We start from the raw sequence: 71,481 nt of genomic DNA, 5'->3' as shown, positions 1-71,481 counted from the left end.
TTATTTGAATCTCTGACTCCAGCTCTTCTTCATCTGACAGACTGGTCATTCATTGGGTTAAACTGTATACCATTGCTGCTAGTAAAAACTGGTTTGTCCTTCACACACTTCCCCTCCACTGTTACATTCTCTCTTCCCTCACACACAATTCTCCCTTCTTGATGTAAATAGTGGAGCAGAAACACTCTGTTCCACTTTAACATCCTGCCTAGGTGAGATCTGTCCTGTCCCCACCAGATCAATGCACCCTACTCCCTCTAACCCCTGGCTGTCGGATGGTCTGAGAGAATGGTTAGTGTTAGGGCATGTTCTGAGATAACATCGAACAGCACCCAGGGCAACAGAGAGAGCATGGCACAAAACAAAAAGCCTCCACTGACCTTAGCAGGTACCAAACCCGGCTGTCATCTTTACCCTCCTAACTCTATTCGGCCAAAACCACATACTACCATAACACAATTAAGACCACTGTAGACATCCGCAAACTATTCAGGACATTTAATACCCTGCTTTGTCCTCCTCAACCAACTCTTTATCAGCTGTTGATTTAGTTCCTTTTATACACAAAAAAACACTCAAATTAGCAGTCTATTTCCCACTAAATCCAACCTAAATCTCCATCAAACAACACCCTCTGAAGAAAAATTCACTCCCTTCCCTTCACACTGGCACATTCCCAACCACTTTTAAGCAGGTGTAACGGAGGCCAGCTAGTGAAGTGCTGTGCAGGTAAACCCTACTCCTCTGACCTCTAAAGGTACTCTGGCGACAGACGCTGGGGGCCATGGTCTTTAGCCTCCTTGTTAAAGCAACTGCCATGCGGACAGTCGCCAGTTTGATCCCAGCTCAGAGCGGGTTGGGTGGTGTAGGACCAGCGGGGTTACACGGGCCTGGGTAACTTCACTGTTCAAAAACACATCACTCAACACCTCATTGGATAAAAAATACAGACCAGTCTCTCTCTTGTTCTATTTATTACCAAAACACTACAAAGGGCTGTTTTCAACTAAGTTTCCAAATTTTTAACTCGCATCAAACTGCCTGAAGGATATCGGCTTGGAAAAAACATCACCAACTGCTTACTAATCTGCTTACATCACCTTCCCTGCAACTCCACACATTCAACACAATTTCTCAATCCAGCTGAGATCATCCACCATTACCCCATGTAGTTCGCTAAATATTCTTAGGGTGATTCTAGATGATCAGTTATCCTTCAAAGAGGACATTGCTAACACAGCTCCTTCATGCAGATCTGCACTTTTCAACATCAGAAAAATCAGGCCCTTCCTAACAGATCATGCTGCACAACTTTTAGTGCAAACTCTTGTCATTTCAAGGCTGGACTCCTAAAGTGCTCTTCTAGTTGGACTCCCATCCTGCACCCTTAATCCTCTACAGATTCTCCAGAATGCTGCAGCTCATCTGGTCTTCAAAATGCTCTCGGACACTGCATCGCCACGCAATCGGATCGCAAAGAACTTTCCATGCAACACCGAAACTGCAAAAAAAACTTCTGCAAATCGACTCGCAACAGAGTCTGTCACCCCGGTAACCCAGGATAACTTCCACTCACAAGCGAGTCAATCCCAAGGATGTCACTGAAGCGGAGTCACCAACAAATCATGGCCAGTCGGCGAAGGAAACTTAAACAAATGTTGTCTCTTGCTAATCTGGTGCACATTGATCTTAAGCAGTTAAAGATAAGCCAAACCTCTGCTTTTGTGGTTTTTCAGGTGTGATTCTAAGATCTAGTAATAAGAGCTAAAATTAATTTTGGACGGTTGTCAACTAATTTTGCACAAGCATCAGAATTGAGAAATTTTGAGGTACTCAAAATAACAAACTATCATACTCGAAATGAACTGCATTCCTAAAGTTACTTCTCTACTTCAGTATATCCCTGTAAATATTTCTTTACAATATTTAAATCAGTTTGATAATTTAGTCAATTAATTTATCTGGAACAATAAGTACCCTAGGTGGCATAGGAGTACATCGCAACAGCCAGTTGATGAAATAGGGTTAGGGCTCCCTAAACATTTATTTCATTATTACGCCTTCAGTCTGAGACATCTCGCGCACTGGTCCATCCCTCCTGAGAGAGCTTCATCTTGGTTTATAGTTGAACAAGCCATCCTACTTCCCCTTCCACCACTACAATGTCTATCCATCCATCTATTTATTCACTTTATTTTGTAAATGTGTTATTTTTGAGGCTGATCTCAGAAATATAATTATTTTTACTGACATAATTTTAGGTGCAGGATAGGACTGTCTCTGCCATTTGCAGATAACGTTGTCCAGGGAAAGAAACAGCACCTCTAAGTCAGAAACCATGGTGCTTGACTGGAAAAAGGTGGCCATCTCCAGTTTAAAGGAGAGTCCTTACCCCAAATGGAGTTCAAGTATGTGCCTTTTTTTTTTTCTCAAGAGGAATGGAATGTGAGATTAAAAGATGGATCAGTGCAGCGGCAGCAATAATGCAGATGATGTGATTGTCTGTTGTGGTGAAGGAGCTGAGACGAAAGGCAATGTTCTCAATTTACCGCTCAATCTAGGTTCCTACTCACAACTATGGTCATAACTGAAAGGACAAGATGTCGGATACAACTGGACACATTTTACAAAGTGTTATGACCCGCTTGTTTGAGTCGCACCATAAAAGAGAGATGAGCCAACAAAATAGCCTGAATGCAAATTATTTATTATAAAATGTAACTCATAGAACAATCAATCAAAGCAACCAACAAATGTCTAGGGATAATAATGAAGATAAAGAACTTAGGATATAATCACAGCAACACTTTAACTACATGATACAAGTAATCCGCACCTGTACAATCACTTGCAAAGAGATTTTAAGCCGCAGAGGTGCTGTTTGCCAGATGTTTATGAAACTGTTCTTCTCTCAGCCGCCATCAATGTGTTTACGGTAAACGTGAGGAGCGCAACACATTTGCAACCCGACCTACTGCAGTGTAGGAGTGTTGGAAAACAGTATACCGTCACTCAGCCTTTTCAATTATTATTTAGACATGAAACATCCTGTGCACATGAGAAAATGTTTTGCTGCATTCATGTCATGTGTGCAACTTTTTGTCCATGCGTTTGTTAAGCTGCGCCGAAGGAGCGAAACTCTGTAGACACTGATCAGATCTGTACAGTTTCTCTCCAGTGTGAATCCTCTTTTGTGTTTTCAGATGTGTTAACTGAATAAACCTCTTGTCACAGTGTGAACACTTGTACGGTCTCTTCAGTGTGAATTGTCTGGTGCAGTTTCAATTTTGGAGCTGTAATAAAAGTCTTCTCACACTCAAAGCACACAAACACTCTTTCACACTAGTGCTGATCTTCATGTGTTCATTAAGGTTTGCTGATCGGTTGAAACTCTTCCCATACTGAGTGCATGTAAATGGTTTCTCTCCAGTGTGGGTCTTCATGTGTTTATTAAGGTCTGAGGAGTTGCTGAAACTCATCCCACACCGAAGCTGCGGTCACACTAGAGTTTGAGCATGCGAAATTCTGTTGTACGGCACTGCGAAAAAGGGCGGGATTAAACAAGATGATTAGATATTTAAAAAAGTGAGCGATTGGTCCATATTTAAAATTTCTGCCCAGAGGTCATGTTTTGATCTTTAATTGGTCTCACGCAGTCAAGTGATGCGATTTTGCAGGTCAGAGTTCACCAAGTTTGAACTTTGCAAGGCAGTGAACTGCGAAACTTGACACACGAACTTGCATTTCCGGTCTGACGCATTTGTGTGTATGAATGGAACTCTATTGGGAGTAAAGTCCATTGTGCCCTCAGCTTAAGTGCAAGTAAATGGTTTCTCTCCAGTGTGGATCCTCATGTGTTTATTAAGAGATGATGATTGGCTGAAACTCTTCCCACATTTTGTGCATGTGAATGGTTTCTCTCCAGTATGGATCCTCATGTGTTGATTAAGGGATGATGATTTGCTGAAACTCTTCCCACACTGAGTGCATGTGAATGGTTTCTCTCCGGTGTGGATCCTCATGTGTTGATTAAGGTCTGATGATTGGCTGAAACTCTTCCCACACTGAGTGCATGTGAATGGTTTCTCTCCTGTGTGGATCCTCATGTGGTGATTAAGGTGTGATGAGCAGCTGAAACTCTTTCCACACTGAGGGCAAGTAAATGGTTTCTCTCCAGTGTGGACCCTCATGTGGCGATTAAGGTGTGATGAGCAGATGAAACCTTTCCCACATTGAGTGCATGTGAATGGTTTCTCTCCAGTGTGGATCCTCGTGTGTAGATTAAGGGATGATGACCGGACGAAACTCTTCCCACACTGAGTGCATGTGAATGGTTTCTTTCCAGTGTGGATCATCATGTGTTCATTAAGGTGTGATGATTGGCTGAAACTCTTCCCACACTGATTGCATGTGAATGGTTTCTCTCCAGTGTGGATCTGCATGTGAATCTTAAGACTGCCTTTTCTTTCAAAACTCTTTCCACACTGAGTGCAGATGCAGGTGAAACGATTCTCATCTCTCCTTTTTAAAATACCATCAGTCTGTAATTGAGTTTTTTCCTCAATTTTGACATGATGTTCCTCCTCTTTACTCCCCTCATACTCTTCAATTAAGTCTGAAATAAATAAATAAAACAGTTTTCATTACGTCTTAAAAACTCTCATTAAAAGCTGAAAAGTGAAAAGACACTGGAAACATTGGCTACACACACTGTAATTTTGATGCACATTAAATGTAAAATGAATCAGATCATATTGTGCTTGGTCCATTAACGTGTACACATTTAAGCAGATTCAATTCATCTTTATTTATCTCGTGCTTTTACAATGTAAATTGTGTCAAAGCCTTTTAACATAGAAGTTATAGTAAATTGAAACTATGTCAGTCCAGTTTTCAGAGTTTCTTACATAATTGTTCACAAAAGTTATTTTTGTCATATTGGTAAGACGGATTTGAAAACTGTAAATGGCCTATTTTTATTCGTATATATTTATAATTACAACAAAATGTTTTTCTAAAATTTGTAAAGCAGACAGGGAATACCTGTTCATTCTGTGCCTGACTGGTAAACACAAAGTTCTTGGGGTAACAACTGAACACAGCTGAATATTTGCCTCACAGACATGAGACATACCTGTACAGTATCTGCATAAAGACTGGAATGTTCATCTTTCCCCCTGTGTGCTGTTGGGTCATTTTCATCCATTCTGGGGTGATTTTGAGGCTTAATTTGGCCAAAACTTTGTCGGTGTTTCAACAAACGAACTGATATTTGTGGACATCTTATTTTGACATATTCTGGGAACATGCTTTGAAATAAAAAAAAAAAACTCAATACACTCTGGGCAAATTTACTCCCTTTTCGTTATATTCATGGCTGTTCCATTTTCCCCATAAGAACAATTAGATGTCCTCCTTGACTTCCCCCATCTGAGTGATTTCCAAAAGAGGCATCACGATATACAACTATCTTGAGCTCACAGTCTTTCCCGAGGTATTGGAAATTCAGCAGTACCTTTTTGGACTTAAGTTTACACACAATTCTGTTTGCTTCATGAATAGTTTGTACAGAGGCATTTTTAATGCTTGAAGCTAGGCTGCTGGCATCAAACATGACATCGGGCCTGCTTTGTCTTGCAGCCCAAAGAATTTGGCCAACCTTTGACCATAGCTGATCCTTTTCCTCTTCATAAAGTAAGGAGTCCTGTTCCACTGATCGTGCAGGATTCAGTTGTATAGGCTGTATGTTTTTGATGTAGTTTTCCTGATAAACCTGCACCTTATTGTCAATAGTTTAAAAGTTTATTCCCACATAACAGAAGCTGTTGTTCTCCTTACGCCCAACTTGAAACATGGATCTGAGGTATTACTGATGAGGAGAAACTTTGTGTGCCTCCCCACATGACAAGCGAGTACACCAGCCACAGTGCAGTCTTGATCCAACTAGTAGAACACAGCTGGATCTACACTTGGCATTGTTCCTCCTGACTTTATGACAATCTCCTTCACTCTTTCATACCAGTAAAGTGAAGCATCAGCCAGACCATACACACACTTTTTTAGCTTCCATAGCTTTTTTTCACAGTTTGCCTCAGGAGGTGGTTTGATATAAAGGTCCCGGGACAGTTCCATTCCTTGTAGAAATGCAGCTTTCATGTCCGTAGAAATCAGATTCCACTGTCTTTGACAAATCACTGCCACAAGGAGCCGAAGAGAGTCTGAAGAACATTTTGGAGAATCCTTTTTTAGTTCTGACATCTCTAGTTCTTCAAAACCTCGTGCTACAAGACAAGCTTTGGGTAAAACCCCATTAGGTGTCTCTTTGTAAGTGCAAACCCACCAAGTGGAAATGCATTTCTGTCTCTCATCTTTTACTTCCTCAAAGATGTGGTTATCTATCCAGCTTTTTATCTCATCCTGTTTTGCAAAGTCAAATGTTACATCTTTTGTGACACACACATATCCTCACATACATTAGTGGAGTTAGCATTAGCAAGTGTTTTGAATTTGTAGATTCTCAACATTTGACATGTCAGCAGATTCTGCGGTACCTGCCACACTAGTGGGCTCAAAAAGCAACAGGTTATACCAGTTTTTATATTTGCCTGTAGCTTTACCTGCACACCCCAGGACTTCAGCTGTGTGTAAAACACCCTTTTCTCTATCTCTGTAGCTTTTAGTTTGTCCTTTTTGTAGCATGACCACAGTTTCCATACTAGCATCCCTCTGTGTTTCTGCATTATCACTTGCGTGTTCTTCTGCTTCATGCTGCCTCCTTTTGTCCTGCATTTGTCTCACCCCTTGTTGTACATTGACTTCAGTCTCTTCTGTTGGCTGTCGGTTACTTTCAGTAAAGTCTTGTTCTTGTTCATTGTCTATGTCATTGTCTTCATCAGTTTTTGTTGTATGTTGATCTTTACCTTCTTTGTACACTTTTCTCAGTCTGAGATGATGTACTCTAATGCTCTGATGTAGTCCCTCCATGTCTTACAAACACTACTGCACCATCCTGAGCGATGAAAGTTCCTGGCCCTTTCCATTCTGGACAGTCCACTCTTTTGTAGTACACTTTGTCACCCATTTCATATTTCTCATCTGCGTTACGTATTTAATTCCGCAATGCTCTCCGAATCCTCTCTGATGACTCTGCTTCAATAAAAGACCTTCTTGATGCATGCAAAGCGGAGATGTGTTTTGCCACCCATTGACTCTTTGTAGTGCCCTCTAAAGCTTGGAGGTTTATCAATTAGCACAGATAATAAGTTGGGATTCTGTCCAAACACGAGTTGATGAGGACTGTAACCATGGACATTTTGCATTGCATTCTTTGCCTTAAAAGCCCAGTCCATTGCAGTGTGCCAATCACAACCAATGCTTGCTTTCACTTCCATTATGATTTCAGTGAGTGTTTGGTTGTGTCGCTCCAGGAGGCCACTGCTCCACGGGCTATTTGCAGCTGTAGTTTTTACTTCTATATTGAAGTTCTCTGCCATATCTTTCACCTCATCGTTATTGAAATATCCCCCATTATCACTAAATATTTTTGGGGTGGGCCGTGTACGCTTATCCAGTCATGGAGAAAATGTTTGACTATTTCAGAGAATCTCTTTGAGGTTAGAATGCTGCCTGCACTGAATCTAGTGAACTGGTCAATGATGTGGAGATACCACACCTGGTTCAAGTTCATGTAGATCTACAGCCACAGTTTTGTTGTATTGTGTTGCCAGTGGCAGGCCAACAGCAGGCTTTGGTTTAGCTTTACCATATCTATTACATATCTCACACTCAATCACAATTTTTTTTAAGATGATGTTACATTCAGCATCTTTATTACCTGAGCTGTCAAGTAGTCGCTGCATTTTTTAACAGAAGCATGGCCGAATTGTTTGTGAAGCTTCATCATGATGTGATGTTTTTCTGTTGAGCTCATTGTATCGGAAATGATCAAGATTTCACTCTCATCATCCTTTACATTTTGCGTAATGTCTTCGGCAGTTGTCAAAATCTGCTCATTAGAATGTCTTTTGACCTTCTTTCATTGTCCATTATATTTACACAATGATGACCAGAGCTTGTAAAGTCAAGTTCTACTGGCTGGTTGAACATTTCCGCTCTGTCATTTTCAATGTCTAAAACTGTTCCTGCTCTTTTAGAGAGGCTTTGCTTAAGAGCAATGGTATGTTGGCTGGAACGACTTCAGTTTCTATCTTACATTTGATCTGTCCAATTTTTGCAGGAATTTTTAACTTTCTGTTGGAGAAGACCACTTTTCCATCTCCTAACCTAAATGGTCTATGGCTGTAGGTTTCTGTCTTTCTCGGGTCATTATGTCTCTGCTTGAGCTCAGTTATGTAGTGATTTAGCCATTCTTGTCCACACACAGTCCGAGTGCATGCAGTGTCTATTATTGCAGATCCAAAACATTCAGTCATCAGGATTTCTGCTTCAGTGTGTAACTCTTCTGTAAACAGAGTGATGTTACATTCCTCTACATCATTTCTTGCACAATCTTCAGTCAGTTTGATTTGCTCACCTTTGTGCGGGCAGTCCTTAGCCCGATGAAACATACTTTGTCACACTGCACATTTTGATCTGCGACCATATCTATCTTGGGGGTTTGTGCCAGGTAATGGTGTCCTTTGTTGGTCATTCTGAGGCCATGACTTGCCTTTCTGTCATCTCTGTTCTGTTATATATGCAGTTTCCTGGTTAATTCCCACCGTTAATTCAGACGTATTGCCGGTGAAAATTCTCTTAAGTGCCGACTTCATTGATGCAAAAGTCGGATCTGCACATGCTGTTAAAGCCAACTGTCGATCGTTCACATCCAAGCAAGCAGTATCCAATAATTTAAAAGCTAAGACTGCATCAGGAATATTTGTGCATTCGTGAGTAAAGTTGTTCAAAGTCAATTATATAGTCCGTCATTGAAACATTACTGCCTTTCACAATGCGGTCAAAGCTCGTCTCATAAGTCTGAGAAACAAATCAAGTTTCGCTAGTAAAGTTGACATGCCAGTGTCCTTATTCAAATCATCAACCGGTATTTCCATCGTCGTCTCTCTCGCTCTCCCTGACAGCACCAAAGCAACGGCAAGCGCTTGTTTACTTTTTCAAGCTCGTACGGCTTCCCTTCATCAAAAATTGGCAGGACTCTGTAAATGCTAACCATCCTCTGCTACCAATTTGTTACTAAACAAAAACATGTGCAGCATACAAATTTACGATTGTCATCACCAAGAATATAACTTAACAATTTTAATCACATAGGGGGGCACTAGACCTGGTGACTGATTTTGGTCCCTCTTGTTCCTTTTATTTGGGCTATTTATTCACATTTATTATTACTTTGCATTGCTGCCTAAGTTACTGACTTAAGGCAGTAATATACTTTTTTTATAGTATTAATAATAATAATAATAATAATAATATGCACAGTTTTGCAATTACTGATCTTTTTCAATGAAGGTAATGCAACAATGCTGTTTATTAACGCAGACAGATCATGGCTTCAGCGCCAAACGTGTGCTTTAAATCATATTTTATCCTCCTTTATTTTCAGTTTTATTTTAAATATTAGGCCTATAAATGTTTAAAGTTTTAAAAAATTATGTTAGGCTATCATGAGTAAGTTTTTTTCCCATGATATTGTCCGGTTGGCATTTGTAAAGACGCCATCATAAACCATTAGGTTACTAGGCCTACCCGTCATTTTATTTATTTATTTAAACAAAAAACTTGTTTTCAGGTTATTTTAATTTTGTAAAACAAAACAAAATCAATATGCTAACTGTATTTTAGCTCTTAAAAACAGGCCTACAGTATATTTTCTGGTGTTTAATTTTGCATGCGCAAATAGCAGTATTGCTGAAATTACATATTTTTTTAAAGATTATCATTCAGCCTACCTGCAGCACATGTGAGCGGTGGATCCATGACAAATCCACTTACTCACGCACTATACTGTACCTATTTCATTTATAACTGTAAACCTGACTTCGCAGGCCAATCATCCTTAAACACAAAAGACATTTTTAAAGTGTTCTAACTTGACTGTTGCTGCATAATGGGATATTTCTTCACAAAAGTGCACTTTAGCGATGTCAAAATGAAAGCAAACAGTTTTCTGAGTAGTCAATTTAAGCTTAATTTTAATAACAATAATAATGAATATAATAAAATAAAATATTAATTATAGTGTAGATTACTGTGGGACTGTGAAGTAAACTAAACATTTTTATAAGGCTACATATTCCCTAACTGGAAAACAATTGTAAAATTGAAAAAAAAATTGAAGAAAAAAAGTTGCGTTTTTGCTAAAATTAATTTAACAGCAAATTTCTTCTGCATTTCTTCCCTTTAAAGCTCAAGAGAGTTTTGTTTAAAGAGCCCATATTATGGCTTTTTGAAAATGCCCTTCCATGTAGTGTGTCACACAGCTCTAAGTGAAGTGAAATATCCAGCTAAGGCTTAAATCTGTAAGTGTACAGTGTTTAAAACTATTGATTCATCTATAAAAGAGTCGACTCATAGTGCTTCAAACGAGTCGGCTTGATAACGAGTTATTAGGTGTTTCGCGATGACGCAGCTACGAAACACAAGTAGTTGCATGCGCAAGCCCGGGAGATTTGAAACCTGCGGCCCCGCCCACTAACAGAAAAAAGTCACACACACACACAGAGACACACACAGACACCGGTCGAATGAAGTCACGCTGTGCAGATGGAGATTATTGACAGTTCACCCAAAGATGAAACCTTAGCAATATAGCCCAGCCTTGAGCAGATCGAGAGCCTCTGGAAACTACCTGCTTACAAAGAAGACTTCATCAGTTTGTTAAAGGAAGGATCGGTAAAGACTGTCAGAACAAGGATCAGTGGATCATGAATCAGTTTCTTCCCCCATTTCACCAGTGTAAGTACGTGCGATTAAAATTGTTGCCTCGTTTACTCTAGCTTGCAAATTATGCATTTAGTTGTGTTTTGTTACTTGTAACCGCGTGTACTGTATCAGGTTAACTCTTTATATTCTCATATCGCGTGTAAAGCCACGTTGAAAACGCGACGCGTGCCGCTTTGTTAGGACATATGCTAGGACATATCCTCGCCAGTTCTTGGACTTTTTGCTTGATAAAATAGTTAGTCGTCAGTATTTTCTAGTCAATCGTCTGTATTTACATTCACCCACTGGCAGCCAAAATCCACTATGAAGCGTGTGTGCACTGTGACTACTTTTATATTGTTGATAATCTGCTGGGCATTTCACTCTGTCTCGCCCTGAAGCCTGTCCGTGTCGTCGACCAATCGCAGCAGGCTGTCATCGGTCCAATCAGCGCAGATTAGCTTCGCGCTGAGGACGGGTTTGGGTACAAATGAATCGCTGAACGATTCATATGGGAGTCGCTGGGATAATTAGGTAAAAATAAATGCAGATTATAAGACCATCAAAGTGTTGTTTGACCTTGCATGCATATTAGACTGTTGTTGGAGACCCTTACAACCTAAATATGACCCTATTTCATCTATAATATGGGCTCTTTAAAGAATTAGTTAACTAAAACATCTAATGAATTAGGCTGCTCACCTTCATGTCATCCACTAGTCCAGTTTTCTCCCGTGTGAGTTGAGTGCGCCACCATGTGCGCGTTTTAAAAGCTATGTACAAGCGCACCTGACCTGACGTGGAGACCAGATCTCTGGACTATATGCCTAGCTTTAATCTCCCCATTTTCATAATTTAATTGCTCTTTCATATTATAAAATACCTAAATGTGTGTTCTGAAGGTTGGAATGAAGGAAGTGTTAGTAATTAATGCCAGAAAGAATTTTCAGTTTTGAGTGAACAATCTTTTATGAAAACTGAAAACAAATTCTTTCTGAGGGGGCAATGCCAACTGAGTTGGTCTTTGAGAATGAAAATCAACCTGTTTGTTCCTGCAGATCTTCCTGTTTGACTTCTTGACTGATTGTTTCTTCAATCTTCAGGTCTTCACTCTCCACTTTAATAAACGCCATCTTTATAAATAGAGGTAAAGTTGGTTTTATATTCGCATAGTCTTTCTCATTAATAATATAATCTCAGAAAAGTATTCATTGAAAATTCTAAATAGTAAAATCATATTAGCAGCCAACAACCATCAAAGTACAGCATTGTTCACAGTCGATTAAATAGTGCTAATGTTATTTTGAAGTCATACTTACATGTGATTTCAGTCCGAATATTCAAAGTAACATAATAAACAAAGTTTAGAGCTGTCCCTGAACGAATGTGCGAATATTAAACCAACTTTACCTCAATTCTTTATAACAGTGTGGAGATCAGTCACTTCAGTAGGAGTTTTTCTCTGTGTTTGGACACTTTATCCTATTTAAAATAAATAAAACAATGAGCAGAAACAAAATAACTTCTCTTCAACACTTGTTTCAACAGATTCTTTATATGAAAGTAATTAACAAAAAGAAATCAGGTAAAAGAGTAAGTCCGAGCTAGAAACAATGGCCACAAATGAGCTGATTAAAGCTAGAACTCCATTTCTTATATATAGTGATGAATACTTAGAATGGACTGACATTATGCTGTTTATTAAATTAAACCTTCATTAAAACACTTATTACACACTTTTCTGTTGTTCAAACAATAGCCCTCATTATAGAGGTAAAGTTGGTTTTATATTCGCACATTCAGTCTTTCTCGTTAATAATATAATCTCAGAAAAGTATTAATTGAAAATACTAAATAGTAAAATCATATTAGCAGCCAACAACCATCAAAGCACAGCATTGTTCAGAGTCGATTAAATAGTGCTAATGTTATTTTGAAGTCATACTTACATGTGATTTCAGTCCAAATATTCAAAGTAAAATAATAAACAAAGTTTAGAGCTGTCCCTGAACGAATGTGCGAATATAAAACCAACTTTACCTCAATGTCCTCATTACTGTGAGTAAAATAGTACTACGTTGTATAAAGACTTATAATAATATTGTCTACAGCAGGTACATAATTTAGTATCAGATAAAAAACCTGAAACTTTAATCAATTGGTTTATCTGTGTAAAAGCTTTAAAGCAAACCTTTCTCCAGTTGAATCACAGCGCGGGAGCGGCGCAGGTTTATGACGTCACATGCTACGCCAAAATAAAGGTCTTTTTTGTTTATTTTTTTACCACTTACTGTTGCAGTTATGACATTATACATTTCTCCCTCATTTTCCACTTCACACAACAAATCTGCTATTTCTCTCAAATGCATAGACATTTAGTATTTGAAGTTGATCAAAACTTTTAATCCACATAACACAATTTTGAAAAACGTGTTTAATCCACTAAGACTAAGTGTTTAAAGCCAAAAACCCCAACATTCTAAAAGGTATAACAAATAATCTGATGGGTGTTTTGAGCTGACATTTTACAGACACATTCTCGAGACACAAAGATCTTAAATCTTGAAAAGGTGGTAAAATAAGTGCCCTTTAAGTAAAAAGCAGCCATTACTACTATATGTTTTAGTTTCACTAGTTAGGTAAATATTTGGTTTTCCCACAGTCCAATGACGTGCAGTATAGGTAAACTAAATTAGCCGTATATGTGTCAATGTGAGAGTGTATGGGTGTTTCCCAGTACTGGGTTGCAGCTGGAAGGGCATCCGCTCTGTATTCTTCAGTATATCATTTGCATTCAGCAGAAGAAACTCAAACAAGTTTGGAACAAGTAAAGGATGGGTAAATGACAGAATTGTAATTTTTATGTGAACTACCCCTTTAATGCTTCAAGTAAAGGTAAAGTAAAATATTATTACATATTGCTAAAGAATGGCAGGAGACGAATGCAGATAATAAGAGACGACAATATGAAAAAAGAACCCTAGTGTGTGTGTGTGTGAGAGAGAGAGAGAGCAAACGATTAAGTGGAAAGTGGAAAACGAGGGAGAAATGTATCAACAAGTCATGACTGCAACAGTAAAAGGCCAAAAAAGCAAAACAATAAAGACTTTTATTTTGGCGTGTCGCGTGACGTCATAAGGCTGCGCCGATTTCGCGCTGTGATTCAACTGGAGAAATGTTTGTGTTTTAAAACGTTTACAGATATAAACCGATTTAATTTAAGTTTTAGTTTTTTTACTCGATGCTAATTATGTACCAGTTGTTGAAAATATTATTTTAACCCCTTATATAACGTAGTTCTATTTTACTCACAGTAATGAGGGCTATTGTTTGGGTAAAGTAACAGAATGTGTAATAAGTGTTTTAATGAAGGTTTAATTTATTAAATAGCATAATGGCATTCCATTCTAAGTATACATCACTATATATAAGAAATGAAGTACTGGTTTGAATCAGCTCATTTGTGGCTATTGTTTCTTGCTCTGACTTACTGTTACCTGACTGTTACCTGATTTTCTTTTGTTAATTACTCTCATATAAATAAACTGTTGTAGCAAGTGTTCAGTTATTTTGTTTCTGCTCATTGTTTTATTTATTTTTAACAGAACATTTTTATTGTTTTGTTCATTTTAAACAGGATAAAGTGTCCAAACGTAGAGAAAAGCTCCTGCTGAAGCGACTGATCTCCACACTGTTATAAAGATGGCGTTTATTAAAGAGGAGAGTGAAGATGTGAAGATTGAAGAAACATTCAGAGTCAAACATGAAGATCTGCAGGACCAAACAGGTTGGTTTTCATTCTCAAAGACCAACTCAGTCATTTTAACCTGATTCAGATATATTTTAATAATAAGAATACTAAATTAAACCCATCTTGCAGCCCTGAGTGTGCTGCCTAGTTCTCCTAAATGCACATAAGCACTCATTGAAAGACAGGAATCAGTTTCTTTCGTTACTTGTTCTCATGTCTTTTGTCATTCTTTTTATGTATTATTAGTCTCCCCATTTTCTCTACCTTCTTAAGGTTATTGGTTTTCTTGTTCTTCTACTGTTTGTAAAGCGTCTTTGAGCACTGGCGCTATATAAAAACAATAAATTAAACAAGTTTAACTGAGCTGATGATATTTGACCTACAGTATTCTTATAGAAGATATCTGCTATTACAGTGATGTTGGCTTACCACTTTCCAAATGCATGTCACGTTGATCACAATTCCCTTTTTTCAACTTCTTTATGGGTTTAAATTTGTTTCTAGTAGTTGTTAGTTCACACAGATAGTATCTGAGTTAGAATTACATCATTATAATAACTAATTACCAGGGTTATTGTGTTTAAACAGGGTTTTCGCGGGGTCTTAAAATGTCTTAAATTCCAAAATTAAAATTTTAGGCCTTAAAAAGTCTTAAATTTACTGAAATATTGTGTTGTAGGTCTTAAATCTTTTTTTAAACAAATCTTTATTTTCCTTTGTTCATGTTTTGTTACCCAATCTGGCCAAAACCCATACAATCACCAACAATCCATCTCAATAAAACTTTTTTATTCAAAAAGGTCATTTTAACTCTATTTATCATAATGGTTTAATTATTTTCCTTACAATAACATTTGTTTAAACATGCTCCATGTATTTACTGCTGAGGACATCGACCTGGACAGATTGTTGTGCATAGATTTAGTTTGTTATAGTTTTTAAAACTTTTTAACATTTGTTAATTTTTTTTTATTAAGAAAGTTTATGTTTGGAAGAAAAAGTGTATGGATTAAGGTAAAGTTGGCTGGTTTTTACACAATATTTAAAATCTTTTGCTAAGAAATATCTAAAATAATTTTTATTTTTATTCATTTATTATTATATTGTTAAATGTATTAATCTAATATTTTTTTGATAGGGCAAGTAAAAAAAATTCTATCTGGGCCATTTGAAAAATTCTTTAGCCTTTAGCCCTTTATGAGTCTAAAATTTCATTTATAATAGTCTTTAAAAAGTCTTACATTTATCTTAGTAAAACTTGCAGAGACCCTGGTTTAAAGTATGTAAAAAACGTGGATGACCCTGATTTTAAATATGCTGAATGAAATGGACACTAAAATAATTAATTATTATAAAACATTGTACAGTATTCTAAACTATATGATGTTGCTGTGGGACAATGAGAGACAAAACGAACAAATTATAGTGGAACAATAATGTTTAGCATTGCACTGACTACAACTGGCCAACAAACTAGTCTAAAAATGATTTTTTTCTGCTTAAGAAATAGATTACAGCATGTTGATGATATGCAAATATTTGTGTGTAAAGTTCATCAGAAATTCTCTGAATATTGACCATATTCTTCACGTACCAGCAGGCGGCGCCATATGACTTATTTTGCTTGATTCTTTTTTTAAAGAATTATTTTTTAGATCCTAAAAACAGTGTTATGCTGCTTAGGCATGGGATGATAACCGTTTTCAAGGTATAAAACCGCCAAAATGTTCTGCTATATCGCTCTTACTGTATATGTAAGGTTTTTTTTATATTTACATTTTTTCAGGACAACAGTATCTCCAGCAAAAAAATATCCTAAGAGGCCATTTTAAATTGACAAGAGATATGTGTTTTTGAAACAAATGAAGACAGCAGAAGTCAATGATTCATTTGAATGATTTAGCCTGACATGTTTACTGCTCCAAAATGTTTTTTAAAGTTTCTCAAAAGAAAATATATTGTCTTTAAAGGGACCCAGACGTTTAAAAAGAATATATTTTAGATCAGTAATCACAGTACAGTGAAACCGTGATATTTTTATCCAAGGTTATCATACGTCAAAATCTTATACTGGCCCATGCCTAATGCTGCTTGATGTTACAAAGTCATATTTTCTTATTATTTCTCTTTATATGTATAGTTATGAACACACTTGTTTGTAGAGTAAGTAGTGTGACCGTTTTCTGTCGTTTATTGATCCTGATCATTTGTCCAATAGGCAACTGAAGTTCTAAAAAAAATGAGCATATGAGATCAGGTCACTGCTATGACATGAATGACAGTTTTTGTATGTTGCTGTTTGTCATTGTACTCTGGTTATCCTTAGAGCTGATGCTGAGTATTCTTAGGGTTATTCAAACTTCAAATTGTTAACCCTGGGTCATTCTAACCTTGGATAAACAGAATCCTGGGTTATCTGTAATCACGTTCCACACTGCTCATGCTTTACCTGGGATTAAAAAATAATCCTAGGTGTTCATTAACAGATGTTTTACATTGGTAAACCACGGGTTAATATTATTATTTGTAAATTTTTATTATTTGGAAGATACACATGAGGGAACACAACATGAGTAATCTAGGACGAGTGCATTTGATCATTTGCACTTAAAGCCATAGGCACAAAAAGAGCTTGGTTTTCCTCTGATGCCCAAAATTAAATATTCTGCAAGGTATAGGATCTGATTTTGAGCCGAAACCTAACACAGATTCTGGGAACACCAAAGACTTATTTTACATCTTATAAGAAAGATTCATAATAGGAACCCTTTAAAGGCATTTCTGACACAGAAATGAAAATAGCCTCACCATTTACTCTCCCTCATGTGGTTTTAAACCTTTATGAGTTTCTTGATTCTGTTGAACACAAAAGAAGATAATATTGTGAAAAAATGCTGGCTTCTTTTGTGTTCCAGAAGAAAGGAAATGTTTAAAACCACATGACGGACAGTAAATGGTAAGGTCATTTTAAATTTTGGGTGAAACATCCATTTCATGCTTGTCGCTTTGTGCCTTCATACTAAAGTTCACTTTTTTTTGTTGTTTTTTTAAGACCTGATGGTGCTGAAAGAAGAGACTCATCAATGGAATGAAATGGAAGAGAAACACCAAGACATAACGACTGATGAAAAACCCACACTGACTAAAAAGACTTCATGCGGAAGACCTCGGAAATCCAAATCCAGGTGTAATTTCAGCTGTAAACAGTGTGGAAGGAGTTTCAGTCAAAAGCCAAGCCTTGATGTTCACATGAGAGTTCACACTGGGGAGAAACCTTACAGCTGCGAACAGTGTGGAAAGAGTTTTGGTCAAATACAAGGCTTTAAAACCCACATGAGAATTCACACTGGAGAGAAGCCATACACATGCCAACAATGTGGAAAAAGCTTCTACCATGCAGGAAACTTGGCAGTGCACATGAGAATTCACACTGGGGAGAAGCCTTACTCTTGCCCTCAGTGTGGAAAGAGTTATAAGCAAAATTGCACCCTTGAAGTCCACATGAGGATTCACACTGGAGAGAAACCTTACACATGCACAGAGTGTGGTAAAAGTTTCCCATATAAAAACACACTCAAACACCACATGATAAGTCACACCGGACAGAAGCCGTTTGCATGTGCTCAGTGCGGAAAGAGCTTCACAACCAAAGCTAGCCTCAAGAACCACATGGATGGTCACACTGGAACTATAGTGTTTACATGTGATCAGTGTGGAAAGAGTCTCACACGCAAAGACTCCATTAAGAGCCACATGATGACTCACTTAGGAGAGGATCGTTTTAGATGCAGTGAGTGTGGAAAGGGCTTTAACCGTAAAAGAAGCCTCAGCGCTCACATGAAGCTTCACAATGGAGAGCAGAGTCCTCAAAAATGAAGCCTTGTCCACACAAACACAGGTATATTCAAAATGGCAGCTTTTTCATGTAGTTTGGCTGTTCATTCATGTGAAGTTTATTTATGAACTATTTTCGTTTTCCCAGGGTTCCCATGTTTCCTCCCACAGTCCAAAAACACACGAGCTAAGTAAACTGAACATTCTAAATCTTAGTAAGCCATATATCTCTCTTTAGCCATTCCTGTATTTGTCATTAGAACAGAAACAAGTCAGGAGAGTTCACTGAGATCTACCTAAGCTCAATTCTCCTCTCACCCTGCTTACGGGAGAGAGCCCAGGGCTCGACGATCTTATGAGCTTAGGGCTTTCTCCCGGGACAGCTTGCCAAACAAGTGTGAACTCTTAAATACATATCAAGTTACTGATAATGAAACCCTTTGAACACCTGAAGATGTAAACTCAATAGCTGAAGAGGGGTGAAGATTTTGACAACCAGTACCAGGTTGTAAGATTTGTTACTGGGCTACTAGAACGCAATATAACTCTATATGTTGATAGATTGTGTGGCTTGTTTCACATGCAAAAAAGTATCTGCATCTGAAAAGATGTGTACCAAATGGCCTACAGGAACTCAAGAGTTGTGACCCAACCAAAGCAGTTGGGTAATCTCTGAGGGGTTACATCCTTTGTTATAAAGTAGTGTCTCACAGACTGTACTTTGGGTTAAGTTACTTGAAGACAGACGAGTTAACATCACTGCTGAGGAACTGCACTATTTACTGCTTTCAATAAAGTCTTCTCCCCATAAGAACTTTGCTCAGCTTTATGTATTAGAGTCATCTATTAAGTGGCGAGCCACCCAAAAATGGTTAAGCTGAATACAGCAAAATCTAACAATGTGTTTCAACTTATTATGAACTGATAACCGTATTTGTGCACATTGCACACACTGTAAAAACTGCAGAGTTCCACACAATTCTTTCATGTTGTCACAATACAAATTAAATTAACTTTACACTTCTAACAAATTTATGTGGATTAAACATAAAGGGCTCTATTATGACGATCCAAGTGCAAAGCGCAGGGGCGTGTCGGAATCCACTTTTGCTATTTTAAGGACGGAAAATCCGCTTTGCGCCATGGCGCATGGTCTAAAAGGGTTGAGCTTATTTTCTTAATTAGTTATAGGTGTGTTTTGAGAATAAACAAATCAGAGTCTCATCTCCCATTCCCTTTAAGAGTCAGTTGCATCGCGCCATTGCACATTTGTTATTTACATGACAGACTTTGTAAGTGGAAAAACCTAAACCCTTCACTACAGAGAAAACAGTTAAACAGCATCTACAGTGTGAGAATGAGAGATGAGCCTCCTCATTATTTACTTTCACTTTCACTCTCGTGGATTAGGAAACTTCTTGCACAGACATCCATTAGCCTATAAATAATTAATTTTGTTTAAACGCAAAGATTTGTTTCAAAACTATTTCTAAATTCAGTTTTAATTTCCAGCAAACGAATAAATGAACAATAATAACGAAGTGTGTTCAAAAAATATCCTAATACACATGCTATGGCTTAAGTCTAAGCTAATGCCCCAGTGATCCCGGATAACTCAGTCGGTAGAGCGTCAGACTTTTCATCTGACGTTCCTGGGTTCAAGTCCCTGTTTGGGCGTGTGCGCCAACTTTTGTAGAGCGTGGAGGATTCGGACTTATACCTTCCTATCCATCTCAGCATGAATCAACGTTTATCCTTTCCTCACCATCTTGTTTCTCATTATTTTTATATAATTATTTGATTATCTGAATGAGTAATTAACTTTGAATTGATTTTAACTAATGAGTAAGTTAACACATTGCTTAATATAAGAATGTTCAGTGCGTTTGCCTGTCTCTTTATAACTTTTTCAGGAGCCACCAAACTAGGTCAGAGGTCACGGAGACCTTGAGTGGAGCTAAGGGATGAGGACCGGAAGCAACTGTCTCCATTGTTAATTCTATGAGTTAATACTATCCAAAATGTCTTAAGGGATTTTGCTATTTTTACGGTTAATTCTTTTAAGGTGATTCTACTTTTTATTCAAGATAGACTTTGTGTAGTAAGAATATAACTGCCTGAATGTAGATTATAACGGTTTTTAACCAGTTTTGATAAAGACGGCTGAGACTACACTCAGCCTCGGATAAGAAACAGATTATACGTTAAGTGTGTGTGTTCTATTTGATTGTGGATCCGTTTCACAGGTCTGGAGTCAGCTCTAAACAGTCTAGTGGATGTCTGACGTTTATGCTTGAGATACTGTTCAGAATTGTACGCATGCACCCCACGTGGAAATTTTCCTAGTCTATCTGTGTTTTATCCAATCAGGTTAGAACACCTATATGCGTGACGCAGTTAATGACGCTATGTGAGAGTAAAATTGTAATTGATTTGTGATTGTAAGCAGAGCGCCCTAGGAACTCATGGCGAGTGTTGAAGCTGGCTTCTGCTGATGAAACTGCAAACTATCTTCAGTAAACTTTATTTATTTATTTATTTGAAACTCTGACTCCGGCTCTTCTTCATCTGACAGACTGGTCATTCTTTGGGTTAAACTGTATACCATCCCTACAAGCTGTATTTTGTAGGTGAAAGGTAATTCTCCAAATCCTTCAAAGATGTCAGGAAACTGTTTCACTGTATTCTCCACACTGTTTTGTGTTTCTCCACTATTAATTATGTAAACCTTTTTACTAGGCCTAGGTCTTCACATTCCTTGTCTCCCAACACAGAATCATGTCCACCTGGAACAACTACAAACATGAGGTGATGAACTTTGTTTTGCAATTTTACCTTTAGTCTGCATGTTCTTTTTGTTGGAATATTTTGTCCATTATAGGCTTTGAGTTTTTCTATGGACAGCATGCTCTGAAATTAAATAGATTTTGCTCCTGTGTCTAGCTTGAGTGCCACAACTGATTCATTTATCTCCAGAGTTGTCACCCACTTGTCCTGTGCAACACTATTCACATCTGTTTGTTCTGTTCTTTCCTGACTGGTATCGGCCTTTTCCACTATTCCAATAAAAAATGTGTAACTGAGATTCGTTTCCTCCACTGCATGTACATGCTCCTTTTGGCCCTGTCTGCCTTTGAACAAGAATTGCCTGGTGAAATGATTCTGTCCTTTACGTTTGGTCCACATTTTACCTTTATCTCTTACAGTTAAGTGATTCACTCTCCTTCTGTGGTTACACTTTCCTCCTTCCACCTCTTTGCATCTTCTCAATCACTATGGGTGAACAGTCAACTCCACTCACTCTTGCTGTTTCATAAAATGTTTTGGCATGCTGAAGCTTTTTCACTGGCATGACATCCGTACAGCTTCATTCATAGTAAGCTCAGTCTCTCTCAAGAGCCTCTCACTCATTTTTTTTTATCATTGATGCCAAACACTATCTGGTCGTGAATCACTGAGTCCTGCAACAGTCCGAAATGACATGGTTTTGTTTTCAATTTCAAATCCATAAAAAAAACTGTCAAAAGTCTCTCCCTGTTGCTGCAGACGAGAATGAAAAACATACCTTTCAAATGTCTAATTTTTTTCTGGGCGAGCAGTATGCATCAAATATTACCACATCGTATTTGTCCTTATCCTCTTCCCGATCAAATACGAGTGTATTAAACACTTCTATAGATTGTGGTCCTGCGACGGTAAGTAGTAATGCAATCTTACGTGCATCTGAGGCATCAAGTCCCACTGCTTGCAAGGACAGCTTAAAGCTCTGTTTATACATTCTCCATTCACAATCGGCATTCCCTGTTCAGTTCACAGCATGGCGGTTTTACACTTTCCATGACGACTCGTGGTGATGGTGACCTTGACCACTCCTGGTACCATGTAATGTTCTTTATTCAGTAAAGAAACAATGTGGCATTTTAACTGATTCTTTATTTTACTTTTTAGGATTAACCGGATTAACACCAACACAACAGTACAGTGTCTCTCTTTTTTTGCCCTTTCTACCCACCCGCTACTGGTGTATATGACATTACTGACACCTGTGTCCACATTATCCTGTGTCTGTGTATTATTAAACTGAGTTTAATAAACGTTCTGCAGATGGATCTTCCGTTGTCAGACTCTGCATTACACAAAGTAGGTGGTATTAACTTTTTGATCAGATGTGATTTTGAACTGCCTAAACTGCCTAAACTATTGTGCTGAAACTAGCATTTTCACACAATTTCAGTCTTCATAAAACTTGTTTATAGAAGACGTTTTATTTTATATCGCAATAAGTGTTTATTTTATGAAAATTGGGTTAAAAATATATTTTTTCTTTATTGGATATGATGGATAGCCATGGTGACATTCTTAATTACAATAACTTCTGTTTCAAACATGGTTTTGCTTGTCACCTAAAGAGTTTCACACAATTATTAATGTTATTCCTAAAAACATTATAGTGTTGATCAGAGGTATTCTTTCAAACTATTCTGTAATGTTTTCTCCTCCATCTCTGTTTTTGGGCCAAATATGTAATAATATGTTTTTAAGGAATGTTCTTATTCAAAGGCTTCATCCTAATCAGCTCAGAACGAGTTACATTTCTTATCCAATTCTACCCAAAAATAAAGAGCTACAGTTTATAATGATTAATGATGTGTGTCCATCAAAAGAATTCCTGAAATTAAAATTTGATACAGAGAATAACTCTTGACACTTTTGTGAGAGTGATATTGAAACCACTGAGCATATTTTCTACAATTGCAAATACTCATGTACATGGCAGAATGTCTCATGTCAATATCCATGTAAACCCTTTTTGCTATAATCAAGTTAAATTTGGTGTAACTAAAGAACATTGTACACAGCATTACCTGATTAACATCCTTTTATGCTTTGCAAAATTCTTCATTCAAAAATGTAGTTTCAAGAGTTCACACTTAGCTCCAGATTTATACATAGCTTGTTTGGCGTGCTGTCCCGGGAGAGAGCCCTGAGCTCAAGGGATCCTCGAGCCCAGGGCTCCTTCCTTTCACAGGGCGAGGGGAGATTGAGCTCAGGTCGATCTGAAACTCCCCTGCTGCTGAGGCCAAGGTGAACTTCCTGAGAGTAAGACATTATAAAAAAGATTTAGGCTTATTGTATCTATAATATAGAGCACATTTGGATGGTGGGAGGAAACCGGGGAACCCGGGGGAAACCCACGTTGACACGGGGAGGACATGCAAACTCCGCACAGAAATACCAGATGGCCCAGTGAAGACCCAACGCCATTGATATTCTTGCTGTGAGGCAACAGTGCTAGTCACTGGGCCACCGTGCCGCCCATTCTTGATAAAACTGGAAGAAGGGGGGGGGGGGTTTCTTCCAGACGAAGATGGTTGTAGAGAGGAAATGAGGATATATATATATATATATATATATATATATATATATATATATATATATATATATATATATATATAGTGACTTAGGATCCTTTGATTGGAGGATCATGATTAGCTAATGTGGACCAGCTGGGTCAATCATGAGCACATGCTCCTCTCGAAATTAGTTTAAAATTAAACTTCACTTTTTGTAGTACTGGAATTAGCATGTAAGCTAACAAATCACTCATGTTCTCATTCACAATAGCAACACTGAGTTTCCCATACATTTATTTATTTGTAGTAATGTGGGAGTTTTCACATGAACATACCTTTAAAGGAAACCAGTTGTCTACAGAAAGTGTAATTGTCTTCATAAAGAAAACTTGTTTCTTTTCTCAAACCAGTCCATCAAAATAAATGTGTCGTGTTTTGAAACAAAAGTCTTCATTTGTTACCCACAACACATCAAGATTTGATCAAGTCATCAAGTTAATCTCATAATCTGACAAATCTGATCTGTCGTAACTGGCAAATGGCATTGTGTAGTCTGAACAGGGCTTTAGGGAGTCTGCATCGGTCGCTTACTGTCATTGCCTTATGGCGAGTTCACACCACGTGTTTAGCCAAACTTTCATTTTCCAACAAGACAATCAAACAATGTGAATAATTAAAAACACAATCTAAGGGTGTAGGACAGTGTTCCCTGCATCTCCCCAAACATTTTCTCCTCCCTATTCTTTCTAATTCTCTTTTCAGAGCCAACCATTTGATTGGTAAATTAATAAACAATTTGCTAGTGTGCAATGTGGACAAATATGGTCATCGGTTCATAATAAGTTGAAACGCATTGTTAGATTTTACTGTATTTGGCTAAACCATTCTTGGGTAGCTCGCCAATGTATAGATGACTCTAATACATAAAGTAAGCAAGCTGACTAAAGTTCTTATGGGGAGAAAACTTTATTGAAGACAATGAATAGCCAAACTACATGAAAAAGCTGCCGTTTTGAATATACCCGTGTTTGCGTGGACAAGGCTTCAATTTTGAGGACTCTGCTCTCCATTGTGAAGCTTCATGTGAGTGCTGAGGCTTCTTTTACATTTAAAGCTCTGTCCACACTCACTGCATCTAAAACGATCCTGTCCTGAGTGAGTCTTCATGTGTCGCTTAATGGTGTCTTTGCGTGTGAGACTCTTTCCACATAGATCACATGTGAACACTATGGTTCCAGTGTGATCATTCATGTGGTTTGTGAGACTATCTTTTGTTGTGAAGCTCTTTCCACACTGAGCACATGCAAACGGCTTCTCTCCAGTGTGAGTTTTCATGTGGTGTTTGAGTGTGTTTTTACATCTGAAACTTTTACCACACTCTGTGCATGTGTAAGGTTTCTCTCCAGTGTGAATTCTCATGTGGATGTCAAGGTTTTGTTTTTGAGCAAAACTTTTCCCACACTGTGTGCAAGTAAAACTTCTCTCTCCATTGTGAGTTCTCATGTGGACTTTAAGAGTGCAATTTTGCTTGAAACTCTTTCCGCACTGAGGGCAAGAGTAAGGCTTCTCCCCAGTGTGAGTTCTCATGTGCATTGCCAAGTTTCCTGCATTACAGACGCTTTTTCCACACTGTTGGCATGTGTACGGCCTCTCCCCAGTGTGAATTCTCATGTGCTCTGCAAAGTTTACTTTAAGATAGAAGCTTTTTCCACAATGTTGGCATGTGTATGGCCTCTCCCCAGTGTGAATTCTCATGTGCTCTGCAAAGTTTACTTTAAGATAGAAGCTTTTTCCACAATGTTGGCATGTGTACGGCCTCTCTCTAGAGTGAATCCTCATGTGGATGTCAAGGTTTTGTTTTTGAGCAAAACTTTTCCCACACAGTGTGCAAGTAAAAGTTCTTCCTTGTGGACTTGTGGAATTGTGAGTTCTCATGTGGACTTTAAGGGTGCCATTTTGCTTAAAACTCTTTCCACACTGTTGGCATGTGTACTTCCTTTCCCCAGTGTGAATTCTCATGTGCACTGCCAAGTTTCCTGCATTATAGACACTTTTTCCACACTGTTGGCATGTGTACTTCCTCTCCCCAGTGTGAATTCTCATGTGCACTGCAAGGTTTCCTGAATTATAGAAGCCTTTTCCACACTGTTGGCATATGTACGGCCTCTCTCCAGTGTGAATTCCCATGTGAGTTTTAAAGCCTTGTTTTTGACCAAAACTCTTTCCACACTGTTTGCAGGTGTAAAGTTTCTTCCTAGTGTGAACTCTCATGTCAACATCAATGTTTGGCTTTTGACTGAAACGCTTTCTACTTTGTTTACTGCTGAAATTACACTCAGATTTGGATTTCCATGGTCTTCCACATGAAGTCTTTTTAGTCAGTGTGGGTTTTTCATCAGTCATTATTTCTTGGGGTTTCTCAAACTGCTGTTTTTCTTCCATTTCATTCTGTTGATGAGTCTCCTCTTTCAGCACCATCAGGTCTTAAAAAAAAGAAAAGAAAAAAAAGTGAACTTTAGTATGAAGGCACAAAGCAACAACCATGAAATGGATGTTTCACCCAAAAATGAAAATGACCTTACCCCCCACTCTCCATCATGTGGTTTTAAACATTTCCTTTCTTCTGGAACACAAAGCCAGCGTTTTTTCACAATATCCTCTTTTGTGTTCAACAGAATCGAGAAACTCATCAAGGATTTAAAACCACACAAGGGAGAGTAAATGGTGAGGCTATTTTCATTTCTGTGTCAACTATCCCTTTAAAAGGGTTCCTATTATGAACCTTTTTTACAAGATGTAAAATAAGTCTTTGGTGTTCCCAGAATGTGTCTGAGGTTTCAGCTCAAAATCAGATCATATACCTTGCAGGATATTTCCTTTTGGCAGTCCGGGGAAAACCAAGCTCGTTTTGTGCCCGTGGCTTTAAATGCTTAAAAGACTTTGAAATTTTTAACTTGCTTGAAAGACCTCACTGAAACAAATTCTGCGTTTTCATAGCAAGTATGCATAATTCACACATATATTAGTGAGTTTGCATTATTGTAAATAACTTAGGAAAATCAGTACTGGGTTGCAGCTGGAAGGGCATCCGCTGTTTAAAACATATGCTGAATAAGTTGGTGGTTCATTTCGCTGTGGCAACCCCTGATGAATAAAGGGACTCAGCTGAAGGAAGATGAATGAATGAATTTATGCAAATGCTTAATGCCACGTTTGCTGTGATGAGGAGATGGCAAGATGACATACTTTGCTACTTGTTTTCATTCATTTGTACTTTTGTCTTTGTTTTCTTGCCTTTTCAGCTAAGCCTCAGGACATGCACAGACCTACGTGGTGACATACAAGATGCAGAATTGCCATCTTAAAAGGTGACCTGCTGTTTGTCCAATCAGGGACAGTGTCAACGTAAATATCCAAATAATAATGTTAACCCGGGGTTTGCGAATGTAAAACGTCTGTAAATGAACACCCAGGATTATTTTTTAACCCCAGGTATAGCATGAGCAGTGTGGAAGGTGAAGACAGATAACCCAGGATTCTATTTATCCAGTGTTAGAATGACCCAGGGTTAAAAAATTCCAAGTGTAAACAGCCCTAAGAATACTTAGCATTAGGTCTAAAATATTGGTGGTTTTAAAACCTTGACTTTTTCCAAACCGCGGTATACCTTGAAAGCAGTTATTGTCCCATGCCTAAGCAGCATAACACTGTTTTTAGGATCTAAAAATTAATTTAGTCTCAAGCAAAAAGATTCCAATGGCGGTGCCTGCTGGTACGTGATGAATATGGTGAATACTGACGAACTTTACACTCATATTTTTGCACATTATCAGCATGCTGTAATCCATTTCTTAAGCAGCAAAAGTCATTTTTAGACTAGTTTGTTGGCCATTTGTTCGTCGTCCCACAACAACATCATATGGTTTAGAATACTGTACAATGTTTTAAAACAATTAATTATTTAAGTGTCCATTTCATTCAGCTTATTTAGAATTGGGGGCATCCACGTTTTTCTGACTTTTTATGACCATTATAAATGAAATTTTAGACTCATAAATCTAACGTCGCCTGTCATATGCTTCCTCTGAACCAGTGAATGCATGTATAAGTGCTGACTGACAGACGCGCTCCGTACAATAAACTGACCCCAGATCAGCTTTTGTACATGCCATTTAAAGTGACACCTCTGTTATCAAACAAGTGAGCAGCAAATGAATCTCTCGTTTTGTTTGGTTTGATAACAGAGGTGTCTCTGTAAGAATGCACAGATTTATAATGAAAGCCTTTCATTACTTTAGAAACTGTTTGTGCTAATTTAAGAGAAAATTAGCTGTTTAAAATAAAACATAGACGGAGATGTTTACATGTTATTCAGTGTATTTGTCTGTTTAAACATACACCTGAATCCAAAAGTGTCCTGCACTTTTGCTCCTCTGTAAATGGCGTGTACTGAAGCTGATCTGGGATCAGTTTATTGTACGGAGCACGTCTGTCAGTCAGCGCTTATACATTCATACACTGATTCAGGGGTAGCATATGACAGGTGAAGATCGACGCACAGCTTTAATGTAAAGAAAGTGAATGCAGACATTTTAATATTCATTTCAGCATGCTTTAAATATTAAAAATATATCAGAAACAGGATAAAATGGTAAAATACGGGAGAATTTTGCCAAAACGTGAGGGTGAACAAGGTGAAGTGAGGGTAAAGTGAACCGGAAGTGTTTGTGGAGAAACAGTTTTGCAAGATAACGCAAAACATCTTTGCGAGGAAAAGATATTTTCTTCCACCAGTTTATTGCCCCACCATCACGTCCCTTCCGGGTCTCCGTAAAAATGACATTTTTGAATAAAAAGTTGAAAGTTTTATTGACATGGATTGTTGGTGATTATATGGGTTTTGGCCAGATTTGACAGCAAAACATGAACAAAGGAAAATGAAGACTTGTTTACAAAAGATTTAAGACCTACAACACAATATTTCAGTAGCTTTAAGAGAGTTTAAGGCCTAACATTTAGATTTTGGAATTTAAGACATTTTAAGACCCCGCGGAAACCCTGTTTAAACACAATAGACCTGGTAATTAGTTATTATAATAATGATGTAATTCTAACTCAGATACTATCTGTGAGAATTAGTAACAACTACTAGAAACAAGTTTAAACCCAGAAAGTTGATGAAAAAAAAGGGAATTGTGATCAACGTGACATATGCAAATGGAAAGTACTAAGCCAACACTATCACTGTAATAGCAGATATCTTCTATGAGAATACTGTAGGTCAAATATCGTCAGCGCAGTTAAACTTTTTTAATTTATTGTTTTTAATTATTTTATATAGCGCCAGTGCTTAAGGACGCTTTACAAACAGTAGAATAACAAGAAAAGCAATAACCTTTAAAAGGTAGAGAAGTCGGGAGACTAATAATACATAAAAGAATGACAAAAGACATGAGAACAAGTGACGAAAGAAACTCATTCCTGTCTTTCAATGAGTGCTTATGTGCATTTAGGAGAACTAGGCAGCACACTCAGGGCTTCAAGATGGATTTAATTTAGTATTCTTATTATTAAAATATATCTGAATGAGGATCAAATGACTGAGTTAGTCTTTGAGAATGAAAACCAACCTGTTTGTTCCTGCAGATCTTCCTGTTTGACTGTGAATGTTTCTTCAATCTTCACATCTTCACTCTCCTCTTTAATAAACGCCATCTTTATAACAGTGTGGAGATCAGTCGCTTCAGCAGTTTTTCTCTGTGTTTGGACACTTTATCCTGTTTAAAATGAATAAAACAATAACCAGAAACAAAATAACATCTCTTCAACACTTGCTTCAACAGTTTCTTTATATGAGAGTAATTAAGAAACAAATCAGGTAAAAGAGCAAGTCCGAGCAAGAAACAATGACCTGATTAAAACTAGTACTCCATTTCTTGTATACTTCGAATGGAATGACATTATGCTATTTAATAAATTAAACCTTCATTAAAACACTTATTACACACATTTCTGTTAACTTATTCAAACAATAGACCTTCATTACTCTGAGTAAAATAGTACTACGTTGTGTAAAGGGTTTAAAAAATTTTGTCAACAGCAGGTAAATAATTTAGCATCGGGTAAAAAACCTGAAATTTTAAACAATCGGTTAAAATTCATGTAAAAGCTTTAAACACAAACCTTTCTCCAGTTGAATCCCAGTGCAGTAGCGGCGCAGGCTTATGATGTCACATGCCACGCCAAAATAAAAGTCTTTTTTGTTTAGCTTTTTTTTTGCCACTTACTGTTATTTTGGTGTGGCGTGTGACGTCATCAGGCGGCGCCGCTTCAGTGCTGTGATTCAACTGGAGAAAGGTTTGTGTTTTAAAACGTTTACAGATATAAACCGATTTAATTAATGCACAAAGAATGGAATTCGCCAAAAAAAAAAAAAAACTAAGAAGAAAAAGAACCGATTTAATTAAAGTTTTAGGTTTGTTTATCCCATGCTATGTTCCTGCTGTTGAAAATATTATTTTAACCCTTTATACAACAAAGTACTTTTTTATTTTCAGTAACCGAGGGCTAATGGGTGAATATAACAGAAATGTGTGTAATAAGTGTTTTAATGAAACCTTTCACCAGATTTATTTTTGTTAATTACTCTCATATAAAGAAACTGTTGAAAAGAAGTTATTTTGTTTCTGTTGATTGTTTTGTTCATTTTAAACAGGATAAAGTGTCCAAACACAGAGAAAAACTCCTGCTGAAGCGACTGATCTCCACACTGTTATAAAGATGGCGTTTATTAAAGAGGAGAGTGAAGATGTGAAGATTGAAGAAACATTCACAGTCAAACGGGAAGATCTGCAGGAACAAACAGGTTGGTTTTCATTCTCAAAGACCAACTCAGTCATTTGATCCTCATTCAGATATATTTTAATAATAAGAATACTAAATTAAATCCATCTTGCAGCCCTGAGTGTGCTGCCAAGTTCTCCTAAATGCCCATAAGCACTCATTGAAAGACAGGAATCAGTTTCTTTCTTGTTACTTGGCACTAAAAAAAATAAACAAAAACAATAAATTAAAAAAGTTTACCTGAGCTGACGATATTTGACCTACAGTATTCTCATAGAAGATATCTGTTATTACAGTGATAGTGTTGGCTTAGTACTTTCCATTTGCATATGTCACATTCCCTTTTTTTCCATCTTTTCCACAATTTCCATAACTTTTAAAGTTGTCTTAGTAGTTGTTACTAGTTCTCACAGATAGTATCTGAGTTAAAATTATTTCATTATTATTATAATAACTATATACCAGGGTTATTGTGTTTAAACAGGGTTTTAAAATGTCTTAAATATCTAAAATCAAAATTTTAGGCCTTAAAAAGTTTTAAATTTACTGAAATATTGTGTTGTAGGTCTTAAATCTTTTAAGTCCTAATTTTCCTTTGTTCATGTTTTGTTACCCAATCGGGCCAAAACCCATACAATGTCCAACAATCCATCTCAATAAATCTTTAAACTTTTTATTCAAAACGGTCATTTTAACTCTATTTCTCATAATGGTTTAATTATTTTCCTTACAATAACATTTGTTTAAACATGCTTAACATATTTACTGCTGAGGACATCGACCTGGACAGATTGTTGTGCATAGATTTAGTTTATTTTAGTTTTTAAAACTTTTTAACAAATGTTCATTTTTTATTATTATGTAAAGAAAGTTTATGTTTGAAAAAAGCGTATGTTTTTACACAATATTTAAAATCTTTTGCTAAGAGATATCTAAAATATTGTAATTTTTCATTTATTATTGTATAATTGAATACATGAAATTCTAATATTTTTTTGATAGGACAAATAAAAAAATTTTTTTCCTTCTGGGCAATTTGAATAAATCTTTAGCCTTTTATGAGTCTAAAATTTCATTATTAATGGTCTTAAAAATGTCTTAAAAAGTCTTACATTTAACTTGGTGAAACCTGCAGAAACCCTGGATTAAAGTATGTCAAAAAACGTGGATGCCGCCAATTTAAAATATGCTGAATGAAATGGACATTAAAATAATTAATTAATATGAAACATTGTACAGTATTCTAAACTATATGATGTTGCTGTGGGACGACGTGAGACAAAATGAACAGATTGTAGTGGAACAATAACGTTTAGCATTGCACTAAAACGGACCCACAAACTAGTCTAAAAATGACTTTTGCTGCTTAAGAAATGGATTACAGCATGCTGATGAGATGCAAACATTTGAGTGTAAAGTTCATCAGAATATGGACCACGTAGAATGGGGCGATAACCACTTCCAATGTATAAAACCACCAAATGCTATATGTACGTTTTTTATGTTTTAAGTTTTTTAGGACACAGTATCTCTAGCAGAAAAGATATCCAAAGATGCCCTTTTAGATGGCTGCAGCTGCAACCTAGTACTGAGAAACATTTGCATAATTTAAATACAATAATGCAACAAATATTAGCGTGAATCATGCGCACTTGCTGTGAACATGCAGGATTTGTCTCAATCGGGCCTTCCAAGCAAGTTAAGAATGTTTAAATTGAGTGGAAGATACAAATGAGGGAACACAACACGAGTAATCTAGAGCGAGTTCATTTGATCATTTGCATTTAAAGCCACAGGCACAAAAAGAGCTTGGTTTCCTCTGACCCCCAAAATTAAATCTTCTGCAAGGTATATGATCTGATTTTGAGCCGAAGCCTCAGACACATTCTGGGAACACCAAAGACTTATTTTAAATCTTATTATTTTGTGGGTGAAACATCCATTTCATGGTTGTTGCTTTGTGCCTTCATACTAAAGTTAACTTTGTTTTTTTTAAGACCTGATGGTGCTGAAAGAGGAGACTCATCAATGGAACGAAGTGAAAGAGAAACAGCAGTTTAAGAAACCCCAAGAAATAACGACTGATGAAAAACCCACACTGTCTAAAAGGACTTCATCACGCGGAAGACTTCGGAAATCCAAATCTAGGTGTAATTTCAACTGTAAACTGTGTAGAAAGAGTTTCACTAAAAAGTCCAAGCTTGATGTTCACATGAGAGTTCACACAGGAGAGAAACCTTACACCTGTGAACAGTGTGGAAAGAGTTTTGGTCAAATACAAGGCTTTAAAACCCACATAATAATTCACACTGGAGAGAGGCCGTACACATGCCAACCGTGTGGAAAAAGCTTCTGTCATGCAGGAAACTTGGCAGCGCACATGAGAATTCACACTGGAGAGAGGCCGTACGCATGCCAACAGTGTGGAAAAAGCTTCAATAATACAGGAAACTTGGCAGTGCACATGAGAATTCACACTGGGGAAAAGCCTTACTCTTGCCCTCAGTGTGGAAAGATTTTTAAACAAAATGGCACCCTTGAAGTCCACATGAGAACACACACTGGAGAGAGAAGTTTTACTTGCACACAGTGTGGGAAAAATTTTTCTCAAAAACAAAACCTTGACACCCACATGAGGATTCACACTGGAGAGAAACCTTACACATGCACAGAGTGTGGAAAAAGTTTCCCATATAAAAGCACACTCAAACACCACATGATAAGTCACGCCAGAGAGAAGCCGTTTGTATGTGCTCAGTGTGGAAAGAGCTTCACAACCAAAGCTAGCCTCATGAACCACATGGATGGTCACACTGGAACCATAGTGTTCACATGTGATCAGTGTGGAAAGAGTCTCACACGCAAAGACTCCATTAAGCAACACATGAAGACTCACTCAGGAGAGGATCGTTTTAGATGCAGTGAGTGTGGAACGGGCTTTAAACATAAAAGAATCCTCAGCACTCACATGAAGCTTCACAATGGTGATTAGAGTCCCTTAAAATTTAGGCCTTGTCCACACAAATACGGGTATAATCAAAACGGCAGCTTTTTAATATAGTTTGGCTGTTCATTCACGTGAAGATTATTTATAAACTACTTTCGGGTTTATGATGGTACTGCATTAGCTAACACATGATTCACCAATCAGATGAATCCTAACTCACTATAAATACCCAGAGTAGATTTACCTCAGTTACCTTCGTCTTGAAGAATACCCCTCTTTTCTAGATTGGGCGACACGGCAGCCCAGCGGTTAGCACTGTTGCCTCACAGCAAGAATGTCACAGGTTAAAGTCCTTACTAAACCAGTTGACATTTCGGTGTGGAGATTGCTCATTCTCCCCGTGCTGACTTGGGTTTCCCCTGGGTTCCCATGTTTCCCCCAGTACAAAAACACACAACCTAGGTAAACTGAACATTTTATATTGGTACCATAGTTGAGCTCTTAGTGAGCCATATATCTCCCTTTAGCCATCCCTACAGTACATCCGGAAAGTACTCATAGCGCTTCACTTTTTCCACATTTTTTAATGTTACAGCCTTATTCCAAAATGCATTAAATTCATTTATTTCCTGAACATTCTACTCACAATACCCCATAATGACAATGTGAAGAAAGATATTTTGATTTTTTTATAAACATATATTTTTTCAACATATGCAAACAAGTATCAGCATCTGAAAAGGTGTGAACCAAATGGCCTACAGGAAGGTTGTGATCCAACCAAAGCAGTTGGGTAATCTCCGGGGGGTTACATCCTTTGTTATAAAGTAATGTCTCACAGAGAGTACTTTGGGTTAAGTTACTTGAAGACCGACGAGTTAACATCACTGCTCAGGAACTGCACTATTCATCGTCTTCCGGCCGTAAGAACTTTGGTCAGCTTACTTATTTGATGGCATCTATACATTGGCGAGCCACCCATGAACGGTTAAGCCAAATACAGCAAATAAATAATCTAAGAATGTGTTTCAACTTATTATGAACCAATAACCATATTTGTGCACATTTCACACTTCAATCAAACGGTCGGCACTGAAAAGATAATAAGAAAGATTAGGGAGGAGAAAATGTTTAGGGAGATGCAGGGAACACCCGTAGATTGTGTTTTTGATCATTCACATTGCTTGATTGGCACATGCGTGAACAAACACAGATTTACCTTCAATTTTGGACTTTTGTCTGCAATTTCACAAAACTTTTTTGTAACCCAGGTTATCATTATATACAAGATTAGAATTAATTAATTAAATATGCAGAACATTTAGTTTTTCTTTTTCTGTTTTACAAATTATTTTTATAGGCGATTAGAAGAGATTAAAATATGTTTTTGCTGTAAGAGCGATGTGAAAGGATTTAGAATGTCGTGACGTCTTTCCAGTTCCGGATCACTGATACGGTTAGAATTCGCGCACACTCGCATCGGCGGAGCGGAAGAGAGCAGACGCAGATTTAGGTCTCTTTACATTAAGTTTGAAATTAACGAGCAAATAAGAGATTCTTGATCGAATGTTGAATTATATGTGTCTAAAGACAATATAGCAGGAAGAAAAGCTAGAAGAAACTGTTTATGTGAGAGAAATCGTGTTTAATTAGTTAATGATTGTGATGGAGCTGATAACAAGAAGCCTTGTTAACGTGAAACTAACTCAATTAACATAGGAGATCGTCTGAAAAGAAACACGATTAGAGTTAAATTAGATCGAGTGAAGAAGTTCTTCAAATTAAAGAGATTAAAAGTTCATCTGGTTTTGGTCAGGTTTTTTGTTGTTTCATTTTTCCTCTTTTACCTGGATTGGTGCCATCCTGTGTGATCCATTGAATTGATGCTGGATTGGGATTGATGCTTACTGGATTCGGTCTGACTCCTGTGATCGCTGAAGGGGTTGGGACTGGCGAGCCACACGGACCTAACTTCAATTTGTCATTGTGTGAAACTGATACTGTTGCTGATCTGGATGGTAGAAAACTGAACTATTAGCACACACAGTCGTTCAATTCTTTCTTTTGGGAAAAGGATTCACTCACAGAGGAGAAACTGAGTGGCAGACAATTCGTTGTTGCTCCCTGAGAAATTTTATAATCACAAAACAGTGAATATACATTTACTGACTGCTTTTTGCAGGAAAAGAAAAGACTTTTGAGAAACTGAGTTTATAGAGAATAAAAAGAACTGTGATCATATGTGAACTGCTTTATTGGTTCGTTACTTCATTTATTGTTGATGTATCAAGTGTAATAGGTTTGGGTTTGTTTTGTTTTTTTCACATACAAAAATTGCATAGATCAGAGAGGAAGAAGAATTTAACACAATTGAGAAATTAATCCAGAAAATATATATATTTTTTAATAATTTATTTCATAACAATTTAAATCGTTACTTATAAGGGTCTTTCATCTTACTGATAAAGAGTCATGTTTATTTCTTCTATCTATGAAATTGAAGAGAATTGAGAGTGAAACCTGTGAAAACAAAGGATTATTTCAGTTATATTTCACCAACAGTATTGAGTAAAGGTTATACTTTCCTAATATACTTACCTGTTGGGTAAAACCGGGGTTTGAAACCTGTAAGAAATCAAATTGAGAAACATTTGTGAAACATTATTTTATTATTTCATTTATTATCGAGTATTTTTATCGAGTAAGATCCACACATGCGGATGTCAGTAAAGGACCGCACACACACACACACATCGTGAAATGCAGAAGTTTTTTTTCTTTCCATTTGGCTTGTGTTATTAAATTCTATAACACTCTCACCAGTCCTTACTCCCTATTTGCGTCTAATACCCCAGTGTGTCATGGGGGCATGAATGCAATGTTTATGGTTGAATGTGGAACTGCCGAACTGCAGTTAAAGTCACCCAAAATTACAGGAAACTCTTACATGAAAGCACTTTACGTAAACACCTTAATTTTATTGTGGTGCATACATTTATACATGTTACAGAATTCACGAGTTGTTCTTGAGGTTTTTCCCCTTTCAGAGTTTTGAGCTGAAAGTGATGGAGTGGTTTTCCCCTTTATAAGTGTGGAGTTGGAGAAAGTAAATATAGCGATCAGTTTGCAAAGTTTTCATCCCGCATTTGATGTCTCTTCTTTTTTTTTTTTTTCGCTTAATCGGCCACAATATTATTGTCTATTAAGGTTAGAATCTCGTCACCTTAGAATTATAAGGTTCTATCTGACATTTTTGTCAAAATTGAGTTATTCACATGTTCTTATTAAATGGCATCTTATTTACATTATGTGATGTTTTTTATAAGTTGTTTACATTTTAAGACTTTTTATTTAAAAAACAAAAAAGGTTTATCTACAAAGTTGAACTCTTGCTTGGCTCTATAAGGTTATTTCTGTGAGCCAATCAGCATTTTTAATGCACGCACGAGGACCAATCAGGATCAGCTTTCTTTGTCATTTGCCGGACTGCTCCATTGATAGCGGAAAACACCAGAAAGACAAAATCACACAAAATCAGAGTTGACCAAATAATGCCACACAAATGTGATGATTTAGAAGCATTTCTTGACATTGAGAATCATGCATTCATTCATTTTCTTTTCAGCTTAGTCCCTTTATTAATCTGGGGTCACCACAGCGGAATGAACTGCCAACTAATCCAGCATATGTTTTACGCAGCGGATGCCCTTCCAGCTGCAACCCATCACTGGGAATCACCCATACACACTCATTCACACAAATACACTATGGACAATTTAGCTTACCCAATTCACTTGTACCGCACGTCTTTGGACTGTGGGGGAAACCGGAGCACCCGGAGGAAACCCACATCAACACGGATAGAACGTGCAAACTCCACACAGAAATGCCAACTGACCCTGCCGAGGTTCGAACTAGCGACCTTGCTGTGAGGCAATTGTGCTACCAACTGCATTACAGCGTCTCCGACATTAAGATGAAATGTTAAATTTTACATTGTTGAAAAACGATGGATGTATGATAAAAATGTAAATATTAATGTCAAATATATTTATTTGTTTACATATAGTCAGTGAAACACTTTTCAGTGTTTATTAAACTCATTTGGTCATCGTCTGTTTCTTTTGAAGTCTTTAAATTTAATATTAAGCCTTAAAGGGCAAATACCTAATTTAATTCATGGGGCCTATAATTCAATTGATGTAATTCAATAATTCATATAAAGCATAAAATTTTATAAATATTAACATATTAGTTAGATAAAATTAACAGCTGCACTGGAACATTTTTTAGCACATTTTGTATGCTTAATTTGAACAAGAAAAAATATTCATCCTAAAACATGAAATAAATGTTACAGAAAACTAAAAAAAATACTTTCTCAAGCTTCAACATATTGTTACAACACCAACTTATATATTTTTTATTGTATTTCTTGAAAAGTAATGCTTTAATGAATGATCTGCCAGATAAAACCTTATAATTCCAAGTGGAAAATGACTTTTCAGAATAAGAAGGTTCTATCTGCATTTACCGTGGTTATTTTACTCCAATTTGCAAATGTCAGAGAATTTCATCATTTGACACTTGATCATTTACATTTAGAGAACCCTTAGGGTCTCTGTCATGTTCCTGTGTGAAAGAGAACTGTTACACACATATTGTTTGCTATATGGATTGCAAAAACTTTGAAGCTCAATATCTCAAAATCATTTAGAACGCATATAGAACCTAAGGTGACGATATATATTTAAACCACAGTCTATCTGCCAACAGTTTTTCCAAGAAGTTTCCCGTACAGTTTCCTACACCCTCCGCCTGATATCCGGTTCATGGTTCAGTTACTAAAACCACAAAAATCATGCGACCCACCTAACAAACACAATTACGTTGTAGTGATGTGTGTACAGCATTGGATTTTTTTAAAGGCAACATTGCTACTTACGTGCTCGCCAGTGGTGTAGTCCTAAAAAAAAGGTGGTGTACTATTGCACCCAACCCAAATTTTAAATGAAAGTAGGCAAATAAACGACGAAAGTCAATGTTTCTTTAATCCATTAGCTATATATATATATATATACACACTGTAAAAAATGTCCGTGATTTTAACAGTAAAAGTCTGTACAATCTACAGTGAAAACTTGTTAAATAATTAACAGCTCATTTCAGTGCACAAAATACGGAAAATAACTGTAACAGATCTAACCTTTGTTTATGAGAAACTAATCAGAGTGTCTGAAATCTCACCACACACCCTCATTCACTAGTCCCTAAATTAGTCAATCAGTTTAGTCCACTAGACGGAGGGAATGACCACAAATAAGTGAATTGATGAACACCTGCAGCTAACAAGCACAATCACTGATGGACACAACCAGAAATAAAACTACAGACACAGCCTCACACCAAACCAACTGAATTAAAACAGAGGATTAAACAACTCCATTAAATAACAGCATAAGCAGCTTCACTGATTACAGTTTGACTTCAATTCTCTCATATCTGCAAGAATATTTGATAATTAACAGAGGTTTATATTTTTATTGAAAATGTTTGATTTGACCTCACCATCATGGAGATTAGAGGCTGCTTTACTTGAGCTCTTGAACCTTTACTCTAACTGATATAACTGTGTTTCTGTAACTCATCAGTTATAGCAAGAAAAGTGATGAAAACATTTGTGTACTTAATGCAAAGTTGGTTTCATAAGTCACAAACAAATTTCAAACTAATTTAATTAATTTATGCAATGTTATTTGGGACAGTAATACAGCTTCCAGAAGGGTCAACAAATAATTATGAAGGAATTAATATTGAGAGTTTTATGCAGAAGACATTGAAAACTCATTTAAGACACACAGACATCAAGAATCAGGATATGAACCTCAACCATGGTTGCTTAAAAAAAAGCTGCATAATTCAGTCATTCAGCAATGCATGCTGGGTATCAAGCATAGTACATAAAACTCTGAGCATGCATTGCAGCATGAATAAATTATGCAGCTTTATGCTCTTAACATTTCTTTCTTTGCTTTATTTATTTGTTTTTGGGGTGTAATATTTCAGTAGATTGTTTTGTATTGTTCTGGGTTTGGTTTTTATTTGATTTTTAGTTTTGTTTGTCACCATTATTGAGATTCAAAGTCTAATTGTTGATGTCTGTGTGATTGCAAGTGCTTCCTTAAGTATAAACATTCTCAATATGACTGGTGTATTTAGACCTCTTAAATTGTCGTTGATTGCTGAGGCTCCAGTAGTTTCTTCTATTCATATTATTGAATCCTCGCACTTAATATTATAATCAACAAATAAAAGATGGCAAGGTCTGCTTTGATATGACAGTTAGTCTCATCACTGTTAAATTCAGATTTTATTTAGGCTTTTCATGCTATACAAATAGTGTGATTAACTCCATTAATTACAGCAGCCAAAATAAAAACTACTTAAAACAAGCAGTTGAAGATCCCGACTAAAACAGACTCTGTCCTCCATCATGGTGACTTCAAATGAACAACAGAAATTTCATTAAGAGCTTTTGTTCATGTGACAGAAATAAAGTCAGAGGTCAGTAATAAGTGACGCTCCTGATGTTTGTGGAGTTGTTTAATGATCTCTGCTGAGCTCTTGAGAAATAAAAGTTTTATTGTGTAATTATTTTTATTAATTATTATTTTTATTTAGAGTTTTATCCTCAGTTGATTTCATCTTTGATTTTGGCTGTAATTTGTGTTATTTGGTCTTGTTGTTCTTTCCTTCAGTGATTCTGCTTGTTAACACTTGTTCATCAATAATAATTAATCCTCCTTTAATTAGACACGTATTTATCTCATTAACTTCATCCCTGTCTGAGTGTTCAACCCTCTGTAGTGAGGACACTAGTGTGGATTTTGCTCTGGGATTTGAGGGGTTCTGTGTACAAGTCCAAGATGAACTCAGTGAATCTGATGTTATGCTGCATCTTCTTTTGTTTAAAGGTAACTGTGTAGTTACTAATGCAGTGAAAGTCTGTTTGTTAATTACAGTCACACATGAACACAATAATGCATTTAATGACTTTATTTAATGAGTTTTTGTAGTGAACTGATGTACGATGGTTCTCAATATGCTCAGATATATTACTTAGACATTTAAAATGTTGATTTTAATGCCAGTAAATGCCAATTAAAACGTAGTTGCTTTCTGCAAATATATATAATTAACTCAAAGGTTTGTAAATGATCATTGCATCAGTTAATGAATACAATTTACTCTTGTTAAAAATACAACATTTTTCTGTAAAAACAACCATAGCTGCCAGTATTTTCCCGTAAATTTTACAGAATTGTTTTTACAGTGTAACTTACTTGCACCCTCTTTGTGCTTCGAAGCATGTTATGGCAAAATTGAGTGTCATCTTACCGAAAATAGTTGCAAAAACATACACGTACACATATGTGCCACAGTCCAGCCTCCATCAGTAAAGGGGCAACGTATGTGACGAGGTGGCCGAGTGGTTAAGGTGATGGACTGCTAATCCATTGTGCTCTGCACGTGTGGGTTCAAATCCCGTCACTCAAATGCTCTGGCATTTGAGATATCCCCGGTGATTTACTGTATTTCATGCGCCCTCTTAGCGTTTTGAAGGATGTTGCTGCAAAATTTAATGTCATCTGTATCGAAAGTAGCTGCAAATACATACATATATGCCAAAGTCCAGCCCCCATCAGGAAAGTAGGCTACATGCATGACGAGGTGGCCGAGTGATTAAGGCGATGGACTGCTAATCCATTGTGCTCTGCATGCATGGGTTTGAATCCCATCCTCGTCGTTCATTTAAGAGAGCCCGGTGCTTCCGGGGAAGTTATCTTACTCGCACCATCTTCGTGCTTCGAAGCATGTTATGGCAAAATTGAATGTCATCTTACCGAATATTTTTGCAAAATAGTTGCAAGAACATACATATACACATATGTGCCACAGTCCAGCCTCCATCAGGAAAGCGAGAACATATGTGACAAGGTGGCCGAGTGGTTAATGCGATGGACTGCTAATCGATTGTGCTGATGAGGTGGCCGAGTAGTTAAGGTGATGCACTTCTAATCCATTGTGCACTGCATGTGTGGATTTGAATCCCATCCTCGTCGCTCATTTGCTCTGGTGTTTGAGAGAGCCCGGTGCTTCCGTGGAAGGTGTTTTACTCGCACCCTCCTAGCGTTTTGAAGGATGTTATGGTAAGAGTTAATCCAGCCTCCGGCAGGGATGGACGGCAAATCCACTGTGCTCCGCCTGTGTGGGTTCAAATCCCATTCTCGTCGTTCAATTGCTTTTGCATTTTAGAGAGCCTGTACTTCCATGGAAGGTTTCTTACACGCACTCTGCTTGCATTCTGAAAAATGTTATGGTACAGGTTAATCCAGCCTGCTGCATGTTTAGGAGCTCAACAAAAGTTGCAACATGTTAAAGAAACAGAAGCAGAACAGGTTATTGATTTGTCCAAAAATAATTACTTATGCATTGTTTCATTTTTACTTAAAGAAAAGTATACACTACTTATGTGAATCTGGGAGAAGAGAATTGTGGGTAATCTGGTAAAGGGGGCGGAGTCACAACGCTGAAGGGCAGAGAAAAGGGATGAGATTGGGATGTATTTATTGGGCTGTACAGGGATTGGGGTAAGGTAATGAAGAATGCAAGGGCACTGAAACCATACTTTGACAGAAATCCTATTTTTAGACTCAGGCATTCTGTCTAGTTTCTCTCCAACAAAACCAGAAGAAACTTGTTGCAGTTAATGTTGAACAATAAAGCCTGGTTTATACTTCTGTGTCAAGTGATCAGCGTGATCCGCGGCGCAAGCCTTGCGCGTAGCCGTGCACTTATACTTCTCCGCACTGTTTCTGTTGCTCTGCAATACACTTCCGAAACGCTAGCTGGCAGTAGGTGTTTATGTGTCTCTGTGTTGAATTTCTTCGCTGGTGTTTTGTTTTTTTCTGAACGCTTCCTTAATGTGCATGTGGCTCAAATTCGCTCATTTTGAGACAGGAACCAGTGGACGTGCAACAACTTTCATTAAAAGGTAACAACAAAACAACAGTCTCCATGCGGAGCTCCTTCATGGGACTCCACACTTTTTTCTGTGTTGAGTTTCTTCGCATAGCAACACCTTTGAGGTGGGGTTTGGACTTGTGGTTGGTGTAGATGTTGCTAAAACACAACAGGTTACTGTGAGGTTGGGTTTATGGTTGTTGTAGGTGTAGACGTCAGTAAAACACAGTAGTTTGGACTCCATGTCATGTGGGAGACATTAAAAAGATCAATGACAACTGCAGAAGGTCTTTCTGTTGTTGTGGCAATAAATGGAGACTTAACCATTGAAACGATTCCTTCCATGCCTTAGAAGCGTGACTTGATCAATGCTTACCTACACAGCATGCTGGCATCAAAGGACCCGCTGCTCATATCGAATCCCTAGTCTTCCACACTTTAGGAAACGTAAACATTCAGGACGTGCCATTAGCACAGCCTGCACTAAAAGGAGGCTGGAGATTACGGATGGCATCACAGAGTGCAACGTCAATGCCACCTTGAAAAGCATGCCGTGACCTGGATTCGAACCGGGGTTGCTGCGGCCACAACGCAGAGTGCTAACCACTATACGATCACGGCGAGCTACGGGACATCCGCTGGAGCCTCGTTCTCTGTCATACGTCTTTGAAAATGGAGGGCCCCCAAGGCAGTCAGTTTGCGCGCGCTGCGGTTTTATTTTTGTTGCTTTTGCCTACCAGCACATCCCTTTTCCCCAGAAACACTGGGGTTGCAAACAATCAAGGAAAGTCGCAAACTAAATCCTGCGCGCAGCCTGGACGTAGTCGGCAGGATTCGAACCTGCGCGGGGAGACCCCAATGGATTTCTAGTCCATCGCCTTAACCACTCGGCCACGACTACAAAGGTTGACCATTCCATTGTGCTCTTGCCTGGCGCATTGGTCGTGCTGCCCGATGACATGTAGAGCAAGCAAGAGCTCACCAGCAATAGATGTCGCTTATAGGGATGGTATGCAGTTTAACCCAAAGAATGACCAGTCTGTCAGACAAAGAAGAGCCGGAGTCAGAGATTTAAATAAATAAATAAATAAAGTTTACTGAAGATAGTTTGCAGTTACATCAGCAGAAGCCAGCTTCAACACTCGCCATGAGTTCCTAGGCCACTCTGCTTACAATCACAAATCAATAACAATTTTACTCTCACATAAGGTCATTAACTGCGTCACGCATATAGGTGTTCTAACCTGATTGGATAAAACACAGATAGACTAGGAAAATGTCCACGTGGGGTGCGTGCGTACAATTCTGAACAGTATCTCAAGCATAAACGTCAGACATCTACTAGACTGTTCAGAGCTGACTCCAGACCTATGAAACGGATCCACAATCAAATAGAACACACACACTTAAAGAATAATCTGTTTCTTATCCGAGGCTGAGTGTAGTCTCAGCCGTCTTTATCAAAACTGGTTAAAAACCGGTTTAATCTACATTCAGGCAGTTATATCCTTACTACACAAAGTCTATCTTGAATAAAAAGTAGAATCACCTTAAAAGAATTAACCGTAAAAACAGCAAGATCCCTTAAGACATTTTAGATAGTATTAACTCTTAGAAATAACAACGGAGACAGTTGCTTCCGGTCCTCAGCCCTCAGCTCCACTCAAGGCCTCCGTGACCTCTGACTTAGTTTGGTGGCTCCTGAAAGAGACAGTTATAAAGAGACAGGCAAACGCACTGAACGTTCTTATATTAAGCAATGTGTTCACTTATTCATTAGTTAAAATCAATTCAAAGTTAATTACTCATTCAAACAATCAAATAATTATATAAAAATAATGAGAAACAAGATGATGAGGAAAGGATAAACGTTGATTCATGCTGAGATGGATAGGAAGGTAGAAATCCGAATCCTCCACGCTCTACAAAAGTTGGCTTATCTGGGATCACTGGGGGATTAGCTTAGATTTAAGCACTTGTGACGTGTCACAGTAGCAGCGTGCACTGAAAAGTGGGCTGTACAAAACAGGTGGCAAGAGGGGGGCGTGATGCCAATGTCACCGTAAGGAATCCTGCCGTGACCCTGATTCGAAGCGGGGTTGCTGCGGCTACAATGCAGAGTACTGACCACAATCCGATCACGGCGAGTTACCGGACAGCCGTCGTGGTCCCTGTGCGACATGTTTCTCCCTCTGATTTGCCCCTTTCGGTTCAGTGAGCGCACGCTGTTGTTTTTCTCCTCCTACCAGCACGACGCTTTTCCCAGGTAACGCTGGAATTGCAAACATTTGATGACTATTGCAAGTTTCAAAAGGAAGAGGACGAGCACATGGTCTGCAGGACTCGAAGCAGCGCGAGAAGACCCCAACGGACTTCTAATGCATCATCTTAACCACTCAGCCGCAACTACAAGACTGCCTGTGCTCTCCATGTCCTCATGCCTGGTACACGTGTTGTGCATCCAGATGAAACTTTCAGCAAGCGATAGCTCACTGGCAAAAACTGTGGCTCCACAAGAAGAGCCTTACACGCCCAAGCAGGGACTTGAACCCTGGACCCTCAGATTAAAAGTCTGATGCTCTACCGACTGAGCTACCCGGGCTCAATGGCTGTACCTCGCAAGTAGGCAAGGTTTAGGGTTGTGGTTGGCGCAGACCTTTACAGTACACAAAAGTTTACCGTGAGGTGGGGTTTGGACTTGTGGTTGGTGTAGATGTTGCTAAAACACAACAGGTTACTGTGAGGTTGGGTTTATGGTTGTTGTAGGTGTAGACGTCAGTAAAACACAGTAGTTTGGACTCAATGTCATATAGGAGACAAAAAGATCAATGACAACTGCAGAAGGTCTTTCTGTTGTTGTGGCAATAAATGGAGACTTAACCATTGAAACGACTCCTTCCATCCTTCCATACGGGACAGCCGCTGGAGCCTCGCTCTCTGTCATACGTCTTTGAAAATGGAGGGCCCCCAGGGCAGTCAGTTTGCACGCTGTTGGACTCAAATGGTCCATTGCATGTTCAAAAATTGATGGAGATCTGAATTGAAAATTAACAAGTTTTATTTCGAATGCAAGAAGTTAGAGAGTACAATTTCTGCGCAGGAGGGATTTACTAATGTATCAGCCCCTCTCATGACACTGTCTTTCATGCTTTTTATACTGTCTCTCACACACACTCTTACCCTAAACTCTTATTAGCCTTATATGGTCTTGTCTTTAAGAAGTTGACCATTCAACAACCAGATGTTCCTCTTCCTGGTATCTGTGTATCTTCTCTTAACAGTTCACATTTTAAGGCAGATGTTTCAGAGCACGTACACGCAGCTTATACATCTTGTCACTCTCCATCACCCCCACCCAAAAACAGGATGCGCTAGCATCCGGTAACATTTCTCTATTCTTTGTGCTCATAATATAGCAGTTAACTCTTTAAAGCAAAAGCCTTCATGTCTATATATACTACGTACTTACTAACAAAGCTTAAAAAAATGCTTATCCTTCAATCCCTCTCTTGGCCTCTGAAAAGAGGTCACACCACTTAATAAACACTTAAAAAAAAATCTCAGAAGTCTTGGTCCAATATGTCCAGATGAGCTTGGGTCGAAAACCTCTGTGAGGAAAGACACCCAAGCGGCCCCCTAGTTGGCTTATGGGCAGCCACCACATGTTCACCGGAAACATCATATCAGACCATTAGGAAAAATAAAAGCAATAAACACAATCATAACAGTCAAACAATGATGGTCCCTATAAATTCCCTATAAACCAGTGTGCTCAGGCTGGACTGGGCCGAAAACCCCTGTGGGGAAAGTCACCCAGTCGGTCCTCTAATTGACGTTTGGGCAACCACAACATGTCAGCTGAGTCAATCACACTGAAATTATCTAGACTACAAACATTTCAGCAATCAAAATTCAAATCTTAACACATTTTCAAACAGCAAATTTCTCAAACATCAATATCTAAAAAACACATAACTTGTGATGAATCAGCATCTGCAAAGAAGCACAGTTATTGGGAAAAACAACATTTATAAGTCATATTCCTCTTCCTCTTCATCATTATTTCTAGGAGATACCAGCAGAGGCATTGTGTAAGGGGGTGGAGCTCCATCTTTCTTTTCAATTGCTGCTTTTATCACCCTGTTACACAATGTTCTGATATACAGGATGCAACAGCATCCACAGGTCACTATTATGGCCACAAATGTAGCTATATAGATCAAAATTGATGTAAACATGGTTTTATATTTTCCAAACACACTGGTCAGCCAATCATCAAATGGGTTATTTATACCAGAGTGTTCTGCCATTGTTTTAGAAAGGGTTTTTAACCCCTCTAAAGCCCTCGTCCGTCTGGGGTGGTATTATTGGTAATCAAAGTACAGCAAAAATCTTCAAAAAAAAAAAAAGTTCCACCTTATTCAGCCAGTAGCATATCTAATGCTATTCTGTTTTGTATTGCCATTAATAAAGTTGGAGCCAATTGTTCTGATAATCCTTCTACGGCGTCTCTTGTTAAATTTGCCAATCTCATCACATTGTAATGCACATAATTTATTCTATCCACATTTTTACTTGGGGTGACAGGGAATAGGGCTGAAATTATTGGGATATTCTCGAACCCGGCAGCAATTTGGTCTACTAGTTTTGTATTGATCAGGGACTCCTCTCGTGACCCCTATTGAATCTATATAGGTTGGGGAATTTGTGGTTAAGTCAAACGTTGCGTCCCTTTTTCTTCTCCCAGCTATACTTTCACCCCTTCCCTCTCGTCTCTTGCCAATCAGTGTTACTGGTGCTGCCAACCTAACCATTGCACATATACCTTCCGTAGTTTTCCCTTATCCCGTGATATCTAAAATATCTTCAGGAGTTAATTTGGTGTAATCCATTTCTATTACAACCCTTCAACCTTTAATTTCTCTACTATGATCTCTAATTGGGGGTCCTATAGTCGTTGTCTTGTTTCTATCTATTACATTGACCTTATCTAAAAACTCAACTTCTATGATTCCCAGGGGGTCAGTTCCTGATATCTCGACTCCTAATAGTATATGGAGAAACTTAGGCGGATTGTTTTTCCCAGCATAATGGGTCTCATCTAGGGGGTATCCTGTCCACTCCCCTATAGACATAGTAATAGGGTTCTGGGTAGGACTATAATTCCTTTGAATTTTCAGTTTTTTTAAATTCCCTAACCATGTTGGGTTTGGCGTCCATTTCCCTGTGTACCCCACTACTTGATCCCACCCTCTACACCACTTATGATCTGCCTTACCCTTTTTGTTACACCATGCATTCATAGTCTGATCAAAACAAACATATACGTCATATCCTTGCCACAAACTATTATGTCCCCCACAGTCAATTACCTGACATAGATCAAATGTGTAAGATGTCATCTCTCTCTTACATATTCTATCGACAGCCCTCCATAATACTTGGAACACCTGTTTTCTTCCCCTAGGGATCTTTTTAATCTGGTTGGTTTTACAGCTAAGGTTTCATTCCTGTTCTAACCTTTTTCTACTCCAAGAATTGTCCCCACTATTATCAGTGCTACTTATCCCTATTGCCCCCAGTAGCTTCCAGTTTTCCCACAACTTGACCCTCATGTTTTATTGATGCTGGTTTTTCTTATTATTCAATTCTGGTCCTCCCTTTATCTTATTTTTCACAGCATTATTGTGTTAACAGCAAGTAATATATCATCAATATCAAAGCTACAATAAAAAATAGCAAACACAGTAAACTTCTAACGTATAGACTGAAATGGTTATATTCCGGCCTTTAAATGTCTTCTCAATAATGTGGAGAACTCTATAGAATTCCAATTTGTCCAAACCAAACCCCAGCCGGGGTATTGACAATCTGGTGATGTGTAATTTGTCACACCACGTTCTCATGCAGATTAGACTGCTCTCAAAGTCCTCATATGTGGGTAGGTCTCTAGCAAGTGTTTTTGTGATCAGGTGGAAAACTATTCTGTCTGCCTCGTGAGTTATAGCACAGTCACCTTTCGTTTTTCTCTGGACCTTTACTTTGTCAACCCCATATCTTTCTCTGAATTTTTCCGCTATGCCCACTCCAAATGCACAGTCTGCACTGACACAATGGGCTACAGCTTCTCCTTTAGGGGCTGTGAATAAATCCCCAGTTTTGTGGACCACCTGCAAAGTTTGTAGGTTACTTTGTGAGGGATGAAAATTTTTCCTGTGTGCATGTGTTTGTGTGTCACCTCCTTTTGTGGTACCCTCACTCCATCCTGCATCTCCTGTGGTATCCTCCCTCTCTTGGACCTGCGAAGCAAGGTCCACTCTGGTGTCGTCCAATGATCTGGACGGTGTGTCCGCCGAACAACACTGGCTTAATTGCCACTGTGTATGAAATGTGCTATATAAATAAACTTGCCTTGCCTTGCCTTGCCTAATTGGAGCAGACCAGCGAGGCTCTTTCCATTTACGCCTGTAGATTCTCAATCTCACCCAGTCCCAAGTTCGGTCAGGTAGGGGTGCTGGATATTCGTGTCTCCTAAAATCAGTTGGTAACATTTTGTCAAAAGAATCAATTAGAGCAGTCAATTTGTCATAGTAAATTTTGTGTGATAACGGTTGTACTGGTTCCAATTGTAGTGGGTTCAGTGGGCCAGGAAATTGGCGACCAGTCAACAGTTCAAAGGGCGTGTATCCTGGGCGTGTATACCCTTACTGACATCAGAGCCAGTGGAAGAGCAGCTAACCATGTCAATTTAGTCTGTGCACAGATTTTAGCCAATTTGTTTTTCAATGTTAGATTCAACCGCTCAACCTTACCTTGTGACTGTGGGTGATAGACTGCCCCGAAATGGTGTACTAAACCCAATGCCTTTTCCACATCAGCCAGATGTTCATTTTTAAAGTGTGAGCCATTGTCAGATCTGACCCGGCTTGGAAAACCATGACGTGGGATGTAATGGTTTATCAGACATTTAATGACAGCAGTGCTGTCTTCCTTGCCCACTGGGAAGGCCTCTGGCCATCCAGTATATGCATCAATCATAACAAGCAAGTATCGTTTACCATTTACCTTTTCAATCATGTCAGTGAAATCAATTATAACTTCATCCCCAGGGCCATTTGCTAATGGGAACGATCCCTGAGATGGTTTCATAGTTGGTTTGACATTGTGCATCTGACAGATGTCACATGTCGTTATGTACCTAGAAATTAGGTGTGGCATAAAAGGATGCCACCATGATTGCAATGCTCGTGACATTTGCTTATCACTACAGTGTGCATGTGTGTGGGCTTCTTTCAACACCCTTGGGACTAGTGACGCTGGGAGCAAAGCTCTACCATCAGGTGCTGTCCAAAGCCCATCCTCGTGTCTGATTGCCCCTTTATTTTTCCACACAGACTTTTCTTCAGGAGCAGTCATGTCTTGCTGCTCAGATAAGAATTCTCTTGAGAATTCTGGTAGGAGGGATGTCACGTCTGGCTCAGAAGTCACCACAAACTGATCTTTTACGTAGTCTGAGGCATGTTTTGCCGCCAAGTCTGGTGCATCATTCCCTCTTGATATTAGGTCAGTTCCTTGAGAATGACCAGTGCACTTAATAATAGCCACTTTGTTTGGCAACATTATGGCTTCAGAGAGCTCTCTTGCTTCTTTCTCATGAGTAATAGGCCGGCCAGGAGAAGTTGTTAATCCACATCTGATCCACACAGGCAGCTCCACGTGGGCTGTGGACACTGCATATGCAGAATCAGAGTAGATGTGGACAGCCAGTCCTTTTGAGTGTTTCAATGCATTGATTAGGGCCAATAGTTCTGCTATTTGTGCAGATTGTTTGCCAATTAGGGGTTCAGATTTTATGGTGACTAATTGATCATTCTGTAATTTAACCACAGCAAAGCCTGCCTTTAATGTTCCATCACTTACGTAAGTAGTGTGATTGGGTTGTCTGCTTCAGGAAGTGGATTTCATCTTCTTTACACTGTCCTTCTGTCTCTTCCTCATCTGTCCCACTTCCTCTGTCGCTCTCTTCATCTACTTCACTTTGTCCCTTACTATGTTCGTCCAACTCACTATTTCCCTCTTTTTCTTTCTTTTCATTGGCTTGCTTGTTCAATAGCCCTACTTCCTCCTTTCTGTGTCTTAAAACAGCTTCCTGTGCTCTTTTCTCTTTTATTCCCACTTTCTGAAACAGAGATCCCTTTTTGTCCATACAATCAGTACCATAATGTTCAATAATTTCACGCGTAAATTCTCCCAGTTCTTTTATCCATTTTTCCTATCTTTTTTGATCAGTTTGTGCCAATAAGATATCTACCATTTTATCCCATTGTTGTCTTAATGGAGGACAATCATATTCCTTGCACTCTCTATCAAATTCTCCTTCCATTTTTTATTTATTTATTTTTTAATTTTTAATTTTAATTTGTTTATTTTATTTTTTTATCCCTATCCCTACACTCACTATTTCTCAATTCACTAAACCTGCTGTCCTTGAGAAATTTACTTGATTTCAGATCCTCGTCGATATAAGAGGGATCTTCAAGGTTCTGCCTCTCTCAGGGAAAAAGGACTTCTAAATACCGATGTATTCTTAAGTACCGATGTACTTTTACCCTGTTAAATACCGATGTATTTACCCTGATAATTTACCTGAAAATGTCAATTTCTCGTCAGAATAAGAGGGATCTTCAGGGGTTTTGCCTTCTCAGGGAAAGGACTTTAAATACCGATGTATTTACCCTGATAATTGGAAATATGAGTGACTTCGTCAAGACAAACAATTTCCAATTTATTTGCCTATTTAGGGAACAGGACTTCTCTTTAAATCCTAGTGATTCACCCTAACTGCCTATTTAGGGAACAGGACTTCACCGTAAATCCTAATGATTCACCCTAACTTTCTCTATCACAACTTATCACAATTCAATCTTCTCTTCTCTTTTATTCAACACTATTTTAGTTAAGTTTTAATTTATGCAGTCTGTAACGTCCTGCATTCAATTCAAAATGTATCAAAGAAATGAACAATCGTATTTACCGATGCCAAAAGCCACTTATTTAGAATATTCAATAGCAGAATTTTAGAAAAAGGTTTCTGCTTACCTTTCTTTAGAGAGGCGCCTCTGGATTTGGCATCAGAAATAAACGTCCATCTATTTGACAGTCTCCAGTCAATCACGTTGTCGGGTCACCAATTGTAGGACTCAAATGGTCCATTGCATGTTCAAAAATTGACGGAGACCTGAGTTGAAAATTAAGAAGTTTTATTTTGAATGCAAGAAGTTAGAGAGTACCAGTTCTGCGCAGGAGAGATGTAATTTCAATTCAGCTCTGGTCTCTTTTGGGCTCTCCTTCATGTTTTATAATGTCTTTCACACACTATCTGATCTCAACATTATTGACTTATATGATGTCATCTGTAGGACTCAAATAGTCCATTGCATGCTCAAAAATTGACGGAGATCTGAGTTGAAAATTAAGAAGTTTTATTTTGAATGCAAGAAGTTAGAGAGTACAAGTTCTGCGCAGGAGAGATGTAACCTCAGTTCAGCTCTGATTTTTTTTAGGCTCTCCTTCATGCTTTTATGTCTTTCGCACATTATCTAATCCCAAGCCTTCACAGTTTGACCATTCAGCAACCAGACGTTCCTCTTTCTGGTAACTGTGTATCTTCTCTTGACAGTTGACCTTGCAGATGTTTCAGAGCACGAACACACAGCTCATACATTCTGTCATCCTCAAAACTATCTGCACTTTTATACACCCATACCCAATAACAGAATGTACTGTTCTCAGCAACCTTCAGCAATAATATACTGTAGCAGTTAATTCCTCAAAAAAGAAACCCTTTATGTCTGTATTTATTAGCAAATGTTAACAAAGCCTAACAATAAAAAATGCTATCCTTCACATCTTGGCAGTTGGACCATTTAGCAACCAAATGTTCCTCTTTCTGGTATCTTCTCTTGACAGTTGGCCTTGACCGTCGACTAGGCAAATGTTTCAGAGCACGAACACACAGTTCATACATTTTAGAGCTCTCTGCATTTTACATACACCCATGCTCGATAACAGGCAGGTTGCTGAGAGCAGCCCATCAACTCATCTCTTATGCACATATGGCATTTAACTCCTCAGAAAAAGAAACCCCTTTATGTCTGTATTTATTAGTAAATGTTAACAAAGCCTAACAATAAAAATGCTATCCTTCACTAGCACAACAACTTTTATTTACCCATTGAGGAGTAATGCAGGCATCCAATGAAAATTTACCACATACTCCAATCTGGAGTCTTGGGATCATCACAGTGTATTAATATTGTAAAACTTAATAACTGTCGCTCTGCCTAAATCATCAAATATTCATCAAGTTTGTATTCTACTCAAAAAAGTAAATGTAGTAAAGTAGAAAGAATCTTGAACCAAAAAGTAAAGAAACTTTACTAATAAAATATGCAAGACAGGACAATTGAATGAGCTTTCTAAACTTGAGGGAGTCAGACAGAGAACATCATCCAAAACAACACTAGCTACATGAATACACTGGAGAGTAGAGTACATACGTATCTGCACCTGTACAATCACTTGCAAAGAGATTTTAGGCCACAGAGGTGCTGTTTGCCAGAGGTTTATGAAACTGTTTTTCACTCAGCCGCCATCATTGTGTTTACAGTAAACGCGAGGAGCGCAACACATTTACAACCCCACCTACTGCAGTGTACGAGTGTTGGAAAACAGTATACCATCACTAAGCCTTTTCAAACATTATTCAGACATGAAACCTCCTGTGCACATGAGAAAATGTTTTGCTGCATTCATGTCATGTGTGCAACTTTTTGTCCATGTTTTTCTTAAGCTGCGCCGAATGAGTGAAACTCTGTAGACACTGATCAGATCTGTACGGTTTCTCTCCAGTGTGAATCGTCTGGTGCGGTTTCAGTTTTGGAGCTGTAATAAAAGTCTTCTCACACTCCAGCACATATACTCTCACACCAGTGTGGATCTTCATGTGTTCATTACGGTTTGCTGATCGGTTGAAACTCTTCCCACACTGAGTGCATGTGAAAGGTTTCTCTCCAGTGTGGGTCTTCATGTGTTTATTAAGGTCTGAGGAGTTGCTAAAACTCATCCCACACCGAAGCACCGAATTCTGTTGTACGGCACTGCGAAAAGGGGCGGGATTAAACAAGATGATTAGACAATAAAAAATGAGTGATTGGTCCATAATTTAAATTGCTGTCCAGAGAGGTCATGTTTTGATCTTTGATTGGTCTCACACAGTCAAGTGATTCAATTTCGCAGGTCAGAGTTCACCAAGCTTGAACTTTGCAAGGCAGTGAACTGCAAAACTTGATGCATGAACTTGCGTTTCCAATCTGATGCATTCGTGTGCGCATGAATGGAAGTCTATGGGAGGAAAAGTCCAGTGTGTCTGCAGCTTAAGTGCAAGTGAATGGTTTCTCTCCACTGTGGATCCTCATGTGTAGATTAAGGGATGATGATCGGCTGAAACTCTTCCCACACTGAGTGCATGTGAATGGTTTCTCCCCAGTGTGGACCCTAATGTGTTCTTTAAGGTGTGATGAGCAGTTAAAACTCTTCCCACACTGAGTGCATGTGAATGGTTTCTCTCCAGTGTGTATCCTCATGTGTTTATTAAGGTGTGATGAGCGGATGAAACGCTTCCCACACTGAGTGCATGTGAATGGTTTCTCTCCAGTGTGTATCCTCATGTGTTGATTAAGGTGTGATGAGCGGATGAAACGATTCCCACACTGAGTGCATGTGAATGGTTTCTCTCCGCTGTGGATCCTCATGTGTTCATTGAAGTGTGATGAACGGATGAAACTCTTCCCACACTGAGTGCATGTGAAAGGTTTATCTCCAGTGTGGATCATCATATGTTTATTAAGGTTTGAAGACTGGCTGAAACGCTTTCCACACTGAGTGCATGTGAATGGTTTCTCTCCAGTGTGGATTTTCACGTGTTGATTAAGGTATGATGATTGGCTGAAACTCTTCCCACACCGAGTGCATGTGAATGGTTTCTCTCCAGTGTGGATCCTGATGTGTAGATTAAGGTGTGATGAGTGGCTGAAACTCTTCCCACATTGAGTGCATGTGAATGGTTTCTCTCCAGTGTGGATCTTCATGTGAATCGTAAGATTGCCTTTTCTTTCAAAACTCTTTCCACACTGAGTGCAGGTGAAACGATTCTTGTCTCTCCTTTTCAAAATACCATCAGTCTGTAAATGAGTTTTTTCCTCAATTTTGACATGATGTTCCTCCTCTTTACTCCCCACATTCTCTTCAATTAGGTCTGAAATAAAGAAATAAAACATTAGTTTTCATTAAGTCTTAAAAACTCATCAAAAGCTGAAAATTGAAAAGACACTGGAAACATTGGCTACACACATTGTAATTTTTATGCAAATTAAATGTAAAATAAATCAGATCAGATTTAGTTCGGTCCATTAACGTGTTCACATTTGAGCAGATTCAATTCAATTCATCTTTATTTATCTAGTGCTATTACAAGGTAAATTGTGTCAAAACCGCTTGACATAGAAGTTATAGTAAATTGAAACTGTATCAGTCCAGTTTTCAGAGTTTCTTACATAATTGATCAAAGTAATTTTGGTCATATTGATAAGACACAGATTTGAAAGTGTAGAAGTCCATCTATTAGCCCAATGATGAAACTAGGTTAAATGCATGTAAGCCCTTTCTAGTGCTTCTGAAAATAATTTTGTTATTTATTGTAATTTATTTATATTCGTTTTTTAGCTCCGAATTTAATCTGAATCCAATTTTAAGTGATCATACAATTTAGACTGTATTTCTAATTGTAAGAACGGATCACATTCATCATCTATGACTTAATTTAGAGTTTTGATTTATATTTGATTCCTTACTCTTCAGTTACACGTTCAATAGGGACCAAACGCCGCTCAGAGTTTCATGCCCCGGGTTTGCGTGTCTTCTCACGGACAGAATGTCGACACTCTGAAGTTAGTCAGAGGGTGCAGGATTAACTAATATTCAAATAGACTGGTTGCAAACTGCCCACTCATCCTAAAAGAATAGTCAATTTAGCCAATCCCATGCAACTTGCTAAAATCAGCGATTAGATGATCAAAGATCTCCATACTTTTTTTAATGGCAAAATTGTCCGCAAATATCTGGGAATTACCGCCACAAAATCAGTCATTTTTAAATCGCAAAAAAAATCACCCAAAAAATTGTGAAAAACTAGGGGGTCTGTTTTAAGTAGAGCTCACTCAAGTTTTTTTTTTTTTTTAAGTATTCATTACTTACATTTTTAATGCAACCAGTTTCCTCTTATTTTGAATAAACTCAACTTATCTGGGCTTAGAGTGTGGATAAGGTCTCAATTTTGAGGACATTGTGAAGCGTCATGTGAGCGCTGAGGCTTCTAAACGATCCTATCCTGAGTGAATCATCATGTGTTGCTTAATGGAGTCTTTGTGAGTGAGACTCTTTCCACACTAATCACATTACTAAGGTTCCAGTGTGACCATTCATGTGGTTCATGAGGCTAGCTTTACATATGAAGCTCTTTCCACACTGAGCACATGGAAACGGCTTCTCTCTGCTGTGACTTATCATGTGGTAATTGAGTGCGCTTTGACATATGAAACCTTCACCACACTCTGTGCATATGTAAGGTTTCTCTCCAGTGTGTGTTCTCATGTGGATTTCAAGGGTGCCATTTTGGTTAAAACTCCTACCACACTGATGGCAGGAGTAAGGCTTCTCCCCAGTGTGAATTCTCATGTGCGCTGCAAGGTTTCCTGTATTATAGAAGCTTTTCCCACACGGTTGGCATGTGTACGGCCTCTCTCCAGTGTGAATTCTCATGTGAACATTAAAGTTTGATTTTTGACTGTAACTCTTCCCACACTCTTTACAGGTGAAAGGCCTCTCTCCGGTGTGAATTCTCATGTGGACTTGAAGGCTGCGTTTTCGGCTGAAGCAGTTTCCACATTGACGACAGGTTAAATTACACGCAGATTTGGATCTCCGAGGTCTTCTGCATGAAGTCTTTTTAGTCAGTGTGGGGTTTTCATCAGTCGTTATTTCTTGGGGTTTCTCAAACTGCTGTTTCTTCTCCATTTCATTCAGTTGATGAGTCTCTTCTTTCAGCACCATCAGGGCTTAAAAAAATTAAAATAAAAAGTGAACTTTAGTATGAAGGCACAAAGTGACAAGCATGAAATGGATGTTTTTCTCAAAAATTAAAATGACCTCACCATTTACTGTCCGTCATGTGGTTTTAAACATTTCCTTTCTTCTGGAACACACAGAAAGCCAGCATTTTTTCACAATATCTCCTTTTGTGTTCAGCAGAATCAAGAAACTCATAAAGGTTTAAAACCACATGAGGGAGAGTGTGATGAGGCGTGGTGGAATACAGGCCACAAAGAATATGGCAGAGCACTTATGTGCAAAATGTAATTTATTGACAGTTTCCGTTCCTCTTTACAGTCCACCATAAATATGTACAAATGATATCCGTAAAAAAAGCTATCAGGAAAATAAAGAAACAAAAATCAAAACAAGAAAACTAACTAGAAAATAAATATTTACTTGTAGAAATTACCGCTCTTTGGTGTTCAACCTTCCACAAAAAAGGTACGACACACTAGCTCTATTTGCCTCCTACTGCAAAAGACCCCCTCAACAACCAACAGGTCTGGCTTATATACTAGATGCCTCACCGCACATGGAGCCCGCTAAAATCCCTTAGGTGAGTATTAAAATATTGCACCTTTATAGATGATCACATACATCCCATTGAGATAATCTCCAGTATCATAACAGGTGTATTTAACATTAATAATACATCATATTGACCAATATATGTGTCAGTTCATGTATTTTCCTATTACTCTGGTTTTGTATTCCCAGCTCTCCCCCCAAACAGGCAACGTTAAGACAGTCAAGTTATCGGAGTGACCACGCATGTGCAGTGCAAGTTTAGCATTAACAAGCTTTCTAGACAGCTACCGGAGTTTGCCAGTAGCTTGCGGTAACCTTGACTGCAACACCACACAAACAACAAAAGACGAGATGTGAAACTTGCAGATAAGTTCAATAAATATTTATGTGTACTCTTTTTGGTGTCTGTGTGTATATTGAAAATATCAGCAGATGTGGTGACGAGTGAATGTATGTGTGTGCGTTATATATGCAACACTAATATTATACCAACCTTTGTGTTCACCCAAGGTTAAGAATGGCAGAATCACTGATGGATATTAGACTGTGTGTAAATGAAATGACGTACTGTCGCGATTGTGAGAAAAATGAGGCAATTTTAATTTCTGGTTGAACTATCCCTTTAAAGCATAGGTCTCAAACTCGATTCCTGGAGGGCCGCAGCTCTGCACAGTTTTGCTCCAACCCCAAACAAATACAGCTGATCCAACTAATCAAAGTCAGACTACTAGAGACTACTTTAGACATCCCAAGTCTCCCGGAAGTTCCAGGAGTCTCCTGCATATCCATAGGGACTCCCGGGTGCTCGCAAACGATTGATAAGCTCCTGGAAATTGTGCGTCTCCCCGCCGGTCCTCAAATATGTTGCGCACCCCTCTCCAATGCATCCCTCCCTGCCTTAAATGCAAATGATCAAATGCCCTCGCTCTAGATTACTCGTGTTGTGTTCCCTCATCTGTATCTACCACTCGATTTTAACATTTTAATTATGTTTTAACATTTTAATAATATACAATTCTATATTACAATTCTAATATAATTTGTTCATTTTACCTTACGTCATCCCACAGCAACATCATATAGTTTAGAATACTGTACAATGTTTTATAATAATTAATTATTTTAGTGTCCATTTCATTCAGCATATTTAATATTGGGGGCATCCATGTTTTTTGACATATTTTAAACCAGGGTTTCTGCAGGTTTCACCAAGTTAAATGTAAGACTTTTAAGACCCTTTTGAATGAAATTTTAGACTCATAAGGCTAAGGAATTTTTCAAATGGCCCAGATGAAAAAGATTTTTATTTGTCCTATCAAACAATATTATAATTTAATACATTTAATAATCCAATAATAAATGAATAATAATAAAATTTAATATTTTAGATATTTGTTAGCAAAAGATTTTAAATAGTGTAAAAACAAGCAAGCTTTACTTATATCCATACACTTTCTTTAAAATAAAATAAAAAAAATAAACAAATGTTTTAAAAACTATAATAAACTAAATCTATGCGCAACAATCTGTCCAGGTCGATGTCCTCAGCAGAAAATACATGGAGCACGTTTAAACAAATGTTATTGTAAGGAAAATAATTAAACTATTATGAGAAATAGAGTTAAAATGACCTTTTTAAATGAAAAGTTTAAAGTTTTATTGAGATAGATTGTTGCTGATTGTATGGGTTTTGGCCCGATTGGATAGCAAAAGATGAACAAAGGAAAATGAAGACTTAAGATCTACAACACAATATTTCAGTAAATTTAAGACTTTTTAGGACCTGAAATTTGGAATTTACAACATTTTAGACCCCGCAGAAACCCTGTTTAAACAATAGCCCTGGTAATTAGTTATTATAATGATGTAATTCTAACTCAGGTACTATTTGTGAGAACTAGTAACAACTACTAAAACAAGTTTAAACCCAGAAAGTTGATGAAAAAAAAAGGGGATTGTGATCAACGTGACATATGCAAATGGAAAGTACTAAGCCAACACTATCACCGTAATAGCAGATATCTTCTATGAGAATACTGTAGGTCAAATATCGTCAGCGCAGTTAAACTTTTTTAATTTATTGTTTTTAATTATTTTATATAGCACCAGTGCTTAAGGACGCTTTACAAACAATAGAATAACAAGAAAAGCAATAACCTTAAAAAGGTAGAGAAGACGGGAGACTAATAATACATAAAAGAATGACAAAAGACACGATAACAAGTGACGAAAGAAGCTCATTCCTGTCTTTCAATGAGTGCTTATGTGCATTTAGGAGAACTAGGCAGCACACTCAGGGCTGCAAGATGGATTTAATTTAGTATTCTTATTATTAAAATATATCTGAATGAGGATCAAATGACTGAGTTGGTCTTTGAGAATGAAAACCAACCTGTTTGTTCCTGCAGATCTTCCTGCTTGACTCTGAATGTTTCTTCAATCTTCACATCTTCACTCTCCTCTTTAATAAACGCCATCTTTATAACAGTGTGGAGATCAGTCGCTTCAACAGGAGTTTTTCCTCTGCGTTTGGACACTTTATCCTGTTTAAAATGAATAAAACAATAACCAGAAACAAAATAACTGCTCTTCAACACTTGCTTCAACAGTTTCTTTATATGAGAGTAATTAAGAAACAAATCAGGTAAAAGAGCAAGTCCGAGCAAGAAACAATGACCTGATTAAAACTAGTACTCCTTTTCTTGTATACTTCGAATGGAATGACATTATGCTATTTAACAAATTAAACCTTCATTAAAACACTTATTGCACACATTTCTGTTAACTTATTCAAACAATAGACCTTCATTACTCTGAGTAAAATAGTACTACGTTGTGTAAAGGGTTTAAAAAATTTTGTCAACAGCAGGTAAATAATTTAGCATCGGGTAAAAAACCTGAAACTTTAAACAATCGGTTAAAATTCATGTAAAAGCTTTAAACACAAACCTTTCTCCAGTTGAATCCCAGTGCAGTAGCGGCGCAGGCTTATGATGTCACATGCCACGCCAAAATAAAAGTCTTTTTTGTTTAGCTTTTTTTTTTTGCCATTTACTGTTATTTTGGTGTGGCGTGTGACGTCATCAGGCGGCGCCGCTTCAGTGCTGTGATTCAACTGGAGAAAGGTTTGTGTTTTAAAACGTTTACAGATATAAACCGATTTAATTAATCCACAAAGAATGGAATTCGCCAAAAAAAAAAAAAAAAACTAAGACGAAGAAAAAGAACCGATTTAATTAAAGTTTTAGGTTTGTTTATCCCATGCTATGTTCCTGCTGTTGAAAATATTATTTTAACCCTTTATACAACAAAGTACTTTTTTATTTTCAGTAACCGAGGGCTAATGGTTGAATATAACAGAAATGTGTGTGATAAGTGTTTTAATGAAACCTTTCACCAGATTTATTTTTGTTAATTACTCTCATATAAAGAAACTGTTAAAGCAAGTGTTGAAGAGAAGTTATTTTGTTTCTGTTCATTGTTTTATTCATTTTAAACAGGATAAAGTGTCCAATCGCAGATGAAAAACTGCTGAAGCGACTGATCTCCACACTGTTATAAAGATGGCTTTTATTAAAGAGGAGAGTGAAGATGTGAAGATTGAAGAAACATTCACAGTCAAACAGGAAGATCTGCAGGAACAAACAGGTTGATTTTCATTCTCAAAGACCAACTCAGTCATTTGATCCTCATTCAGATATATTTTAATAATAAGAATACTAAATTAAATCCATCTTGCAGCCCTGAGTGTGCTGCCTAGTTCTCCTAAATGCCCATAAGCACTCATTGAAAGACAGGAATCAGTTTCTTTCTTGTTACTTGGCACTAAAAAAAATAAACAAAAACAATAAATTTAAAAAGTTTACCTGAGCTGACAATATTTGACCTACAGTATTCCCATAGAAGATATCTGTTATTACAGTGATAGTGTTGGCTTAGTACTTTCCATTTGCATATGTCACGTTCCCTTTTTTCCATCTTTTCCACAATTTCCATAACTTTTAAAGTTGTCTTAGTAGTTGTTACTAGTTCTCACAGATAGTATCTGAGTTACAATTACTTCATTATTATTATAATAACTAATTACCAGGACTATTGTGTTTAAACAGGGTTTCCGCAGGGTCTTAAAATGTCTTAAATATCCAAAATCAAAATTTTAGGCCTTAAAGTTTTAAATTTACTGAAATATTGGGTTGTAGGTCTTAAATATTTAAGTCTTAATTTTCCTTTGTTCATGTTTTGCCACCCAATCTGGCCAAAACCCATACAATCACCAACAATCCATCTCAATAAAACTCTTCATTCTAAAAGGTCATTTTAACTCTATTTATCATAATGGTTTAATTATTTTCCCTACAATAATATTTGTTAAAACGTGCTCCATGGATTTACTGCTGAGGACATCGACCTGGACAGATTGTTGTGCATAGATTTAGTTTATTATAGTTTTTTTTTAATTTTTAACAAATGTTCATTTTTTATTATTTTGTATAGAAAGTTTATGTTGGAAAAAAGCGTATCGTTACAACAACAGCTTGCTTGTTTGTACACAATATTTAAAATCTTTTGCTAAGAAATATTAAAAATATTGTAATTTTTATAATTCATTTATTTTTGTATAATTAAATACATGAAATTCTAATATTGTTTTGATAGGACAAATAAAAAACTTTTCCATCTGGGCAATTTGAATAATTCTTTAGCCCTTTATGAGTCTAAAATTTCATTATTAATGATCTTAAAAATTTCTTAAAAAGTCTTGCGTTTAACTTGATGAAACCTGCAGAAACCCTGGTTTAAAGTATGTCAGAAAGCGTGGACGCCCACAATTTAAAATATGCTGAATGAAATGGACACTAAAATAATTAATTATTATAAAACATTGTACAGTATTCTAAACTATATGATGTTGCTGTGGGACGACATGAGACAAAATGAACCGATTGTAGTGGAACAATAACATTAAGCATTGCACTGACTACAACTGGCCAACAAACTAGTCTAAAAATGACTTTTGCTGCTTAAGAAATGGATTACAGCATGCTGATGATATGCAAACATTTGAGTGTAAAGTTCGTCAGTATTGACCATATTCTTCACGTAGAATGGGACGATAACCACTTCCAATGTATAAAACCGCCAAATGGTATATGTACGTTTTTTTTATGTTTTAAGTTTTTTAGGACAACAGTATCTCCAGCAGAAAAGATATACAAAAATGCCCTTTTAGATGGCATTTCTGCATCTTGTTGGGTATAAAATGTCACAACGTAAGTCTTTAGCTAAGCCCCAGGACATGCAAAAAGGCAAGAAAACAAAGAGAAAAGTACAAATGAATGATAACAAGTAGCAAAGTCTGTCATCTTGCCATCTCCTCATCACTCCAGTTTACAGCTAACGTGGCATTAAGCATTTGCACAAGTTCATTCATTCATTTTCCTTCGGCTTAGTCCTTTTAATTATCAGCAGTCGCCACAGCGGAATAAACCACCAACTTATACAGCATATGTTTTAAACAGCGGATGCTCTTCCAGCTGCAACCTAGTACTGGGAAACATTTGCATAATTTAAATACAATAATGCATCTCACAAATATTAGCGTGAATCATGCATACTTGCTGTGAACATGCAGGATTTGTCTCAATCGGGCCTTCCAAGCAAGTTACAAATGTTTAAATTGAGTGGAAGATACAAATGAGGGAACACAACACGAGTAATCTTGAGCGAGTGCATTTGATCTTTTGCATTAAAAGCCACAGGCACAAAAACAGCTTGGTTTTTCTCTGACCCCCAAAATTAAATCTTCTGCAAGGTATATGATCTGATTTTGAGCCGAAACCTCAGACACATTCTGGGAACACCAAAGACTTATTTTAAATCTTTTTATTTTGTGGGTGAAACATCCATTTCATGCTTGTTGCTTTGTGCCTTCATACTAAAGTTAACTTTGTTTTTTTAAGACCTGATGGTGCTGAAAGAGGAGACTCATCAATGGAATTAAGTGAAAGAGAAACAGCAGTTTAAGAAACTCCAAGAAATAACAACTGATGAAAAACCCACACTGTCTAAAAGGACTCCATCACGCGTAAGACTTCGGAAATCCAAATCTAGGTGTAATTTCAACTGTAAACAGTGTAGAAAGAGTTTCACTAAAAAGTCAAAGCTTGATGTTCACATGAGAGTTCACACAGGAGAGAAACCTTACACCTGTGAACAGTGTGGAAAGAGTTTTGGTCAAATACAAGGCTTTAAAACCCACATGATAATTCACACTGGAGAGAGGCCATACACATGCCAACCGTGTGGAAAAAGCTTCTGTCATGCAGGAAACTTGGCAGCACACATGAGAATTCACACTGGGGAGAGGCCGTACACATGCCAACAGAGTGGAAAAAGCTTTAATAATACAGGAAACTTGGCAGTGCACATGAGAATTCACACTGGGGAAAAGCCTTACTCTTGCCCTCAGTGTGGAAAGAGTTTTAAACAAAATGGCACCCTTGAAGTCCACATGAGAACACACACTGGAGAGAGAAGTTTTACTTGCACACAGTGTGGGAAAAGTTTTTTTCAAAAACAAAACCTTGACACCCACATGAGGATTCACACTGGAGAGAAACCTTACACATGCACAGAGTGTGGTAAAAGTTTCCCATATAAAAGCACACTCAAACACCACATGATAAGTCACGCCGGAGAGAAGCCGTTTGTATGTGCTCAGTGTGGAAAGAGCTTCACAACCAAAGCTAGCCTCATGAACCACATGGATGGTCACACTGGAACTATAGTGTTCACATGTGATCAGTGTGGAAAGAGTCTCACACGCAAAGACTCCATTAAGCAACACATGAAGACTCACTCAGGAGAGGATCGTTTTAGATGCAGTGAGTGTGGAATGGGCTTTAAACATAAAAGAATCCTCAGCACTCACATGAAGCTTCACAATGGTGATTAGAGTCCTCAGAATTTAGGCCTTGTCCACACAAATACGGGTATAATCAAAACGGCAGCTTTTTAATATAGTTTGGCTGTTCATTCACGTGAAGTTTATTTATAAACTACTTTCGAGAGGATCACATGCTTATGATGGTCCTGCATTAGCTAACACATGATTCACCAATCAGATGAATCCTAACTCACTATAAATACCCAGAGTAGATTTACCTCAGTTACCTTCGTCCCTACTAAACCAGTTGACATTTCGGTGTGGAGATTGCTCATTCTCCCCGTGCTCACTTGGGTTTCCCCTGGATTCCCATGTTTCCTCCCAGTCCAAAAACACATGACCTAGGTAAACTGAACATTCTATATTGGCACCATAGTCAAGCTCTTAGTTAGCCATATATCTCCCTTTAACAATCCCTACAGTACATCCGGAAAGTACTAATAGCGCTTCACTTTTTCCACATTTTTTAATGTTACAGCCTTATTCCAAAATGCATTAAATTCAATTATTTCCTTAACATTCTACTCACAATACCCCATAATGACAATGTGAAGAAAGAGTTTTAGATTTTTTTCTGAGAAATCACATATACATAAATATTCACAGCCTTTGCTCAATACTTTAATGCACCTTTGGCAGCAATTACAGCCTCGAGTCTTTTTGAATTCGATGCCACAAGCTTGGCACACCTGTCTGAAAAGTTTTGCCCATTCTTCTTCGCAGTACCTCTCAAGCTCTATCAGGTTAGATGGGAAGTGACATTGTACAGCCATTTTCAGATCTGTCCAGAGATGTTCAATAGGATTTAGGTCTGTGCTCTGGCTGGGTCACTCAAGGACATTCACTGAGTTGTCGTGAAGCCACTCCATTGATATTTTGGCGGTGACCTTTGGGTCATTGTCCTGCTGGAAGCTATTCTGACTAGTCTTCCAGTTCATGAGGCTAAAAACATCCCCACTGCATGATGCTGCCACCACCATGCTTCACTATAGACATGGTATTAGCCTGGTGAGGAGTGGTGCCTGGTTTTCTTTAAACAGAACGCCTGGCATTCACTCCAGAGAGTTCAATTTTAGTCTCATCAGTCCAGAGAATTTGGTTTCTTATGATCTGAGAGTCCTTCAGATGCCTTTTGGCAAATTCCAGGCTAAGGAGTGGCTTCCGTCTGGCCACTCTACTATTCAGGCCTGATTGGTGAATTGCTGCACAGATGGTTTTCCTACTGTAAGGTTCTCCTCTCTCCACAGAAGGACGCTGGAGCTAAGACAGAGTGACCATCAGGTTATTGATCACCTCCCTGACTAAGGCCCTTCTCCTGATAATTCAGCTTAATCACTCAGCTTAGATGGCTGACCAGCTCTAGGAAGAGTCCTGGTGGTTCCAAACATCTTCCACTTACGGATGATGGAAGACACTGTGCTCATTGGACCTTTCAGAGCAGCAGAAAATTTTCTGTAACATTTCCCGGCCTTGTGCCTCAAAACAATCCTGTCTCGGAGGTGTACAGACAATGCCCTTGTCTCCATGCTTGGTTTGTGCTTTGACATGCTCTGTCAACCCTGGGACCTTATATAGACAGGTTTATGCCTTTCAAATTATGTCCAAACAACTGAATTTACCACAGGTGAACTCCAATTAAGCTGCTGAAACATCTCAAGAATGATCAGTGGTAACAGAATGTATCTGAGCTCAACTTAGAGCTTCAAGGCAAAGGCTGTGAATACTTATGTACAAGTGATTTTTCAGCTTTTTTATTTTTAATAAATTTGCAACAATTAAAAAATATCTTTGATCACGTTGTCATTATGGGGTATTGTGTGTAGAATTTTGAGGAAAAAAATGAATATAATCTATTTTGGAATAAGGCTGTAGCATAAAAAAAATGTGGAAAAAGTGAAGTGCTATGAATACTTTCCGGATATCCGGTATATCTGTCATTAGAACAGAAACAAGTCGGGGGATTAATCAAGATCTACTTGAGCTCAAACTCCCCTCTTGCCCTGCTTACGAGAGAGAGGTTAGGGCTTGAGGATCTTATGAGCTTAGGGCTCTCTCCCGGGACAGCATACCAAACAAGTGTGAACTCTTGAATACATATCAAGTTACTGATAATGAAACCCTTTGAACACCTGATTACTTAAAAACTGAAAAGGGGTAAAGATTTTGACAACTGTTTTGTATTGTAGATCAGGGATCACAGTCCAGTACCAGGTTGTGATATTTGCTACAGAGCTGCAAGAAGGCAAAATAACTCTATATGTTGATAGATTGTGTGGCTTGTTTCAAAAGCAAACAAGTATCATCACCTGAAAAGGTGTGAACCAAATGGCCAACAGAAACTCAAGAGTTGTGACCCAACCAAAGCAGTTGGGTAATCTCCAGGGGGGTTACATCCTTTGTTATAAAGTAGTGTCTCACAGAGAGTACTTTGGGTTAAGCTACTTGAAGACAGACGAGTTAACATCACTGCTGAGGAACTGCACTATTCATTGTCTTCAATAAAGTCTTCTGCCCGTAAGAACTTTGGTCAGCTTACTTATTTGATGTATTAGAGTCATCTATACATTGGTGAGCCACCCATGAACGGTTAAGCCAAATACAGCAAATAAATAATCTAAGAATGTGTTTCAACTTATTATGAACCAATAACCATATTTGTGCACATTTCACACTTCAATCAAACGGTTGGCACTGAAAAGATAATTAGAAAGATTAGGGAAGAGAGAGGAATATGGGGCGGCTTGTGTCAAGAAATTTGATTGATGACGGCCACGCCCCTTTTAGGCGGGACTTCCGGTTTAAGCCCCGCCCCTTTTTAATATACATTTAATAATTCCGGTAATTAGATTCTTATCAGTTTAATTAAAATAATAATTCCGGTAATTAGATTCTTATCAGTTTAATTAAATGAATAATTCCGGTAATTAAATTATAATTCCGGTAATTGAATTATAATTCCGGTAATTATATTCTTATCAGTTTAATTAAATTATTATTAATTCCTGTAATTAATTCTTAATTGTAATATTAATTTAAAAATAGATATTATAATATTAATAATTAGATTTTAATCAAATGAAATAAAATATATCAACCGTTATTAAAACCATATTTTAATTATTGTACTACATTATATTATATTTTAATTATTGTACTATATTATATTATATTTTAATTATTGTAATATATTATATTTTAATTATTGCAATAAACTATTATAATGATATACTATTATACACTATTATATTATACTAATATATTATATTTTATTATAATATAATTAATAAACTATTAGTATTTCCCATGTGGTCTTGCCTGCGCTCTGGTATGACCATACTGGCTCAATGTGCGTCTCTGTGTATGTGTGTGTGTGTGTGTGTCTCTGGTAGGGGTGTGGGCATGGCTCTGACTGTGTGTCTGTCTTGGTAATTTGAAGACGGTTGAAGACTGCTTGTGAAAGATAGAAGACATATCTGATGACTGTTACAATGCAATTGCTATAAGCTACTATGTGATAAGAGAACGTAATGGTTGCGCTTGTTTAATAAACGCGAACGTCCGCTTACATGGCTATCAGTCAGTGTGGCTCTTACCGGCTGTTTAGGCATGGGTGTGTCTGTGTGTGTGTGTGAGCGATGATAAGGTAAACTTATCCTTTAGACAGCATCCCGTCAACTATTTGTGAAAGATTTATATCAGATATGGAACATATATCTGATTGCATGAGGTGGGTGTCTCCTACTAAATACTATATGTTGTTAGGTGATTAGAAACTGTGCTGATATTGCATATCTATATATTCACATGCAGCCAACTGTGTGCATGTGTATGCCTGGGTCTGGTTGTGTCTGCTTGAATTCACGACACAGTATTTAATGAATCAGCCTTTATTATTGCTCATTAATAGGTTATGTTGTTTTCACATTATTACTACATTAAACTAATACATATTTTAAGACAGACAAAAGACCATCAGTCATATCGTTTTAATGTATCTTTTATCGAAACTATCTAATTAAAATATATTTACAATATTAATCCAGCAAATAACAAATCTTAATATGCATTGACGACAAATTAGCAGACCTTGTAAAACTATTTATCTAAAAATGTAATGTTCTAAACTGTTGGTTGAAAAACACAGATGTAAATTCCAGTTGTCTTTGTGATTAATGAAAAGTTTTATTATGAAAAACATTTTAAACTGAATGTTTTTCTTTTGACTAACACATTTTCAATATATTTACATGCATGATCTGTATTTTATGGCACACATTGTAGTATAATTAATCTAAAAACGTAATGTTTTGCACACTGGTCATCACTGGTGTAGATTTGAAAATAAATGATTTAAAATAAAAGATTTACTAAAAGGTCTTATCAGTCTTTAGACAGAATTGTTATTTCTGTTTCAAAAGGTAAATAAAAGGTATTGTACTGCTCACAATTGAAGCCAAGCAACTTAGTTACGGAATTTTAGATTCAAACTGATTGGAATTCTTTAAAAATTCTTGATAATATAAAGAGAAATATAGAGATTATTCCGAATATAAAACAAAAATATAAACATAAAATGATTTTCAGTTTATCTAAAAACAGTACAGCTCCATCCCTTAGTTACCTGTACTTAATGTTATACAGTAAAATGTATTAGTTTATCTACTGGATCCACCATTTATATGTTCACATAACAGTGTTAAATCAAGTAAGCCTACACATTTGTCAAAATAAGTCAAGTTTAAAGGTAGTTCTTGAAAGTAGACAGAGCAAATGATGCTTTTCTTTTACCATTAGATTTAGATGAATTAAGATTATTGATACTACACACATTTTGTAGTGAGTGTATATGTTTCTTTAAATTGAAGGTTTTTCATTGACATACACATTTTCAACTGTACAATCTGAAATCGAACAATGTTTATTTTTTTTCACTCTGAATATAAACGTTATCACACGGAAAAGTGATGTTTAAAATACTATTCATTAAAATTAACGCATGACTAGAGTTTTGTTTTTACAAGCCAGAAACATTGAGCTAATTCAAGCTTTTGATTTTGCACTCTGTTGCACTTTTTCAACACAAAATGTAAGCTTTTTATGCACCTGCTAAAAATCTGTAATTTTGAGCCACTGTCAGAGTTTGTAAGTTACAAAGCATACATGTTTTTAAAACTGTCAGTTCTCAAAAGTTACTTAACGTTTCTTCTGGAGTTTTTAAGAACAACATTGCAGGGGCTTCGTCAAACATAAAGATACATCTCAAACATTAGATTCATACTGACACACAAGCCTTTGTAAAATTTAAGAGAGAAAATCAAAGAATAGTTTCATTTGTGGGGGAAAAAAGTGATAATATGAAATACATTGCTTACACCAATATGGTCTAATGGTTAGAATTTCTGGGTTTTATGATATGGGAATATTTTTAACCTCTAATGTGTCCCAAGTAACATTAATAACAACACTTAGCCACAGTTATTTGTATCGTAGTTGAATGCTACACGCTATACTGTCAACAAAGCACATTAATATCAAAGAGTAAATACATTTTATTTTAAGAATACTTTCCAGTAAACTTTAATGAATGAATACGTTTATTTTATCAATCTTCTAATGCAGAATGTTTTTGAAACATTTAATTATGTTTTATGACCAGTGTCGTCTGACCAAATTATTTGACCTAATTCAAGCATCCGTTTTCTGCTGCACTTTTTACCACAAAATGGGAAAAAAGTGATAATATGAAATACATTGCTTACACCAATATGGTCTAATGGTTAGAATTTCTGGGTTTTATGATATGGGAATATTTTTAACCTCTAATTTGTCCCAAGTAACATTAATAACAACACTTAGCCACAGTTATTTGTATCGTACTTGAATGCTACACGCTATACTGTCAACAAAGCACATTAATATCAAAGTGTAAATACATTTTATTTTAAAAATACTTTGCAGTAAACTTTAATGAATGAAATTTATCAATCTTTTAATGCAGAATGTTTTTGAAACATTTAATTATGTTTTATGACCACTGTCGTCTGACAAAATTATTTGACCTAATTCAGGCAACCGTTTTCTGCTGCACTTTTTAACACAAAATGTCTTTGCAAACTTTTTGCATATGTGTTAAACTCTCAAAGTATCTGTTATGATGCATACAGTAAAAGACACAATAACCATTTCTACTGCCAATTATATTTTGTTGTCTAGAACTATAAATCTACAAAACTAAATTGAATACTTGCCACTAAATCTGCATTAATATATTTTTGCGACAGTGTCTAAGGTACGGTGTATTAGAAATGTATTCTTTTCAACTGTCATGAAAGTTTGAGTTGTAAATGTTTTGGTTTTAAACCAGAGACAACCAACAATATAATGTATGCCTTTTGTTCATACAGTTTTTCAAATGAATGAGAAATTATAAAATTGTACGTCAGTACTTCTAGATTTAAAACTAAATTGGGTGACAGTTTTTAGTTTGTCTTTCTAAACTGACTACAAAACCATTACACATTAGAACTGTGTGTTATTATGGGTGTCTTAAACGTCAACCAACTTTAATAAATGATCTACAGTTTATACCTTTATGCTTTAAACAAGTAACCACTCTTTGACACACTATGCAACATTTTAATTTTCTAATATTTAAATATACATTTGGCATAATTACAGGTCTTAAATCAATTTCTACAATGTTTCTATGATTTGTTTCACGCCATCATGTTTTGCGTCTAGCTCATTTTCTAACTTTTTTACAGAAAAGGCATAGACACTTTTCAGAACAAGCAATAGGTCATTTATACCGCTAGACTTTGAATGCACCAATTAACACATGGCCACTCTTGCAAGTTTACTTTAAGTTATAATTTTTGTATGTAAACCTGATCCTGTGTATGTAAACCACCTATGACTAGGTGGGGTAATAAAATGCCAAGCAGGTTATTCTTTTCTTTATAAATGCTTGTAGAATTTAAAATCTACTTAGTTACATTAAAACATTTTACTTGTTTAACACAAAATCATAAGTTTACTTAAGCTGATAAACTTTTTATTTCGAGCAAATATACACTGAAATAGAGTAGTGCATAATGAACAAACATGGATTGCATAGGAATAATAAAGACAAATCAACTAAGAAAAAAATATATGTATATAC

At 37.3% G+C, this 71,481-nt stretch overlaps 5 protein-coding genes, 2 non-coding genes and 1 pseudogene across 12 annotated transcripts; 3 read left to right on the top strand and 5 right to left on the bottom strand.

Moving 5' to 3' along the window:
* Positions 1 to 2,695: 2,695 nt before the first annotated feature.
* LOC130223482 (gastrula zinc finger protein XlCGF8.2DB-like) lies at positions 2,696 to 7,081 on the bottom strand. The gene is made up of 2 exons (XM_056456328.1): positions 7,006 to 7,081; positions 2,696 to 4,615 (listed from the first exon to the last, which is right to left on the bottom strand). The coding sequence occupies exons 1-2, from the start codon at positions 7,079 to 7,081 to the stop codon at positions 3,813 to 3,815; spliced, it is 879 nt and encodes a 292-aa protein (XP_056312303.1). The 3' UTR covers positions 2,696 to 3,812.
* A 7,455-nt stretch (positions 7,082 to 14,536) lies between these two features.
* LOC130222369 (gastrula zinc finger protein XlCGF8.2DB-like) lies at positions 14,537 to 18,758 on the top strand. 2 transcript variants are annotated; one of them, XM_056454953.1, is made up of 3 exons: positions 14,537 to 14,668; positions 17,685 to 18,530; positions 18,615 to 18,758. In XM_056454953.1, the coding sequence occupies exons 1-2, from the start codon at positions 14,584 to 14,586 to the stop codon at positions 18,506 to 18,508; spliced, it is 909 nt and encodes a 302-aa protein (XP_056310928.1). In that variant the 5' UTR covers positions 14,537 to 14,583; the 3' UTR covers positions 18,509 to 18,530; positions 18,615 to 18,758. The 2 variants fall into 2 exon arrangements, with proteins under 2 accessions (XP_056310928.1, XP_056310927.1); XM_056454952.1 differs by having other exon boundaries at positions 17,685 to 18,758.
* A 6,053-nt stretch (positions 18,759 to 24,811) lies between these two features.
* Positions 24,812 to 29,593, bottom strand: LOC130222326 (gastrula zinc finger protein XlCGF57.1-like). Its single transcript, XM_056454907.1, has 2 exons — positions 29,451 to 29,593; positions 24,812 to 26,303 (listed from the first exon to the last, which is right to left on the bottom strand). The coding sequence occupies exons 1-2, from the start codon at positions 29,533 to 29,535 to the stop codon at positions 24,865 to 24,867; spliced, it is 1,524 nt and encodes a 507-aa protein (XP_056310882.1). The 5' UTR covers positions 29,536 to 29,593; the 3' UTR covers positions 24,812 to 24,864.
* A 532-nt stretch (positions 29,594 to 30,125) lies between these two features.
* Positions 30,126 to 33,655, top strand: LOC130222356 (gastrula zinc finger protein XlCGF8.2DB-like). Its single transcript, XM_056454942.1, has 3 exons — positions 30,126 to 30,177; positions 30,536 to 30,685; positions 32,661 to 33,655. The coding sequence occupies exons 2-3, from the start codon at positions 30,601 to 30,603 to the stop codon at positions 33,653 to 33,655; spliced, it is 1,080 nt and encodes a 359-aa protein (XP_056310917.1). The 5' UTR covers positions 30,126 to 30,177; positions 30,536 to 30,600.
* A 9,798-nt stretch (positions 33,656 to 43,453) lies between these two features.
* Positions 43,454 to 43,535, bottom strand: trnas-aga (transfer RNA serine (anticodon AGA)). The gene has a single exon. It is a non-coding gene; the product is annotated as a tRNA-Ser (tRNA).
* Positions 43,536 to 45,163: 1,628 nt separating this feature from the next.
* On the bottom strand, positions 45,164 to 45,236 carry trnak-uuu (transfer RNA lysine (anticodon UUU)). The gene has a single exon. It is a non-coding gene; the product is annotated as a tRNA-Lys (tRNA).
* Positions 45,237 to 53,047: 7,811 nt separating this feature from the next.
* LOC130222331 (gastrula zinc finger protein XlCGF8.2DB-like) lies at positions 53,048 to 60,372 on the bottom strand. 5 transcript variants are annotated; one of them, XM_056454915.1, is made up of 4 exons: positions 60,323 to 60,372; positions 59,766 to 59,916; positions 56,383 to 56,808; positions 53,048 to 54,950 (listed from the first exon to the last, which is right to left on the bottom strand). In XM_056454915.1, exons 2-4 carry the CDS (start codon positions 59,848 to 59,850, stop codon positions 54,070 to 54,072), a joined length of 1,392 nt encoding a protein of 463 aa, XP_056310890.1. In that variant the 5' UTR covers positions 59,851 to 59,916; positions 60,323 to 60,372; the 3' UTR covers positions 53,048 to 54,069. The 5 variants fall into 5 exon arrangements, with proteins under 5 accessions (XP_056310890.1, XP_056310892.1, XP_056310893.1 ...); XM_056454917.1 differs by having other exon boundaries at positions 56,554 to 56,808; XM_056454918.1 differs by having other exon boundaries at positions 56,659 to 56,808.
* Positions 60,373 to 60,907: 535 nt separating this feature from the next.
* Positions 60,908 to 64,694, top strand: LOC130222357 (gastrula zinc finger protein XlCGF8.2DB-like; annotated as a pseudogene).
* The last annotated feature ends 6,787 nt before the right edge of the window (positions 64,695 to 71,481 follow it).

This window comes from Danio aesculapii, chromosome 4 (genome assembly GCF_903798145.1).
Source record: "Danio aesculapii chromosome 4, fDanAes4.1, whole genome shotgun sequence".
NCBI lineage: Eukaryota > Metazoa > Chordata > Actinopteri > Cypriniformes > Danionidae > Danio > Danio aesculapii.
This window is presented reverse-complemented; position numbering and strand designations above follow the sequence as displayed.

Excerpts from the sequence above, each read along its gene's own strand:
- LOC130223482 (XM_056456328.1), bottom strand. The coding sequence starts at position 7,081 with ATGGGTGACAAAGTGTACTACAAAAGAGTGGACTGTCCAGAATGGAAA. Across the intron at positions 4,616-7,005 it reads AACTTTCATCGCTCAGGATG|ACTTAATTGAAGAGTATGAG; the intron begins GTGCAGTAGTGT and ends TATTTATTTCAG.
- LOC130222331 (XM_056454915.1), bottom strand. The coding sequence starts at position 59,850 with ATGGCGTTTATTAAAGAGGAGAGTGAAGATGTGAAGATTGAAGAAACA. Across the intron at positions 56,809-59,765 it reads AGATCTGCAGGAACAAACAG|CCCTGATGGTGCTGAAAGAA; the intron begins GTTGGTTTTCAT and ends AATTTTTTTAAG. Across the intron at positions 54,951-56,382 it reads TTACTCCTGCCATCAGTGTG|ACCTAATTGAAGAGAATGTG; the intron begins GTAGGAGTTTTA and ends TCTTTATTTCAG.
- LOC130222326 (XM_056454907.1), bottom strand. The coding sequence starts at position 29,535 with ATGGCGTTTATTAAAGAGGAGAGTGAAGATGTGAAGATTGAAGAAACA. Across the intron at positions 26,304-29,450 it reads AGATCTGCAGGAACAAACAG|ACCTGATGGTGCTGAAAGAG; the intron begins GTTGGTTTTCAT and ends CTTTTTTTTAAG.
- LOC130222369 (XM_056454953.1), top strand. The coding sequence starts at position 14,584 with ATGGCGTTTATTAAAGAGGAGAGTGAAGATGTGAAGATTGAAGAAACA. Across the intron at positions 14,669-17,684 it reads AGATCTGCAGGACCAAACAG|ACCTGATGGTGCTGAAAGAA; the intron begins GTTGGTTTTCAT and ends TGTTTTTTTAAG.
- LOC130222356 (XM_056454942.1), top strand. The coding sequence starts at position 30,601 with ATGGCGTTTATTAAAGAGGAGAGTGAAGATGTGAAGATTGAAGAAACA. Across the intron at positions 30,686-32,660 it reads AGATCTGCAGGAACAAACAG|ACCTGATGGTGCTGAAAGAG; the intron begins GTTGGTTTTCAT and ends GTTTTTTTTAAG.